Here is a 72,089-nt window from a genome sequence, read left to right on the forward strand (position 1 = left end):
TGGGATTTCCCACGTGGCCTCTAGTTAGCCTCTGGCAAGGCTAAGCCCTGGCAGGCACAGCTTCTGCCCAGGCAGAGAGACAGGCCAGAAGCAGGTTGCCTGCCACAGCGCCTCAAAGAAGCCTGTTCCACCCATCTATAACAGACCATGGAGAAATAGTATTCACAAAGACTCTAGGCATTGTTTTGTTTTTAAAGGATAAGATACCAGCTATTCTGAAGGAACAAATGGAGTAAATCCACTAGGGGCTTAAACTTTGGGTGTAACAAGTACCAAACTCACACCTCATATCTTGTCCTCAAGACAAACAATTCAAACTGAAATTAAGTTTATACTCTAGGGAACCTGTGCTATCCTGAAGTTTTCTCTAAGTTTAATTATAGCAAGATAAAGAGTTTCAACAGTTACATGTGTCATAGCAGACCACCCCTCTAATCTTGACTCAGAACACTGAGACAGGAGAATCAAAAACTGGAGGCCAGCCTGGGCTACACAGAAAAAGCCTATGTCAAACTTCCAAACTGAACCGAGCTTACACTGGCATTCCAACTCATTCAGAGGCGAAGTCGCCACAGTCACCTGGCATCTCCTGCCCCGGCTCCGCCCACCTCCACAGCTCCTTCCCACCTGCTCCGCTGCCGCACTCCACCCCAACAACCCTGCTTCTGCTATTCCTCAAACAGGCCACAAATACCCAACAAGTTCTCAGCCACTGGACGACAGACTGCACAGCAAAGTGATCTGGAGAGAAGGAAGCATGGGCAGTGAGCCCTTGGGTGGCAAGCCACAGCGAAGCCTGGGAGACTCCAAACAGCCTGCTTAGCTGGCTGAGCTGAGGAAAAATGGTTCAGAGTTTGGGAAAGTAAACGCAGCTAGAATCCAGGGTACCAAATAAATAAATATAAATAAATAAACTTTATTAGTTCACGAGGAGCACAGGCACTAGATCTCCGCAGATCTCCTTAAGTGGTCAAATATCAATAGTCATGTGCGAACAGGTTTCTAAGTTAAAAAGAATCACAAAAGAAAATGCAGTTGTCTCAGCTGTATCACAATGCTTGGGTTCAAGTGACTTTTTGTAAACTCTGACACGCCGCCGATACCATTTCTTTCACCAGGTAGACACCATGACATCTCGTATGACTTTTGAAAGGAAAGAGGTGTACACGATCCTATGTCAAAGGCCACTGTCAGGCTCCTGCGATGACTGCATACGACCCCAGCTGCTGTATTTTATTATTAGCTAATCTCTCGGTGTACTTTAGCTTACAGAGCACAGTTATCTACAGGGTTCTGTGCTACGATGAAATTCCGGTTTCAGGAATTCGCGGTCTTGGATGGAGACTGGGAACTACCGCAAAGAGACAGTAGCAATTCGCTTTAAAAATCCCCGCCTCTGAGGGCAGGTCACCGAAGGGAACGCAAACCCCTTCCACTCGAGAAAGTCAGATTTGTCTGAGCAAGCAGCGAGTGGCGAGTGCAAGGGCCCGCCCTCAGGACACCCCGACAAGAAGACAGCCCGGAAAGCGGGGGCCGCGCTCCGTGCGGGACTCGGCTTCCCATGCACGCGCCGCCGTCACCCTAGCGGGGCGCTCCAGGGATGCCGCCCCGTCACACCGCCACTTGCCAGCGCCATGAGCTCGCGAGGCCGACTCACAAACTTACTTTTACAGCCCGGGCCCATGGCGACCTCGGCCCCGGATGCGCTACGCCGCGAAAGCCAGAGTCCTCCCGCCAAGATGGCCGCGGATTTAAATTTGGCGCCGCTCACGCGCCACGCCCCCCCACGGGGGCGCCGTCTGGTGACGTCATGGGCACTGTGACGTCAGAAGTCGGCGCGGGCGACTGCCGCTCTGTACCCGGTCCAGTGTGTAGGGGCTGCTGCTCTTGGTCGTCGGAAGCACCATGAGCAAGCGGAACCAGGTGTCGTATGTGCGGCCCGCCGAGCCCGCCTTCCTATCCCGCTTCAAGGAGCGAGTCGGCTACAAGGAGGGACCCACCGTAGAGACCAAGGTGAGCCCGAGGGGGTCTACGCGCCACTTCCGGCTGCTCGGGGCCCCTGTCACCGACAGGTCCCCCACTCAGGGCCAGCCTGACCGCAGGTGCTCCGGGAGTGCTGGCTCGCCGAGCGCGGGTCTTGAAGATGGCCTAGCGCGTAGTGTCTAGCTAAAACAGTTTCCATGTCCTTCCTTTCTCACCTGTGGATCTCACTTTCCGTGAGTGAAGTGGTTGAAGCGAGGTCCCCCCTTTTTTCAGTTGTGTAAACCGAGGCCACTTGATAAAATGAGTCGGACCTCGAGCCTTTGGGGGACCCATCCGGGATTAGCAGAATCCTTGCCGTTTGTCTCAAGATAGGGAAACGGAACAGTACTTCTCAAGGAGTTGGATAAAGAAGACGCCTTTAATTCCAGCACCCAGGAGGCAGAGGCTGGTGGATCTCTGTGAGTTCGAGGCCAGCCTGGTCTACAGAGTGAGTTCCAGGACAGCCAAGGCTACACAGAGAAACCCTGTCTCGAAAACAAACAAAAACAAAAAGAAACAAAGAACCAAGGTAGTTTGGCCTGCCCTGAGTGGGAAAGAGAAATAAATCCCACTGGACAACTGGCCCAGGGTGATTGGCAGGTAGACCTGTTTTCTAAAGTGTTGAAGATAAGCTCCTTGGAGTTAAGTAAAATTTCATTTTAATAGTTACCCATTTCATTTCACTGGGTTTTGGTAGTGGTGGTCTTTTCTGGTTATTGGGGTTGTTTCTTTGTTTTCCCAATATAACCCTGGATGTCCTGCAACTCACTCTGTAGACCAGGCTGCCCTCAAACTCACAGAGATCTGCCTACCTCTGCCTCCTGAGTGCCAGGTTTAAAGACATGCAGCAGCACTGCCCAGCCCATTTCACTTTAATAATTACAGTTGCTGACAGTGGCAGTGGTTGTGTTTGGTTAGAGGTTAAGCTCTACACATTATATTTACATTTGTTGTAGAAAATCCAGCCTCAGCTCCCAGATGAAGATGACAATCACAGCGACAAGGAAGATGAACAGCCTCAAGTAGTAGTTTTAAAAAAAGGAGACCTAACAGCCGAAGAAGCCATGAAAATTAAAGCAGAAATAAAGGCTGCCAAAGCAGGTATGTCCAAAAATAATTTGATTTTTAAAAATTATTATTTAAGGATCATGAAGTAGGTTTTTTTTTTTTTTAGTTGAATAGAATGGTTTGAAGAATGTGGTCGTCAGTTCAAGCATTGGCTCTTGTACCAGATATGATCTTCAGCAATTGATTTCACCTCTGTGCTGCAAGTTTCCCCTGACTGAAATAGAGACAATAAATGGCCTACCTTAGTACCCTATTAATAAAGTAGGTCAACTTGTCAGGAAAGGTCTGTGTCATTAACTAGTGCCTGCAGCATGCTACGTAATGCACTTGTATTACCCCTAAACACCTGGTACTTTGTTGTAGGGAGAAACACTGTGGTTCTAAACACAATTCAAAATTCACCCTGATGATGGGGCTGGAGAGATGACTTAGTGGTTAAGAGCACTGGCTGCTCTTCCAGAGGTCCTGAGTTCAATTCCCAGCAACCACATGGTGGCTCATAACCATCTATATGTGATCTAATATGTACTGTTTAAATAATAAGCAAATAAATCTTTAAAAAAATTTCAGCCCAGTGGGGTGGCACACGCCTCTAATCCCAGCACCTGGGAGGCAGAGGCAGGTGGATCACCGTGAGTTCGAAGCCGGCCTGGTCTGCAAAGTGAGTCCAGGACAGCTAAGATAACACAGAGAAACCCTGTCTGGAAAAATAAAAAATTCACCGTGATGAACTGGGAACACAGCTCAATGTTTAAGTACCCTCCTAGCATACCTGAGGCCCTGATTTCACACCATGGCTTTCTTCATCTTTACTGTGGTCAGTTGGGGACTAACAATATTATGGAAAAGGTTTTTTTGGTTTTTATTGACTGACTGCATGTGCTGGGTGGGCTGTAACCAAAAGCCGTAGAGAAGACCAGATTGACATAGTGAAGGCCGTCAGTAAGTATGGTAGTAGTTTCTTGCCAGTTGACTTTTTGTTAACAGCAAATAATGAGAAGAAAATTCTTCAATTATCTTTTTTGTCACAGGTGAAGAAGAACCACCTCCAGCTGACGGAAGAATCATGTATCGAAAACCAGTCAAGCGCACCTCCGAAGAAAAGTGTTCTGGGTTAACAGCCAGCTCCAAAAAGAAGAAAACTAATGAAGATGATGTAAAGAAGCAGAATTCAGTAAGAAAGAACTCACAGAAACAAATAAGAAATAGCAGTCTCCTTTCTTTTGACAGCGATGATGAACATGAATAAGCACCGATGTTGTGGACTTGGTTTCCTTTGAAAGCAATGAGGTATTTTTCAAAGTATTAGTTTTCTTATATCTTAAGGTAACAATTTCCACTAGTACTACAGGTTTACTACAGGAAATTTCAAAATTACTGGACCCAATTTCCTGAAGTAAAACCTACCTGTCAATGTCCTTTGTCTGAAAATACTAGGCATTGACTGCTGTTACATTTTATCACCTCCCATCTATGGGTATGTGTATATATGTGTGTATATGTATATATATGTGTACATATATATATGTAGATTATATTTTTAAACAAAACTGAGGTTGTTATATAGGTTCCTTGTCCTGATTCTTACTTAGAATTATGTTGCTAGAATTTTCTGAAGTTGCTTATTTAAAAATCTAACAACGCCGGGCGTGATGGTGCACGCCTTTAATCCCAGCACTCGGGAGGCAGAGGCAGGCGGGTTGCTGTGAGTTTGAGGCTAGCCTGTCTACAAAGTGAGTTCAGGACAGCCAAGGCTACACAGAGGAACCTTGTCTCAAAAAAAAAAAATCCAAGAAAATCTAACATCACTGGGCTGGAGAGATGGCTCAGAGGTTAAGAGCACTGACTGCTCTTCCAAAGTTCCTGAGTTCAATTCCCAGCAACCACATGGTGGTTCACAACCATCTATAATGAGATCTGGTGCCCTCTTCTGGCGTGCAAGCATACATGCAGGCAGAACACTATACACAATAAATAAACCTTAAAAAAAAATCTAACATCATTAATAGCAACAAAAGTTTACAGCTTTGTATGCTTACATCTAAAAAAAAAAAAAATCAGCTGAGGGCTGGAGATGGCTCCAGTGATTCAGAACACTTGTTGCTGCAGAGAACCCAGGTTCTGTTCCCAGCACCCTCTTGGCAGTTCACAACTGCCTGGTAACTCCAGTTCTGGTGGATCAGACGCCACCTTCTGACCTGCACAGGCACATGTAGTACACGTACAGATACACAGGAACACATGAGTGCAAATAAAAACTCTTGAAAGTGCTAACTCATAAAACTTTCCTGAACTTCTTATGTGGCATCAATTAATTCTACAGTTATTAGTCCCAACCCGGAAACACACTGACATCTGCTTTTGGTGCACTATGTACTTTCATGAGCATCATGTGGGCATAAAGTTATTGTGTAATTCAAACACTGATGTCTGTATCCTCCATATCTAGTTGCAATCCTAGTTGCTCTGAGAATCTCTCTGCTCAGTGCTGTGTAAACATTGTCCCCTGAGATGCCAATGAAGCAGATTATAGCCCATCACTGAGCAGGGAAGAGAACAGGGCTGGACTTGCTGCCAGCCAGGGGAGGAGGAGGAGGAGGGAGAGGAGGGAGTAGGGGTTCAGCCATGGGAGAGGTCCAGGGGAGACCAGGGAGAGGAGCTGGAACAGAGAATGCCATAAAGTGCAAGTGTCTCTGGGACTTATGCTTAGAGGAAGCCAGACTAGCCTACAGGGTTAGGAATAAAGTAATTACTGTTCAGTTGTTGTGCCATGAAGCTTGTTAAATAAATAATATAATAGATTCTCAATTATTTGCAGGATATCTAGGTTAAGAGAGAAGCTGAGAAACAGACACAATTTTATAAATATAACTTTAACAGTAGAAAATATTTCATAAGGTGATTTTTCTTGAATAAGTTATTAACTTCTCCCATCCCATTTGTGAATTCCCCCATAGCAAGTTTTGGAAACAACATCTTCATAGCTAGAGGAGGAAAGGCAAATATGTTGTTTCTTTGTTCTCATTAATATTCACTATGATCCCAAAACAATGTTTTTGAGACAGAAAGATGACGATGGCTTTCAGGGATCCTGTCTGTATCTGTAGACAGATGAATGTTGAGTTCCAAATTAATGAGTGCTTCAGAATCAACTTATTTCTTACTGTTTTTAATAGGTATTTAAGAAACCATGTATATCCCACAGTTTACAAGTTATTCCAACAACTGGTCAAAGGTTCTGAATCTTTTGGAGTTCTACTTTTGGTTGGCAGTTAGAACATTAAGGTTTGGAGCTAGATGTGGTAGCCATTCCATCTCAGGAGGCAGGAGGCAGCCTACCTGTCTACAGAGAGTCCCTATCTCAAAATAAAATAAAGTAAAATATAAAGCAGAAAACAACAAAAGAACATAGAGGTTTTGGAAATAAAGAGACATACTAACGGGCTAGAGAGATGGCTTAGTGGTTAAGAACACTACTGCTCTTCTAGAGGTCCTGAGTTCAATTCCCAGCAACCACATGGTGGCTCACAACCATATATAATGAGATCTGGTGCCCTCTTTTGGCCTGCAGGTGTTCATGCAGGCAGAGCACTGTATAAATAATAAATAAATCTTAAAAAGAGAGAGAGAGAAAGAGACACTAACAAAACAGTGCTACTCTGACTTTTGGGGATTTAAAAAGTTCTCTTTCCAACTCTTTCCAAAGCCATTCCATGACAAATGAAAACATTTGCTTAAGGATCAAGCTGGCAGCCTTAAATTCTAGCTAAACAATTTAAGTCAGTCTCTCTCTGTCTCTCTGTCTCTGTGTCTCTGTCTCTCTCTCTCTGTCTCTCTCTCTCTGTCTCTCTCTCTCTGTCTCTCTCTGTCTCTCTCTCTGTCTCTCTCTCTGTCTCTCTCTCTGTCTCTCTGTCTCTCTGTCTCTCTCTCTCTCTCTCTCTCTCTCTCTCTCTCTCCTCTCTCTGTGTGTAGCCCTGGTTATCTAGGAACTCACTCTGGAGACCAGGCTGGCCACAAACTCTGCCTGCCTCCCCCTCCTCAGTGCTGGGATTAAGGCATGCGCCACCACCATCTGGCTTTAAATCTCTTGTTTGTAAGAATGCTGTAAACCCAGCACAGTTCCTCTCCCCTGTTCCTTGCAAGCTAGTATGAGCTGATCAAACTTAAGGAAGCCAAATGCAAACTCAGCTGAAGGCGGGTTATGCACACGGCCTGAGGCGTCTCATAGTTTTCCTGCCGCCAAGTCTTTTTCTTCCCGTTTATTTTGAGACACGGTAGTGTAGTCCTGTCGGTCCTGGAAATCACTCTATAGACTAGGCGAGAGATCTTCCTGCTGTTGCCATCAGAGTACGAGCATTAGCGGCATGAGCCACCGCCACCTTGCTAAGCCACCGTTCCTTTAGGTAAGCCATCAAGGCTTACCTGAGCTACATCCTGAGCAGAGCTGCCAACTCACATGATGTCACTTCTTTCTTTCTTTCTTTCGTTCTTTCTTTCTTTCTTTCTTTCTTTCTATCTTTCCAAGACAGGGTTTCTCTGTGTAGCCTTGGCAATCCTGAACTCACTTTGTAAACCAGGCCTCGAACTCACAGCGATCGCCTCCCTCTGCCTCCCGAGCGCTGGGCTTAAAGGCATGCGCCACCACTGCCCAGCAATATCATTCTTTCTACAACTTGCTTTTTCTCAGCCTTAAGTCAAACAGCCCCCAAAAGGTCATGGAAATCCCTCATTCTGATATTAATTATCTTCCCAGCACATGTCAGGGGTCAGCCCAACTCCTGTCACAGATAGTATTTCTCAAATGATTACAGAAGTTTGCTAGTTTATGACTCCCTGTTAATGGACCACTTCCACAGACTAGGGAATCGTCCCAAAGCATGCAGCATGTGTCCAGAGCTGTCCCACAGAGCTGGCATCTTCATAAAGCTCCATACTGCTGCAACTTTCACAGCAAAACAAACGTAGGAGTGGGCTTTAATCAGTGCTGTAACGGGTATGTAATGGATGTTCTGGTTTCTAGTAAACTCAGTCCTGTTATGTAAATATGTTTTTGTTTTAATCCCAAGTGTGGGATCTTAAGTTGGGCTTTAGTTTGTCCACAGCTTGTAATTGTCTTGTGCAGGGTATGGCCTTTGCCAGCCGGTGAGAGCCTGCTCTCGCGCTAAGGAGAGGAGCGTGGTCTAGGACAGAGGAAGATAAATAGGGGAGCACAGAAAGAAGGTGTGGCTTGCGGTGGTGGCGTTAGGCATGTAGCAGTTGGGAGAGACCAAAGACCTGTGTGGCAGACTGAAACGTTACAATGCAGGGGCTCGGAGGAGACTGCCTGCTGTGTTTGCTGTGGATGGAGATTGGTGTTGCCCCAAAAGAACCCATTGACCCTAAACAGCCTGGAGAAGCAAAGGGGTCTGTGCCCCCCTCTCCCCACTAGCATTCTTTCTCATACCCAGGGTTAAGGGCTTGGTGGAAGGGAGGTAGAGGCATCAATAGCCTAAATAAAATAGAGTTTAAAAAACAAATGTCCACACGGTACAACTTCTCTGATGCCAAATAAAACAAATGTTCAAAATGAAGACTTCACCACATCCATTACAATTGTAGAGTGTTCATCAGCCAGTATCATGACTGAAAGTTGAAAGTTTTGCTCTGTGTGTATCAGGAAAATGCACCTAAAAGGAAACATTGCTTTGAGGTTACAAGAGAAATGCAAACTTTATCTGAAATTTTGACATTTTTTTTTTATCTCATACCACCTCACATCCATCTAGAATGAGCTCTGTTTTCTCCATTCCTGGAACACTTTCAGAGTGCACTACACCAGGCTCCTTCCTACAGCAACCTTAGTCATCCTCTGGAGAAAATACCTGTACCTAAGATTAGGCTTCTTAAGCAATGTGTAGTTTTTGATGTCTAAAAAGGACTTAACTATATCTAAGGAGCTTTCTGTGCTCAGTGCACTCATAAGGCTTCTCATGGTGAATTCTGTAATGTTCACGTTAGGTTCCAGAGAATGCTGCAATCTCAGATATGGGTGCTTTACAGAACACAACATCCCACGACTGACTACGGTCAGGGACACAGAAACTGTGACATTGCCTTTTAGAGCTGGCTTATAAGACAAAAAACACAATTAGTTCATGGGGATGGGGCACACTGGAACAGGGTAGTCACGTCTGGTGTAAGGTTTTGTTTTGTTTTGTTTTGTGTGCTGCTCCTGCAGACCAGCTCTGGGAACAGTGAATAAAGAAGAGAAAGTCTTGGTGGATCCACAGTAGGGAGAACTGAGCAGGTGGTGAACAGCTGGGTAAGGGAAACCAACCAAGGTTGAAGAATGGAGGAAAAAGAAATATTAGAGACCCAGGCATATGCGGTACAAACTGAAGGTTTTAAAGCCCAAGAGAACTTTATTTTCTGTCTCTCTTACATTCTCTCTGTCTGTCTGTCTGTCTGTCTGTCTCGCTTGCTCTCTGTCTGCTCCTTCTTGCTGTTACCATTACTTTTCTGTGTCTGTCACTTGCTTGCTGTTCCTCCTTGGGCCAACCCTAGTGTTTTATTTAAAGTTAAGTTCAATTTTTTTTTTTAATTATAGATTACATCATGATTTTTCTCATCTTTTACAATTACTAGGGCGTTCAAAAATCAGCAAAGCAGGAAAACAGTCTAAAAAGGAAATACAAACAATTCTGTATAACTTAAAATAAAACATACAGCAAAGATCAATTTCCAAGCAATGGTCAGCATACCCTGATTGTTATTTCTTAAACAATACATGAGGGAAGTTTAATCATAAATCGCCCTGGGCTAAAGCCATTGTGTTTACAAGATTGTCATAGCAACATACATAGCCTGAGGTAAATGTTTTCTAATAAAGAAAAAACCTGACTTACTCCCAGTCCCAAACTAACAGATGTGAGCTGGGTGTAGTGGCACATGCCTTTAATCCCAGCACTCGGGAGACAGAGGCAGGTGGATCACTGTGAGTTTGAGGCCAGCCTGGACTACAAAGTGAGTCCAGGACAGCCAAGGTTACACAGAGAAACCCTGTCTCGAAAAACCAGAAAATCAAACAAACAAACCAAACTAACAGGTGTGTTATCCAAGCCTAGGCTAACTGCCAAGGGACCCTTTATTGTAAAGTATCTGTAAAGCATGATGTTCCAAGTCCACCTTCTAGTGTTCTCAAAGCAGATTCTAATGAAACTTTTCTACAGGTAACAGAATCAAGCCAGCTTCTGTTATGTCAAAGTCCTAACTTTCATGCAGTTTCTTCGTGGGTGCTCAAAGTCAGAGCAAAAACTCTATGAATGTCTCAAGCCCTCGGCCAGATGCCCTCTTTCAACACTCACTGTGGGAAAAAGTTTTACCTGTGGCCAGATGCCCTCTTTCAACACTCTCTGTGGGAAAAAGTTTTACCTGTAGGAATTCCCTTAGGGCTGAGAAACAAAGAGAAAAAGACAGTTTTAGGAGAAAAGGTAGATTTTTAGACAAAATTACACCTGGAACATATTTCAGGGCAGTGGCGATCAGCTGGAGATCTTTGGAACTTTGTCAAACAAAGCCTCAACAGCTGCTCTGGATGTCTAGAGATCATGCTGGACAATCAGAGGTCTCTAGAACTTTGCCAAGCAAAGCCTCTATGACTTACCCTCATCTCTGTGACATTTTTTGCTAACTAAACAAAGCAATTCTAGGTGACCTTTATGGAAGTAACAGAGGAGCTACAAGCAAAGTGTTCCCCACATTCCCTACATTTGTAAGGCTTTCCCCAGTGTGACTTCTCATGCTGGGTAAGGCAAGTACCACACTGACTGCATTTATATGTTTGTTTCTCCAGTGACTTCTCTGATGCTGAATAAGGCAAATGCTCTAAATAAAAGCTTTCCCACACTCTCCCCTGCATGAATTATCTGATATTTAATGAGCAGGGTAGTTTGAGTAGAGCCTTGGCCACATTCCCTATATTTTTATGGCTTTCTCCCATATTAGTTTGTTGATCTTTAATAACAGATGGGTGTGGAGGACTGTGTTGAGTGGATATAACAACTGTCAACAAAGCGCTGTTTAGCCAATCAGCTGGGCAGAAGGACAGGAAGTGGAATGCAGGACTGCCTGCAGAGGGGAAGGAGCTGCAATTTGACAGAGGGGACGGTTGATAGTGACAGGTGAAGGAGGAAGAAGCCTCCGAGGACCAGATTGGCAAGTGCTTGGGATATATGTATGTTATGAGGTTTAGAGTAGTTTATTTTCGTTTACGAGTAGATTAGAATCAGTTTAGATTCTGCCTGGCGTAGGGCTTGCAGCTTCAAAGTACGTTTCAGACTCTGTGTCAGTTGTTGGCTTCCTAGGCTGAACCTATACAATTTATTGTAACAGATGGGCTCTGGCAAAAGCCTTTGCCACACTCCTTACATTGATGACGTTTCTCTCCTGTATGAATTCTCTGTTGTCGTGAGAGATTTCCATTGTTTGGAAGGCTTTCCCATATTTATCACATTTATGAGGTTCTTTTCCCCAATTTGAATTCTCTGAGGTTGTGTGAGAGTTGAGTGTTCATGAGAAGAGTAACATCCTTGTATAAACAGTGCTTCTCCCCAGTGTCAACTGTCACAGTGAGTGAGGTCTGTCTTCTGACTGAATGCCTTCTCACATCTACTACCCTTGTGAGGTGTCTCTCCAGGGTGAGTTCTCTGATGCCCAGTGAGCCGTGAAGAAGTGTGGAACAGATCCCCACGTTCACTACATTTATACATACATATACATCCTGTGTGGATGCCCCAATGCTAAGGGAGAAAGCATGGACACTGAAATGTCTTTACACACTGCACACATTGGAATGCTTTCACTCTGGCATGAATTTGTAGCATTTGATATTAGTGTAATAGTACAATATCAGTGTAATAGCACAAACCACCCACACACCAATCTCAGTGAGATGTTGATGGTTTATTTGAATGCCTTTTCCAAGCTGATCGATCAGGGCCACAGCAAGGACTCGGGAGCCTGACTGACATCAACCTGGTTTAAGGGCAGAAAGAAGCCAAGAAGGGGCAGCTATACATTTTGGCTAACCGTACAAAGCATTGTTGGCTAACTAGACAAACTATCCTCAGGTAACCTTTAAGCTAACTGGTCCCAAGTGAGGTAAGTGAGGTGGTGGTTAGGGTCCTTCAGAGAGTACATCCACAGTGTAGCCATGTGTTTAGGTAACAAAAGTGCAGCCAGGGCATGGCAAAGTGTGTAGATAGCAAAGTATGAATTATGACATCCTTGCGTCATCTAGTGTAGGTTGACTTGACCCTCTGGCAGAAAATGTTAGTGGCAGCTATGAATAACTACTTCTAGGAAGCAACATTAAAAAAGGTAAAAAAATATTTAAACTTAATTTTACCTTATAAGTAAAATGGAAGCTGAATACTCGAGTACAAAAATGGCTGCAGCTATGTTTCAGAGCAGACTTCGCTGGGTAGTGGTGGCACACGCCTTTAATCCCAGCACTCAGGGGCAGAGGCAGGTGGATCTCTGTGAGTTTGAGGCCATCCTGGTCTACAAAGCGAGTCCAGGACAGCCAAGGTTACATAGAGAGAAACTGTCTTGAGAAAAAAGAAGTAGGCTTCAATAATCTAGGCTTCAACAATTTGACTCTTGATCCAGGCATGGTAGCACACACCTGTGATCCCAGCACTTGGGGAGACAGGCAGGCAGATCTCTGTGAGTTCGGAGCCAGCCTAATCTACAAAGCAGGTTCTGCACAGCCAAGATTACACAGAGAAACTGTCTCAAAAACAAAACAAAAAGAAAAAATGAAAAGAAAGAAAAAGAAAAACAGACTCTTGAAGGCTTCTCTACCCCAGCCACACAGACTGTTGTTGGCTCTGCCTGCTAAGACTGCTTCCACCTGTGACAAAGCTTAATCTTTCCCACAGACTGTAATTTATTTTATATGCTTCAAGTACTAGAGCTTCGCAGACATCAAACCTCTAAGCTATTTCACTATCTCTCAGCCACACATCCCAAGTTACTTGCCAATAAGTAAGTTGTCCTGTCTGGGCTAGATTAGCTCCATCAGGCCATGTGCTCATGATCCATTCTGCCGTATGGCGACTTCCTCCTCCCCTGCTTCCTTTCCTCTTCTTACATCTTCTGCTTCCTCTTCCTCCTGCCTCATGGTCTTCTCAGACCCCAAGCCCAGGACCTTAATCTCTGCCTACCTCCCTTCTGCCCAACCCAGGCTGTCAGCAATTTTATTAGCCAATCAGAGATAATTGGAGAGCAAAGTGACACAGCATCGCTTAATGTACATGAGGGTGTGCTCATCTGGGGTGTAAGCAGATCTTGGGGGAGGACAGTAGTAAACATTCGCAGCACCAGACCAACCCTAACATGAGTTCTCTGGTGTTGAACAAGGAATGTGCTATGAATAAAAGCCTCCCCAATTTCCTCACAGGGAAAGTCTTCAGTATGAGTTCTCCAGTGTGGAAGGAATGAGCTCTGAGTGTGAGTAGCTCAGTGCAGGGGAAGGAGGGGGCACTGAAGCACTGGGACTCAACTTCCACAGGGCTCAGTGCCTGAAACACAGAGCTGCAACTGAAGGGAGACGTCTTCAGGATGATGTGCTTGCCACCCATCAGTGAGCAACCTCCACTGAATGGGCATCGTAGATTCCCAGGGAGTAGGAGGATCACAGTTAATGGAAATACATGGAAAACCACATCACAAGCTAAAATTGATGTAAAACAGGGTCAGGTAAATGGTTCAAATTCAGAGTGTATAGTAAAAAGTATGAAAGGGAGCGTGCCACAGATGAGAGGGAAAAGTGAGGACAGAGTAAGGGTGGCCACAGGGGTGCCCATCTAACCTTCTCCAATATCCCTAAAAGACTGCAAGTGTTCCCCAAGCTGCACCCACTTTGTTTACATTTTCCCAATGTCACCTTGTCAGCCATTTTTCCCCCAGAATGTTCATGCACCTGGACAAAATCCTCTTCCATTTGTTGCAGGGTATTTGATCCCATTGTGAACCCCAAGCTTGTGAACTGTAAAAACCTGTTCTAAATACACCCTTTAATCCAAGAACTTTCTGCTTATTGTAAACAGGTGTTATGATGTGGCACACACCTTTAACCCATGAGCTAAATAAAGTTAACCCTAGGTCAAGAGGTGGAGCAAGAAACCAGCTGACAGGGATTACACAGTAAGGAGAGACATGGAGAGAAGAGTAGTTAAGACAGTGTGGAGAAGAAAGGGCTTTTGGCCTTTTGCTTCTGGGACATAGGCTGAGACGGAGAAAGATCAGCTAGGTCCTCTTCCTCTCTGAGCTAGCAGGTTTTCACCCCAAAATCTGGCTCCTGAGTCTTTATTGGTAAAATCAAATTATTATGATTTTCTTTTTTTAAAAAAATCCATTCTCTTCCACCTTCCTTTCTTGCATCTTCAACAACACAAATATTTTTGTTTTGATAAGAAAAAAAAATATGACAGGTTTGGAAACCAGAGAGCTCGGCTCATAGGAGAGACAATAGAAGAAAATGGAATCAGAAAGACAATAAAGAGCTGCTTTCTAGGACAAATACATAAAAACTCTACAATACTTCTCAAGATAACAATAAAAATCAGGGTTGGCATGTAGCCTTCTAAATTTATAAATTATATTCGTCAGCTATAGGCATAAGGTTATTGTGTAATTCAAATGCCTATTTCTGTATCTCCCATATCTAGTTGTAATCCTTGTTCTGAGAATCTCCTGTTTCAAAGTAAACACTGCTCCCCAATTGTCCCCTGATGTGCCAATAAAGCAGTTTACAGATAATTCCTGAGCAGAGGAGAGAAGAGGGCTGGACTTCCTGCCAGGCAGAAGAGGAGGAGTTAGAGGAGGAAGTAGGGGATTGAGGCAGAGACAACTAACTGTCCAGGAGAGACCAGGAAAGAGAGCTCAGGCAAGGAAAGCTACAGAGCATCTCTGGGTTGTACAGTGGGAGGAAGCCCAATTAGCTTAGAGGGTCAAGAATAGAGTCATGACTGCTCCGTTCTGCTGTAAAGCTGGTTTAAATAATGTAATAGAGTCTCAATTATTTATACAACAGCCAGAACTTATGTAGAATCTAAACTTAAACAGAACAGTTTCTTAGATCCCTTTGTAACTGGCCGAAGTTTCTAAGGCAGAAGCTCACAGCTTTCTAACTGGATTCCCCCTCAAGACCAGCAAGACCTCAAGCTGGCTGCAGGAAAACAAAAACTGGCACAAACCCCTGAGGCCCAGTTCTTTTAGGAAGCCTTGCTAAGGGGGGAAAAAAAGGTAGCTCTTGAGATAAACAAGCTTCTCAAAGCCACTTTCCTAGCCAAGGCAGGAAGGTAACCCCTTCGAGAAGTTCTTTCTGGACTCACTCCTGCAGGCCAGAGGAGCAAACACTTGTAAACCAAGTAACTTCTTAGAATAGAGTTGGTGTCAGGGTCCAGTGGGGGGGGGGGGCAGACAAAAAGCCTTTCATGGAAGCAGGAGACAGAAACAGACTGGGAAGCCTCCAGCATCTGAACTGGTCAGGTCTAGAAGGGTAGCCGAGTCTAAGAAAGTAAAGTCCTCAGGAAGAAGTACTGAGATTAAAGATTATTTTCTATGTTGATAAAGACAGAAGACATAGTAACAACAGTACTTCTGGATTATATCCTCCTTGGGAAAGATCAGAATAAGACAGACTTTTGATCCCAGCACTCGGGAGGCAGAGGCAGGAGGGTTGCTGTGAGTTCGAGGCCAACCTGGCCTCAAAGTGAGTCCAGGACAGCCAAGGCTACACAGAGAAACCCTGTCTCAAAAAACCAAAACAACAACAAAAGAGAAAAGACAGACTTGAAAAAAGAGACTGAGAAAGTAGATGTCAAATTAAAGACCACAGAACAGAGGTTGGAGGGATCTTTGAATCAAAATAGGAAATCTTTTGAGAAACCTAATCTGGAACTTACAGTAACACCAAGAAGGGGTGGTTCCAGATGAGGAACTTTGGCTTGGAGAAACTGCAGAGTGGCAGCCGGTGCGATGCGGGATAGGTGGGCTCCGGCTGTGGGCTAACATGGTCAGACAGGGCATCGTGTGTGCATTGTCAAGGCTCCATTCCTGGATGGCGGTGTATACGCTACGGTAGAAATGCAGGTCCTGTCTGGTGCTATCTTGGGAAAAGGTCACACAATGGCTTGTGTGCTCCATCTTGCAGGGTCTGGAGAACTAAAACATATGCACCATGCTGGGTTCACACTCAGAATTCCAATGGGCTTTTGCCGTAAGCTCTGGAGAACATGATCCTGGGTGACTCCTTGGAGAAGCTTTTGCAAATCGGGGCTGATGGTGTTTCAGCCCTTCTATCCATTGAAATACAATAGTTTCTTAGAAATGATAAGAAACCTGTCAGATATAAACTGACCTATAGGTCAAACGGTTTTGAAAAGAGCTAACAATAATTAAAAGATGGTCATAAGAAGGGGAATATAATATCTCCCCAAAACAGATTAAAAATGATTTATTGATTTTAAAACATTTACATGAGACTAAGGAGTAGCCAGGTAATCCTACCTCACAGATGGCCTCAATAACTGTCTCCTCAAAATTCCTCATCTGGGACAAGTTCATCTACATCTTCCAGCATCACAGGCTGGTCCAGCCAGGACTTCAGTTAAGCTGGGAACTTCCTCAGCGTGCAGAGACTGGACCGCAAACAGCCAACTTTCTTAACGCTGGACAATATCACAGTTTTCTTGGGCATCCAAAATGAAAAACTATTTTTCCAAACCAGCAAGAAACAATTTGATAAAACTATGCCCCATCCCCAATTGGGGAGGGGGGGGAGGAGGTGAGGCGCATGGATGGTTTTCCGTCATTCTATGTGTGATAGATGTTTGTAACTGTTTTAAATGGGTCAGTTATAGGAAGGATAAGTAAAAGGGTAGATTAATGGATCTACTTTTAGACCAAGGAGCATCACTAAGCCAAAAATCTTGTATTGGTATAAATCTTTTTTTCTTAAAGATTTATTATGTATACAGTATGCATCATCACATTATAGATGGTTGTGAGCCACCATGTGGTTGCTGGGAATTGAACTCAGGACCTCTGGAAGAGCAGTCAGTGCCCTTAACGGCTGAGCCATCTCTCCAGGCCCCTAAATCTTTATATATAAATTAAGATTATATTTTGTTATAACCTACTAAGGTATAGTAACTATGCAATTCTTAAAAATGCAATGTTCTACTCATTTTGAAAGCTGCTATTACCACCTGTTTTGTGTATTTAAGAAATGCATGTTAGCAGGCCGACCATCAAACTCACAGTCTTGTTGGATGCAAGTTTAGTTAATTACAAAAATGCTTCCTAGATTGACAGATAAGTAATACCTAGAAACAAACAATTCAGATGAGACAGATACACAGATGGTCTTCAACAACCTCAGAGATCTATAGAATATGGCACTAAAAGATTATAATAACTTAAGGCCTTTTGACAATGGGTCGGCTCCTGGCAGGACCTCCACTCTACTTTAAAGAGCATCACAGGCTTCCTATACGGCAAGCTAGGCACTGGGTGAGAAAAGGCCCTGAGTCAATACAGAGTGAGTACTGTCAAACAGGACAAACTGGATGCAAGGATAGGTAGGCAAGTCCTTTACAATGCCTGCTTCACAGAAAAGTCTGCCAAATATTCTGAGTCAGGAGGCTGAAGATGATGCTCCAACATTATAGAGGAATTCTGAAGGACTTTCCAGACAGCCAAATATCTCTACCATTTCTATACTTTTAGAAATGCTTGCCTGCATTTCCTATACATTTAGTAATATTTATTCCTTCTTAAATCTCTGATGAGATTGAAGACTAGACAGTTATAATCTCACAAACTTAAATTGCTTAGGATAGAAATTGATCGATAGTAGAATATTTTATCCAAGGATACCAAACATACAAATGTAAATCTTACCTAATATTTTTCATAATTGTTATTATTACTTGTAGTTTGTTTTTTCAAGAGAAAGAGCCTTTTATTAGACTAAGAGGGGGAGATACAGGCATGAGGTTATTGTGTATAATGCAAATGCCTATTTCTGTATCTCCCATATCTGGTTGCAAGCCTTGTTCTGAGATTCTCCTGTCTCAATGTTGTATGAACTCTGCTCCTCAACTGTCCCGATATGCCAATAAAGCAGCTTACAGCCAATCACAGAGCAGGGGAAAGAATGGGGCAGGACTTCCTGCCCGCCAAGGGAAGAGGAGTTAAAGGAGGAAGTAGGGGATTCAGCCAAGGCAGAGGTCCAGGAGACCTCAGGAAAGAGCTGGAACAGGGAACACTACAAAGTGCATCTCTGGCATGTATGCTGGAAGGAAACCAGATTAGCTTAGAGAGCATAGACTAATAATTGCTCAGTTCTTATGCTGTGAAGCTTGTGAAAATAATGTATTAAAGTCTCAATTATTTGTGTGATAGTCAGGTTAAGAGAGAAACAAAAACAATTTTAACAAGGGAGTCCCTTCTCCCCTATTAAACACGGTAAGGGGGAGAAAACCTTGAGGACTGTAACTGAATTGGGAGGAGCTGTTGTTAGCTGGGCAGTAACAGATCTAACACTAGAGAAGATCACTGGTCATGGGATTTGGCCAGGATCAAAGGGCCTGAACCTGGAGTTTCCAAAAAACTCAGCTCTGGAGATAAAATATAGGCAGAAATAAAGTACACTACCAACATACAAATCTTATGTAGGCCGGACGGTGGTGACACATGCCCTTAAACAGCACAGGGAGACAGAGGCAGGTAGATTGCTGTGAGTTTGAGGCCAGCCTGGTCTACAAAGTGAGTCCAAAACAGCCAAGGCTACACAGAGAAACCCTGTCTCAGAAGGAAAAAAAAAAGTAAGTTACATAGAACTTGATAATAAATTAAGTTCCAGAATGCAACTGCCTAAGGACTGGTAGAACCTAAGGGCACCTAGTGCAGCCAGTGCTCGTCCGTGTTGCTAAGCACTGCATGGACGTTTACAATGGGACTTCCCCTCACTTGCCTTTCATTACACCCATTTGGCCTGTAGGCTTTATCTGAGTGCAATCTTTAACTGGACATGTTAATTTCTTCCAGAGTATAAACAAACAATCAAACAAACAAACAACTAAGGTCGGAGGACAGAACATTCTGGAAGTGCTGGGCTGTGCTGGTGCATGCCATTAGTCTCAGCAGAGGCAGGCAGAGCTCTGAGTTTGAGACCAGCCTTGCTCTACAGAGTTCCAGGATGGCAATTATCATAGCCCAAAAGTTAGAAAACATTGGTTTTACTTCAAGGTCAAGAAGCTAGGAATATATTGAATCATCTGTGTAGCTTTTCTGAACACATGATTGGGTTTGTAGATCGATGGCACAAACATCTATAACAAAAACATATAATCCGTCTGCTCCCACACCACCCACAATGCATGACTTCATCTGAAGCTTAGCAAGTCCAGGACCAGAATGTACATGAGCGGGGAAGACTCACATTCTGTTCAGAAAACTTGACTGCATGGGGTACAGTTAAAACAAAGTCCTTGGCTTTCAGGCGTCTAAGTTTTATTTTCTTTAAATTAGCCTCTGAAATGTGTGTGTTGACATTACCTTCCATAAAAATAACTTTAAATGTATAGACCTTGTTTAACAAAGGAAGAGTACATAGCACAGAGGGGCCCACCACGGCAGGAACGGTCCTCTTCCCTGCTACTCAACAACATGGGTTCTGTGGTGCCGCATAAGGTGTGAGTTAGAGATGAAAGCTGCACCGCACTTAGCACACTCATACGGCTTCTCCCCTGTGTGCGTTCGCTGATGGATGATGAGGCTTGACCTCTGTCTGAAGGCCTTTCCACATTCGTTGCATGTATAAGGTTTTTCCCCATTATGGATTCTTTGATGGCTTAGTAGGTATGAGGAACAGATGAAGGTCTTCCCACATTCGTTGCATGTATACGGTTTTTCCCCATTATGGATTCTCTGGTGACTAAGTAGGTATGAGGAACAGATGAAGGCCTTCCCACACTGGTTACACACATACCGGAGATCTCCACTGTGAATCCTCTGGTGGACAATAAGGTAAGAGAGCTGACTGAAGGCTTTCCCACACTCACTGCAGTCGTAAGGTTTCTCTGCAGTGTGAATTCTCTGGTGCAAGATAAGCTGAGAAAAACAAATAAAGGCTTTCCCACAGTCTTTGCACTCATATGGCTTCTCACCAGTATGGCTTCGCTGATGCACAATAAGGTTTCCACTGTGGGTAAAGGCTTTGCCACAGTCATTGCAGGCAAAAGGCTTTTCCCCAGTGTGGATCCGCTGGTGGGCAATGAGGCTTGAGCTTCGAGTAAATGTTTTTCCACATTCGTTGCATTCATAGCATCTCTCAGTCATATGGACCTTCTGGTGCCGGGCAAGTTGTGAACTGTAACTGAAGGCTTTCTCACATTCACCACACTTGAAGGTTTTCTCTAAGGAGTGGATTTTCTGATGCACAGTCAGAGTGGCTTTCTGGGTGAAGGCCTTCCCACATTTTACACAAACATAAGGTTTCTGTCCAGTGTGGATCCGTTGGTGCACAACTAGGTTTGAGCTCTGAATGAAGGCCTTGCCACACTCATGGCACTCAAAGGGTTTCTCCCCAGTGTGGATCCGTTGATGCACAACAAGGTTTGTGCTCTGACTGAAGCTTTTGCCACACTCACTGCACGTGAAAGGCTTCCGCACAGGCTGTATTTTCTGGTTTTTCACAGGGCTGGAGCTAAGGCAGTTTCTCCCCTGAGACCTCTTAGGTCTCTGCTCTTCCTCCTCTCTGAGGCTTCTGAAGGCTCTCTTTTCCCTTATTCTCTGCCTTTTTAACTCGCTTCCCCTTTCATAAGATTCTCCTGGCTTAGGTCCTTGAAGGTCACATTTCTGGATTCTTCTTAAAATCATGGAGGGCTTTTTATGACACACCTCTGTTTTAGGAACCAGTAACTGTAGATTCTTGGTCTCGGTCCCTGGAGAAACAGAAAATACAAATGTTCGTTTCCTTGGACCTAGAAAAAGAACAGGCTCATCAAGGCCACCAGAAGAAAGGATTCACGTTTTCACACTAACTTCATCAACGAGGGATGCCACACCCTCGGCGGGGTCTGTGCTTGGGCACACGCCTTTACCAGAGTCTATTATGGTCCAATATGAGTGTCACATGTAAAGTCAACTGCTGCGGGCTTGGCCCATAGCTGGAGATGCTTTGGGGGAAGTTCTGGAAACCTGAGGCCCTGGTCCTGTTCCTCCTGAGGTGAACAAGTTCATCTTCCACACAACCCTGCTGTCATGTTCTGCACAAGCTACTCTCAACTAAAACCTCTGGCTATCCTAAACTAAAAGAAAAATTCCCTCATTTCTGTCAACAGCACCAGGCTCTTAACCAGAGCAACACCACTCGTTACCTCAAGGCAGGTCTCACAACTGGGACCAATTAGGAAAGATCCAGCCCTCCCTCAAAATTGCCTTTTTTTCTTGAGCTGCTAGTGTGCACTAGCACAGAACCAACCAGTTAACCATGGACAATACCTAGACATCAACAAAAGACCTTCCATGGTAGCTTGTCTGTAGCAAAGGGAGGATATAACCTGGGCATGGTGACACACTCTTGTGACCCCATCTGGGTATGGTGACACACACCTGTGATCCCAGCTGGGCATGGTGACACACACCTGTGGTCCCAGCTGGGTATGGTGACACACTCTTGTGACCCCATCTGGGTATGGTGACACACACCTGTGATCCCAGCTGGGCATGGTGACACACACCTGTGGTCCCAGCTGGGTATGGTGACACACACCTGTGATCCCACCTGGGCATGGTGACACACAACTGTGATCCCAGCTGGGCATGGTGACACACACCTGTAGTCCCAGCTGGGTATGGTGACACACACCTGTGATCCCAGCTGGGCATGGTGACACACACCTGTGGTCCGAGCTGGGCATGGTGACACACACCTGTGGTCCGAGCTGGGCATGGTGACACACACCTGGGGTCCCATCTGGGTATGGTGACAGACACGTGTGACCCCATCTAGGCACGGTGACACACACCTGTGATCCCAGCTGGGCATGGTGCCACACTCCTGTGACACCATCTGGGTATGGTGACAAACACCTGTGATCCCAGCTGAGCCCAGTTACACACACCTGTGATCCCAAAAATTGGGGAGTAGGGACAAGAGGTCAGCCTGGGCCACAGCAAGTTCCAAGACAGTCAGGGTTAGACAGAGACTTTGTGTAAAACACAAAACCTACTCCTTTTCCCCTTGGTACAGAGGATTGAGTGACAGTCATCAATTGTGTTACATGTGCTCTACATGTGAACTACACACCTACCTCTCTTACTGTAACCTAACCTCTACATGTGAGCTACACACACACCTCTCTTACTGTAACCTAACCTCTACATGTGAACTACACACCCACCTCTTACTTTAACCTAACCTCTACATGTGAGCTACACACACACCTCTCTTACTGTAACCTAACCTCTACATGTGAACTACACACACACCTCGCTTACTGTAACCTAACCTCTACATGTGAGCTACACACACACCTCTCTTACTGTAACCTAACCTCTACATGTGAGCTACACACACAACTCACCTACTGTAACCTAACCTCTACATGTGAGCTACACACCCACCTCTCTTACTGTAACCTAACCTCTACATGTGAGCTACACACCCACCTCTCTTACTGTAACCTAACCTCTACATGTGAGCTACACACACAACTCACCTACTGTAACCTAACCTCTACATGTGAGCTACACACCCACCTCCCTTACTGTAACCTAACCTCTACATGTGAGCTACACACACACCTCGCTTACTGTAACCTAACCTCTACATGTGAGCTACACACCCACCTCTCTTACTGTAACCTAACCTCTACATGTGAGCTACACACCCACCTCTCTTACTGTAACCTAACCTCTACATGTGAGCTACACACCCACCTCGCTTACTGTAACCTAACCTCTACATGTGAGCTACACACCCACCTCTCTTACTGTAACCTAACCTCTACATGTGAACTACACACACACCTCGCTTACTGTAACCTAACCTCTACATGTGAGCTACACACACACCTCGCTTACTGTAACCTAACCTCTACATGTGAACTACACACCCACCTCTCTTACTGTAACCTAACCTCTACATGTGAGCTACACACCCACCTCTCTTACTGTAACCTAACCTCTACATGTGAGCTACACACACACCTCTCTTACTGTAACCTAACCTCTACATGTGAACTACACACACACCTCGCTTACTGTAACCTAACCTCTACATGTGAACTACACACCCACCTCGCTTACTGTAACCTAACCTCTACATGTGAGCTACACACACACCTCGCTTACTGTAACCTAACCTCTACATGTGAACTACACACACACCTCGCTTACTGTAACCTAACCTCTACATGTGAACTACACACACACCTCACTTACTGTAACCTAATCTCTTTTCCTTGTTTGAGAGACTTGCGATCTGCATGAGGGCTTAGGGGTCCAAGGCCTTGCAACTCAACCCTGGGACCCCTGTGAAAGCAGAGGGGCAAACCTGACACCACAGATTGTCCTCTGACCTGATGTGCACTGTGGTGTGGGTACACACACACAGACACACAGTAAATAAACAAAAACATTTAATCAGATAAAGATCTCAGGTGGGCAGAATAGTGAACACCTGTGATCCCAACAACTGAACAGAGGCAGGAGGGCCAAAGGTTCAAGGCCAGGCTGGAGTACATAATGATTCCAGGACAGCTAGGGCTATAAATAGCTGTGAGCCACCATGTGGTTGCTGGGAACTGAACTCAGGACTTCTGGAAGTGCAGACAGTGCTCTTAACTTCTGAGCCATCTCTCCAGCCCCCACATTGGTGTTTTGCCTGCAAGTATGTCTGAAGGAGTCAGAGCCATCAGAACAGGACTGAAAGCTAGTTGTGAACTGCCATGTGGGTGCTGGGAATTAAGCCCAGGTCTTCTGCAAGAACAGCCAGTTCTCTTAACTGCTGAGCCAATTTTTAAGTCTTAAAAAAGGAAAACTTCAAGGCTGAGGATATAACTCGACTGATGAAGTGACTGCCTAGGATGTTTCACTCTTTGGGTTTAATACCCAGAACACACACCAAGCATGAGGTGCCTGCCTGTAATCCTAGCAGTTGGGAACTGAAAATAGGAGGTCAAGATTCAAGTTGACAGACTGCCGTGGAGGCGAGGCCTGTAATCCCAGCACTCAGGAGGCAGAGGCAGGCGATCTCTGTGAGTTAGAGGCCAGCCTGGTCTACAATGCGAGGCCGGGATAGCCAGGGCTACACAGAGAAGCCATGTGAAAAAAAAATGGCTGGAGAGACGGCTGAGCTGTTAAGAGCACTGTCTGCACTTCCAGAGGTCTTGAGTTCAATTCCCAGCAACCACATGGTGGCTCACAACAAAAGATTCAAGTTCAGTCTTGGCTATATAATAAGCTTAGGGACAAGCTGGGCTATGACACCATTCCAAAAAAGAAAACCAACCCAAAATGCACAGCATCTTACCCTTTGCTTGCAACTCATCAATAGCCACAAAACACAGGGAGACCTGAGCTTATGCGTGTGTAGACATGAAAAGTGCAGAGGGATGCGTACAGTTCAAAGGTGAGCCTAGACCTTACCTGTTTGGTCTTCAGACCGTACAAAATAAGCCACTCTCTGTGGCACTCACCATATGAGCACGCACAAAGGCTGACACAGTCAACGCCTTAATACTGTGTCATTTAAGAAGAAACACCAGATGCCCACCACACATTTAATGTGACTGAGATCAGGGAGCTGAACGGTACCTAGCAGGGTTGGGTTCCCATGAGGCTCCAGGACTTCACTCTTGGCCAGGGTCTCTGTTAAAGAAGAGCTCCCAAGGGGTGCAGCCGCCGCCTCCTGCGTTGCCTTTAGGACCACTGCCATATCCCAGAACATTTTCTGACCCTAGAAACAGGTGGGCAAGTTTGTTTAGGAGGGACCAAGGACTGAAGCACTGTGGTCACAGCTGTGGGACGAGAACACATGCCTGGAGCCCGTGGACAAGCTGGCTACCTCCCTGACCTGCAAACACATCCTGGTTAGCATCCCTTGCCTAGACAGGTGGGGCGTGGCTGTGAGCCGCTCAGGTGATGCCATGCTTGCTGCACACCACAGAAATCAGGTGTGCTGCCACAGACCTGAACCTGTGGCAGCCGGAAGCAACTGCAGCAGGATCACAGTGCTAAGGTCACCCCTGGCTAACAGAGTATGAAGGCGGCAGCAGGACAGATTTACCAGAAGAATTTTCTGGTCCCCCAAAATCACACCAACCAAGCTTCTGGCCATGCTCTCATAGAGAGCTGTGGGAAGACCTTTGAACAAACCTGGGGTGTGTTTGAAACCATGGAGGGCAAGGCAAAGTGTAGCCATGCACGCCCTCAATCCCAGCACCCGGGTAGTGAAGGCAGAAGGCTCAGGAGTTCAGGCCAGCTGAGCAGGAGCTGCAGCAGCTTCCCAGGCCTCCATTCAAACAAGCCCCAGGCGGCAGGCGTTGGGCACGATAAGGAGCTGATGACCTCACCCCAAGTGTCTGTAGCGACACTTCAACCCAGGCCTCCCTCCCCAGAATCGGGTTTGACCAGAACAGAGACTAGCACGGGCAACAAGACACTGTAAAGCTCCCAAGGCGTACGTAGCAGTGGCTGCAGGTTGCAGATGTACAGACAATACCAACACACCAACCAGGAGGGAAATCCTCTCTATACGCCAGAGGAATAAGGCCAGAGCCCTGGTCAGGAAAAGGGTCTGCAGGCTTGGCAGGAGCGCACCTGGGAAACTGTCTGAGGTCTGCGTCCCGCCCCATCACCACTTACCTTCCCCTTCTCCTCTGATGCAGCAGTGCTTAAGTAAGCACCTTCCCCGGATGCCTGACTCATGACACGCTCCGCCTCCTCCTCTTCCTTTTCCACCTTCACGGGGCCCCAAGAGGCTCTGTCCGTGCTCTCTCTCAATTCTGCACTCATCTTCTCAGCTCAGCTGTGGACACCCAACACCTGCCAAGCCCCATCTAATCTCAAGGCTCCGAACCTTTCGAGCTTCTCCGCAGTGCCAAGTCGGGTACTGTTCCCTGTACAGCCAGAAAACACAGTTAACACCAAATATGCTTTCCTATGACTAAAAGCCCACTGGTTGAGGTTACCAGTTCTTAGCTAGTGGGCGCAATAGAATCATAGTTTTCTCTTCTTCACATGATAGGGGCCGACTGGAAATACATGATAGCGAAACAGATGTCAAAACCATTTTTTATTTCTGATTAAACACTTTTGCCTGTGTGGTGGGACACAGCTTTAACCCCAGCACCTGGGAAGAAGGAGCTTGGTCTACATGCGCCATCCAGGGCTGCATAGTGAGACGCAGTCTCAAAAAACAAAAGAAAAAAATCAGTCTAATTCTGAAAATATGTGGCCCCATAGTAAAAGAATAATTATTTTCACTGGGTTGGCGTTTTCCCTTAATTTTTTTTTTTTATATTAAAGTTTCTACAGTTAAAATATTACATCTCTCTGTCTCTATTTTGTGTTTTGTTTTTGTATTTTTTGGGGGGGACAGAGTTTCTCTGTGTAGACCAGGCTGGTGATGATATCAGAGATCTGCATTCCTCTGCCTCTGGAGTTTGGGACCAAAGACTAAAGGTGTGAGCCAACACTGCCCAGCTAGACTGATTTTTTAAGGAGGGATATTATATTCAGTTTATTCAGGTAAGTAAGTTTTATTCTTTCTCAAGTCTCTGATGGAGTTGAAGACCAGATAGTTTAGTCTTACAATTAAGCTTAGTTGTTTAGGGGTTCAGATATCTTTAGGTCTAGATAGAGGTTTTGAGTTAATAATGACAAGATATGATATTGATTTACATTCAGAATTCTAGACTCACCAAGATAGGAAAGATGTTTTCTTCAAGTTTCCCAAATACAAATAACCACAACTCTATGAATGTAAAATTTCCATAATTCCCAATTGTTTTGTGGTTCTTCTTGCTGTAGGTAGTTTATTTTTTATGTGTAATAATATAAATGTATATGGAAATAAAGAAATATAAAAATGGGACATTACAAAGATTCATTACTAAGGAGAAAAGAATGATTACCTCAGAGGGTAGAATTACAAATATTGTGAGGTCCGTTTCAGCTCTAGCATTTGTATAGCTCCTATTCTTCCAGATTTTATAGACCAAATATTGGTCGTAAAACAAAATTATTCACGTTGCCCTTGTCTATCCTTGTTTTTAATTGCCACACAATCATCTATAATTCAGTCTCACTGAAGAGGTTATATAAACACAAAAGTGTGACCCACACATACACTCACATAAACACTCACGTGTGTCCCACACATACATTCACAAACACACACATTAAGTATGTCCCACACACTCACATAAACACATACAGAAGTGTGACCCACACATACACTCACATAAACACTCATGTGTGTCCCACACATACATTCACAAACACATACATTAAGTATGTCCCACACACTCACATATACACATACAGAAGTGTGACCCACACATACACTCACATAAACACTCATGTGTGTTCCACACATACATCCATAAACACACACATTAAGTGTGTCCCACACACTCACAAAAACACATACAGAAGTGTGACCCACACATACACTCACATAAACACACACCTGTGTCCCACACATACATTCACAAACACACACGTTAAGTGTGTCCCACACACTCACATAAACACATACAGAAGTGTGACCCACACATACACTCACATAAACACACACGTGTGTCCCACACATACATTCACAAACACACACATTAAGTGTGTCCCACACACTCACATAAACACATACACAAATGTGTCTCACACAGACATTCACATAAACACATACTGAGCAACTAGTGACCACACTGAGTGACAGCCTGGTCCCCTGTGTGCACCTGTGATCGCACTTGCATAGTGCTCACCACCCTGTTCTGGTGTTTTCTGCAGCGCTGGGAACCCATCCAGGGGCCCAATGCATACTAGACAAATGCTCCAGCACTGAGCTCAGTCACAACCATTTCGTGACTCAGTTGATATGCTTTCAACATATAGAACATACAGAACATCTACACCTCATTCAGGCAGTGCATCCTAACTGTTCTTCACCACGCCCTGTTTACAACCTTTTAGTAATCGTGGGCTCTGCTGCTGCTTTGGTCACAGCTGCTTCCTGTACACATCGTTCTTTTGTCCTTGCATTGTCCCTTTAGAATGAACTGCAAGGTCACCCGAATAAGGGTTTATATTCATTGTCAACTTGCTTTCTAAAGCACCACATAACGCCAGGCACACAGCCCCTCATTACCTCAGAGAGCCCGACAAGAGTACTTGTAAACAAGGCAAGTAATCTTTCTTTTTTCGCTGGATCTAAGGAGGTTAGCTTTTTGTTCCTATTCGCCTTTGGTCCTGTGACTAGAAACTGGTGCAGATTTCACTCAATTCCCTTCGCTGTTTCTGGAGTAATCATCCTCATGTGTTTAAACGCTAACTTTATCGTACACACTGAAATTCTCGAGCCACGCCACGCTTTCACCACTGCAGCAAATCCCAGGTCTCCGCGAGCGGGCTAAGTCTCCCGGCAGGAGCGCCTCGCGCCCCATGTGCCCCGCCGTCGCAGGCCTCCCTCCGCCATCCCGCCAGCAGCGCCCGCCGCGCAGCGCTACCTCCCGGCCCGGGGCCGCTGGTCGGTGGGGACGACGCTGCCCTCCTCGCCGCCCGCCGCCACCGGCTCGCACGGAGGCCCGGCCGGCCCGGCTTCGCCCACGGAGACTCCGGAGCGGCCGCCGGGAGGAGAACAATGACCGGACAGGAAGTGCACCGCGACGGCATCCGGCTCCCAGCAGCCCCTCCTCTCTAGGAACCTGGAAGGTCGCCCTCCTCCGCGCGTTTCCGTAGAGCCCTGATAAAGCCCAGGGCAGGGCATTCTCACCTACCCAGAGGCCACAACTGTAGAGAATTCCCTCAGCGATTTTATTTTCAAAATATCAAACGGTGCAGGAAAAACGGAAGGAACGATGTGGAGAATACCCACATCCTTCATCTGGACAACAGTTGCCTTGGTTCTCATATAAAATTAAGGTCAATTTTGGAAGTTATAAACATTACAATGCTTTATTCCAAGTATTTGGTATGTATCACTTAATATTATTTTCCAAATAACACCATCATTGCCGATAAGAAAAATCAACCACCATTCATATTCAGTGTGTCCGTCTGTCTTAAAATCTTCCAACCCCGTCAGGAGTGGAGGTGCATACATAGCCTTAACCCCAGCCCTGGGCAGTCAGTCCGCGGGATCTGTGTGTGCTGAGGGTCGCCTGGTCTACATAGTGAGTTAGCCAGGGCCACACAGAGGACCGGGTCTCAAAAGCAAGAACCAAGTCTAACAACAACAACGAAACTCACAAAAATTTTACAATTGTTCTCTGCCCCCAGATCAGGTTCACAACACTACAGTTAAGGCATTTTATTTTGTTTGTTTTTGAGACAGGATTTCTCTGTGTAGCTTTGGCTGTCCTGGACTTGCTTAGTAGACCAGGCTGGCCTCGAACTCATAGCAATCCACCTGCCTCTGCCTCCCGAGTGCTGGGATTAAAGGTGTGCGCCTCCAGAACTGGCCCCCAGTTAAGACATTTTAAAGTTTTGTGTGTTTGAAGTTATAAACCCAGGGAAGCCACCACCCTTCACCCAGGTCCCCTCAGTGAGTGGATCTTACAGAATCCTACAGCATTGAGCCAAGGATTAGTGGCCTGCATCCATGATCCCAGCTCTTTAAGGCTGTGGTTGTAAGGTCACTCAGTTGCGTGGTTAAGTATTCCATAGGGGTGCAGGGCACAGAGTACACTACTTGAAGCTGGTAAGTCTGCTCTCCGGCCCCTATTTTTAATATTTGAAACAGTATTTATATTTTTATTTGTGTCTGTGTATGTGTGCCACATGTAAGCGGGGCCCCAAGAGGGCAACAGATTCTCTGCGCTTGTGTCAGAAGTGGTTGTGACCTGCAGTGTAAGTGTTGGACACCAAACTCAGGTCCTCCGCAGGAGGAGCAATAGCTCTTAACCGCTAAGCCCCCTTTCCAGCTTCCCCCTCCCAACCCACCCATGCTTTCTTTTTAGAGTCTATTCTTAGAGTTCTAATACCATTCCCCTTACACAAATGAGTGTCTTTGCAGTAAGTCTGATATAAACAGGACCACATCATGCCAAGCACACTTACCATCCACACGTCTTTCATCAACTTCATCGAGGAATGAATTATTTAACAAACTGTCCTTTATGAAGAGCCTTTAATTTACCCCTCGGGACACTGTGAATTAAGCACTGTGGAAGGAACTGGAGGCTTGTGTAATGACACCAAGTAGTGCGGGGGAAGCTGAAATCCAAACCTGTATCTTCTGATTCTAGGTTGTTCTCAGGCAAAAGACCCTCCCACTCACTTGTGTATCACACAACTCTGGATCACACTGTTTATATAAGTTATCTGTAGCATCTATGCCATCTTTTAAAAAATCTATGATGCACATGTTTAGAAACAATGCCTAGTTTTTAAATAAAATTAAGAAAAACTTATTTTGCTATCATTTACAAATTCTCCATTATGTTTTATGAGACAAACTCGGTTTCTCTGGAGCCTTAATCTGCTCCAAAGCCTCTTTCCAGAGTCTTAACAGATGATCTGGAACAGGCTATGTTTTCATTAGGATTGAGATTGTCTTTCTGGACTTGGAAGTCTAGATGAAGTTTCTTCAACTTGTCTGTGAGAGTGGTCATGGTTTTTCCTGTTAATACCTATGTATCAGAGCTCATCAGTTGCTGCGCTATGATTGCATGCCATTTTACCCAAGGCTGTATTTCTCTTTTTTACTCTTCTGGGGTTCAGAGCCAGGGTCTTGTGTATGCTGTTAGACTCTTAGACTGAGGCACATGTCCAGCCCTGGTTAGATTTCCTGAATCTGTCTCTGAGACTCATATTTGCAGCCAAAATAATTCTTCCACAGCATAAATTTTCTGTTATAGGTGAATTATTGAAGTCTGTAAAAATTCCTTTGTGGACTCCACACATTCACAGTGTTTTTGTTTGTTTGTTTTTAAATATGTATAAACTTTCTGGTATACAGTGAGGTCTTTTTTCTTTGCCTAAAAACTTTACAACACTCGGGAGGCAAAGGCAGATGGGTCGTTGTGAGTTCAAGGCCAGCCTGGTCTACAAAACGAGTCCAGGACAGCCAAGCCTACACAGAGAAACCCTGTCTCAAAAAACAAAACTACAATCATTATACTCACACGGTTTCTCCCTTGTGTGGATTCTTGGGTGGTCAGCTGAATTCCTCTTAAGAGTCAAAAGGTCTCGAGTATTTTTCACACTCATAAGGTTTTCACCAGTGTGCATTCTTTGATGTACCACAAGGTTTTTATTCTGACTAAAATCTTTTCCACTCTCCCCACATTTATAAGGCTTTTCTCCGGTGTGCATTCTTTGATGTAGCACAAGATGTCTGCTAGACATAAGGACTTTGCTGCGTATATGACATTCCTAAGTTCTTCCCCATTGTGAATTCTTTGATGTTCAATAGTTTGTGTTGTAGATACAGCCTCTTCCACGCTCACTACACGCGTGGGGCTTCTCGCCCGTGGGCTCTCTGATGGGCTATCAGGTCTGAGCAGTAGCTGGAGACTCCCGGCACTCACTGCACGTACAGGATGTTTCCTTTGTGTGAGTCCTCTGATGCCCAATGGGCCTTTTGTTCAGAACGAAGCACTTTCCACACTCATGACATTCACGGGGTTTCTCACCACTGCCTCTCCTTTTGTGTTCAGTGAGGTTCTGAACTCAAAAGCTCTTCCACACTCATGACATGCAAAGGGCTTTTCTCCAGTGTGGATTCTATGTGTACAAACTGGCTTGAATTTTAACTAAAAGCCTTCCCACAGTCCTCATGCCTGTAAGCTTTCTCCTGGGTATGGAGTTTCTGATGGACCATATAACTTCGGCTCATCCTCGTGGAAGAGTCGGGGGTGGGGGTGGGTGGGGGGAGATAGAAGGACCTGGAGGGGACAGGAGCGCCACAAGGAGACCAACAGAGCCAGCTACCCTGGGCCCAGAGGGGTTTGTGGAGACTGAAGCACCGACCAAGGACCATGCACGGACTGGCCCTAGGCCCCTGCACATATGTACCCTATGGGCAGCTTGCTCTTCATGTGGGCCCTCTGGTAAGGGGAGCAGAGCAGGGGCTGCCTCTGACAAGGACTCTGTTGCGTGCTTTTCTGTCACTTTCCCCTGGTGGGGCTGCCTGGCCACACCACTGAGGAAGAGGATGCACTCAGGCCTGCTGTGACTTGGTGTGCTGGGGTGGGCTGGTGGGGAGGGCCCCCCTTTCCTGAGGGGCAAGGGAAAGGAGGGTGGGGGAAGAGGGAGAGTGGGACCAGGAGGAGAGAAGGGGCTGCACTTGGGATGTAAGCTGAGTAAATGCATTAATTTTTAAAACCTGATAACCTTGTAAGTCTTCTCCCTGCGTGGCTTCTCTGGTGGCTTAGAAGATGGGCACCTTGGAGAATGCTGACCGTGGTCATTGCATTTGAAAGGTTTCTCCCCGGAATGGTCCCGCGAGGGCGTCAGGAGGCTTGATGCTGAATAAAGCCTTTTCTGCTCACCTTACATTTATGAGGTTTTTCACCAGCGTGGATTCTCTGATGGTTCATGAGATAGAAGTTTTTTTTTTTAATGTTTACAACATATATGACAGATGTAAAGCTTTTTTAAAATACCTATTAAACTTTCACAAGTAGCCGAATCCAAGGTCAAATTTTCTTCAAATTCCCTCCACTTCTGGCCTAGTTTTTCAGGTGAAGTAATTTCTTTTCTTGTCCACAAAGGGAACCTTTCTCCACTGCATCTATTCTTTCTCGTTTCCTCGTCCGACTGACTTGTCAAAACTTGGCACTCACACTCTTCTTCAAGAGCAAGGACCTGGGAGATCTGCCCCTGAAATCCTTTTCATGTTCCTATTTGATAGTCTGCTCTTTGGAAAATACTTAATTCTGACATCTCCTCACTCTTGCAATGCTAACCCATTCTGTAACCGGAATTAAATGTGAAGTTATTAAACTGTTAAATTTTTAAAAAGACAATTCGTGGTTGTTTTTTCTGGTGCACTTGTGTGTGCAAGGCCAGTATTCTACCAGTGAGGCACACCCTCAGCCCACACTTCTGCCGAGCAAGAGTCTCACTATGTAACTTAAATGGCCTTGAGCTTACTGTGTAGATCAAGATAGCCCCAAACCCCTGTCTGTCCCCTAAGCACTGCACTGCAGGGTAGCACCACGTGACGGTCTGTCTGCCTGATCTTGCTGCTTCGCCAAGCATTGTGCTGAACTCACGGTTCTCCTGTTTCAGCTTCCCAAGTGCAAATATTACAGCTGTGTGTGTGTGTGTGTGTGTGTGTGTGTGTGTGTGTGTGCGCGCGCGTGTGCTGTGACAACACCTAGCTTAAGAACAAAATCATGAAATGGCTTTAAGGCATAGTTAAAGCATATTTTAAATTCCAATTTTAAACATATTTTTAACGTATGCTATGAAGTGGATTAGCTCATGGTCCCATTTGTGCCAAGTGCCAGTGTTAGCGTGAATCCAAGATTTTTAAGATTGCATAACCAGTACTTTTCCTACCAACACTGAATAAAAATGAGCATGTACTCATTATATGTAAAATAGATTATACTTTTTCTAAAATATAAAAGTAACACTCTCATTGTAGAAAACCTAGAAAGAATAGAAAAGTATACAAAATAAAAGAGAACTCACCTACAACCTATCACCCAGAGGTAATCATTGTTAAAATGTAGGTGTTGTCCTCTTCCTCTTGCCTTATTTTTCCCAGGCATTAATATTTTATCTGGATATTCATTCTTTCGTTTTTCACTTTATCCAGACATTTCTCCCACAGCATACATTAAAGTTCTTTAAAAACAGAGTGGCTTGAGACCCACAATACAAACAGACCAGCGTGTGTCTCCTTCTGGCATGTAATAACCTACTGTTTTGGTGGGTTTTGTTTGTTTGATTTGGGTTTTTGTTTGTTTGTTTCTCCCTTTCAGTTACATATAATGCTGGCATGAATATCTGATTTGCTAAACCTTAGGTTCTTATTATTTTCCCCGTATGGATTCTCAGAAGCAGAATTAAGTTTATCGTTACTAAAAATCTAATTTTCAGGAATTTAGCTGTTAACATTATTGCCAATTTTTGGGTTTTTTTTTCTCCAAAAACAGGGTCTTACTTTGGCCCTGGTTGGTCTAGAACTTACTATGTAGAGGAGGCTAGCTTGAAAGTCACAGAGACCTCCTTGTCACTGCCTCCTAAGTGCTGGGGTTAAAGGCGTGTGCCATCACACCTGGCTGGTGAACAGCAAGGCTTCTTTCTCTTTGCAATGTTTTCTCTGATGCTGACTGCGCTGCTGTAACGACAGGCTCTCCCACACTCACTGCCCTTTCAGGGTTTCTCTTCAGTGGGTTCTCAAATGTAGAGTAACTTGAGGTGTCTGTCTGAAGGTTTTCCACATTCATTACATTTGTACGGTTTCTCTCCAGTGTGAACTCTCTGAGGATTGATAAGGTTCCGATTAGAAGTAAAAGCTTTCCCACATGTGTTACACTTGGGACAATAAAAATTTAAAAAATCAAGAGTCTACCTGACTTCAGAGAGAGCCATAGCAAAGGCACATGCATGCATGTGCACACACACACACACACACACACACACACACACACACACACACACACCTTTCTGTGCTTGAAAAATAACCAATGTGAAATATAAACTAGAGATCGCCTTGCAATTCAGCTGTGTGCATGCCGTCCCCTTCTCCACAGCACATGTTAAGCTCTAAGGCCCTAGGAACAGTGCCCATTGCACGGGCCAGGGAGTGGCACACACTGCCCGTCACTACAAATGGCAAATGCAATCTGCAGTGCTAAGGTGAACATGGCCATGATGTTTTTCTGATGTAAGTGCACTTGGAGATGGTGCAAGGTGGGCCCACTGCACATCACAACCATCATCATCCCTTTAAGACTCCACATTCTAGGAGCTGGAGCGATGGCTCAGAGGTTAAGAGCACTGTCTGCTCTTCCAAAGGTCCTGAGTTCAATTCACAGCAACCACGTGGTGGCTCACGAGCATCTGTAATGAGATCCAGTGCCTTTTTGTGGTGGGCAGGTGCACATTAGGACACAATACTTATGAATAATGAATAAATCTTTTTTTTTTTTTAAGAAAAAAAAAAGACTCCACATTCTAGGAGTTGGAAAGATGGATCAGCAGTTACTGGTCTTCCAGAGGACCTGGGTTCAATTCCCAGTGCCCACACAGTAGATCACAACCATCTGTAATTCCAGTGCTAGAGGCTCAGACACCCTCTTTTGACCATCATGGGCACCAGGAATACACACGGTACACAAACATGCATGCAGGTAAAACACCCATACACATAAACAACAACAACAACAACAACAACAACAACACACACACACACACACACACACACACACACACACACACAGTCTATTATGCAGCTCTGGCTTCCTGTTAAGTAGACCAGGCTGGCCTTGAACTCACAGAGATCTACCTGCCTCTGCCTCCCAAACCCTAGGATTAAAGGCATGTGCCACCATGCCAGGCTATAATAATTTCTAAATAAAAACGACAATGTATTTATAGTCCTAGCAACTATATGTCAGTATAACCATCCAAGAATCTACATTCGCTAAAAAACTGACCAGTCACACTCTGTAAAGACTGTCAGAGAGTTGGAGGCTAGAAGGGACATAGCAGCATATCAGACATTTTTTTTACATCCAGAATCTCACAAGGAACCGCAGGCTGACCTCAAACTCACAGCAATCTCAATTTTTTTTTAAAAGATTTGTTTGTTTAATGTATGTGAGTGCTCTGTTTTCATGCCCATCAGAAGAGGTCATCAGATTCCATTACAGATGGTTATGAATCACCATGTGGTTGCTGGGAATTGAACTCAGGACCTCTTGAAGTGCAGACAGCGCTCTTAACCGCTGAGCCGTCTCTCCGGCCCCCACAGTAATCTTGGGTGGGACAACCACACCCAGCTTCAAGTCCTGCATCCAAATGGACAGTTGGGGAGGCCTCGCCGGAGCACAGGATCCCAGTGTAAGTCTCATGACACCCACGTCTGACTCCTCATATCGCTCTTCCCTGGCACCCCACACCATCCCACAAGGCCCAGAGGTGTCCCCACCTGTCCTTTCTGTGTTCTCTCTTACCTGATAGCGTCCTTTCTGCCAGACATAGCGGTGCTCAGTATAAGATCCAAACACTTCAGAGCTGGAGACAGGGGGACCAGTGCCAGGAACCAAACGGCCCGTGGCCGACCCCCACCCATTCAGCACCTGCAGCAAACATCCTGCTTGGCCGCCCACTAGGCCCGCAAGGCATCCGGCTTAGCCCTGAGAAGAGAATGAATGATCCGATCCTGAAATAACCACAGAGACATCCTGTTTTGCCCCGAACTAGGAAAACCCCTCCCTCTGCAGATGTTCCTGGGGCTCAACCCCAGAAGATTCTGTACTTTTCCATTACCCTCCTCGCTTACCCCGGCCCTCCCTAAAGCACATTTTAAAAAGCCTGCCCTCACCTTCAATAAACGGCTCTTGACAAGCTACGGTTTCCTTGAGCTCTGCCTTTTCTCTCGCCCGTTCTTTATTCACAGGTTGCGACCCTCCTCGGCCCCCCAATAACTGACCAGCCGTACTAGTCAGACCAGGAGTTCAAGGCCAGCCTTTGGCTGCACAGCAACTGTGAGGGTGGCCTGGGGTATCTGAAGCCTTGTGAAAATAGAAAAAAGCCTAAGAGGAAAGGGAGCTGAAGGGAGGGGAGGAAGGAAGGGCCTTTCAGTCAGATGCCAATGTCTCTAGTGGGCAAGATTCCCGCCTCCAGCCCACTGCGCCCACTCAGGAGAGCAGAGAGAAACTCCCCCTCCCTCTCAGGCACAGGGAGTAGCTGGCTTCACTGCCAACCATCTGCCCAGCAGAGAGTTTGCCTGACTGACTAACTCCTCGGGTTCAGTGCACAAGTTCCTAATGGGCTCTTGAGTCACTGTAAACAGACACAGATGAAGGACTTAAGCTCAAGGTAGCGCCCATCGTCTGTTAACTTCCTGACAGGTAGAGCTGGGAACAGTGGCACCATAGCCCTCATTTTAAAGAGGAAGATGGGATGGTCCCAGAGATGGGGGCGTGGCTCTAGATCACGTGACCAGTAGCGAGCCTGCATCTGCAGGAGATCCTTGTTCCTTTTCTCATCTTCTGTGGCTCTCTGAAACGCTCCATGCGATTTTCTTGCGAAACACACTCCAACTGAGAAGTCCCCTGAAGGCTAGCTATCCCATTGGATAAAGAAGAGCAAGTAACATGGCTGGGAAGGCTCTGTAAAGACACTAGTACAGAGGCCTGGAGAAATGGCTCAGTGGTTAAGCGTTTACACTGCTCCGCCGGAAGACCCAAGGTTCAGTTCCCAGCACCCAGTCAGGTGGCTCACCGCGACCTGAACGCCAGACTCCGAGGGCACCTGCCTTTACCTGCACATGCCACTCCTACATCGTATACACACATAAGAAAATCTTTGTAAAAAGACCTGGACATGGGGTCGTCAAGATGGCTCAGTGGGTAAAAGCGCTTGCCGAGGAAGCCTGGGATTCTCCAGAGTTGTCCCCTAACGTTTATATGTGCACCCACATTCACAGCTAATAAAATGGTTTCTAGAGATTGACTAGGAGAAGGCGGGACCTTGGCTTAGCAGGCAAACATTCAATGGCGTTAGTTCCATTGCTCCCCATGGTGGAAGGAGACGTAGTCTGATCTTCACAGTAGGTTGACTGGAGTGCTGACTGACACGCGCGCACGCACACACACACAAATAAATGAAAAAAAATTTTTTAAGGCTAGTAGCTGGACATGGCGGCTGAATATGGTTTGCATCACCGCACTCCATTAGCAGAGCCGGACAGATCTCTGTGAGTTCAAGGTCAGGCTGGTCTACAGAGCAAGTTTCAAGTCAGCCAGGGCTACCTCGTGAGATCCTATCTCAAGTATAACAATAGTAATAGTAGTAGTAATAATAGTAATAACAAAAATAAAATATAATAATAATAATAATAATAACAACAATGCCTTTAATGGACGTTAAACTGAAAGACCCCATTTCTAAATGTTGTTTAGTCAAATAGTTTAAGGCTTGTGTAATTGCTATTTTTGTAAGGCTTGTACAATGGTTCAGGGAGGTCACCTGAAAGGCCCAGTCAGACTGGAAAAATACCACCATGTCACAAGGCTCGCAGATGTCACAAGACTCGTGGTCACCCACCATTTCACAAGGCCTGCACAAACGGTTCAGGGAAGAAAAACAGGATGTATGACCTGTGAGTAGGCTACTGGTAAAAATAGCCCAACCATTTCCTGATTCCAAAGCCCTAACCAGAGCTAAATCTAGCCGCATTAAATTAGCCAATCAAGACCCTGTAACTATGCCTCTCTAACTATGCCTCTCGCCTCTGTAACTCTGCTTCCTGCTTTCCACCCTATAAAAGGGTCTCCTCCCCTTCACTCGGCGCGCCAGTCATCCGATAGACTGAGTCGCCCGGGTACCCGTGTATTCAATAAAGCCTCTTGCGTTTGCAACCGGACTTTGGTTTCGCTGGTTCTTGGGAAGGGTCTCCCTGACGAAGGACACTCCGTGAGGGGGGTCTTTCAAAACGTCTTCCTGAGCAACTCACTTCTAAACTTTGTTAGGCCTTGGAATATGCTGTTTGCCCTGTTGATGCGCAGGGTCGGCCTATACGTTTGTTCCATATCGTCTCTTTCCGAATATCCGCCTTGTACACACTATATTCCCAGGGCTGGGTGCTGATGGTTGAGTGCATAAATGCGTGAATATTCCTGGGCAAGCCTACCCACTCCTGCAGACCCTGGCCACACACTCCGCCAAACACTCTGCGGCTGGGGAGTCCTGGGGGAGCCTGGACCCCGACAGCCTTGGCCCTCGCGGGACCAGGGTGGCACCACCCGCGGGAGCCCCTCGCCCCTGAAGCCGAGGCCCAGGTGGCTGCCGCGTACCCTCAGCCAACCACACACAGGCCTCAGAACAAAGCAAGCGAATGGCAGCCGGGACTTGCACCCCTTCCTCGCGCCTGCGGCCCTTCTAGGCACTCGGAGGTCTCCGCATATCTGTACCCTGGGCGGAGTCGTCCGTCAGGCCCGCCCCTCCGCCCTCAGGCCCTTCTAGGCATCTGGAGGTCTTGGCATCTCTGTGTCCTGGTGGGCTACAACTCTGTCACTGACCTAAGAGCTGCACACTCAGGGGTAAAGTGAGGCTCCTGCCCCAGTGCTGCCTTTAAGTGAAAGGAGATGAAAAGAAACACCGGGTAGGCACCGGCGGAAGGGAGAGGTGGTGGACTGTTGGCGTAGACGAAGCGTATTCAGGAAACGATGGAGACTGGTAGACACCTGGGGAAAATGTTCCTGATGGGACATTAGGACCCAGTCTTGACTCGGGAGTTAGGTGAGACAGGTGAGGCTGTTGCGGGCTGTGGTGTGGGCTTTGGCTTGCTCTGGCTAGCGCAGGGAGCTGTTAGGAACGCGGAGATACATAAGCTTTCTTTTGTTGTTTTCCTTCATACACTCCGCTATTTGTTGTCTATGAGATACAAAATGAGCCAGGAAACCCGTTCCTATCAATTCTGTGAATTCTCTGCTCTGTGTCTGGGGGTATCCTGAAGTGACCTTGTGTGAAGGCTTAGCTCTTTGACTGCCCAGCCTTTGGAGAACAGGCAGAGAGAGGGGCAAGAGCAAACACAGATTTACTGAGAAGGTGTCGCATTGCGTTTGTGCAGTGGGAAATGACGCCTTTGTCTAGAAGTGATGAGGCAGGTAAAATTGGGGACGCACTTGAAGGGATGACCAGAGTGACTGACTGGTGACCTCTACGTTGGTCACTACGTCTCTCAGAGGTTCATGTGACTGACTGACTGGCACATTCTTCGCTGGTCACTACGTCTCTCAGAGGTTCGTGAACATCTTTGTTTGTTTGGATGCCTGTTCTTGTGACAGTTACTTTTTCCAGGGGAGATGTAAACCATTTCTATTCCCTCCACATCAGACACCAACAGACAGTAGGACGACGGGAACATACATGAAGATTCCTTATAAGCACATGGATGGCGCAGGTGACACATCCCTGTGCGTCTTGACTGGTCAGCGTCTCTTTCCTCCAACTCTTCTTCCTACTTGTATAAACTTGGGGAGGGGCTTTGTGAATCCTTCCAGGTTTCAGGATCTTTCTGAGCCTTGGATGATTTTTTTTTTAAGTGTGGTAGTTCTTGTCTTGTCAGGTGTGGTGGTGCACGCCATTAATCCTAGCACTCGGGAGGCAGACGCAGGCGGATCTCTGTGAGTTCGAGGTCAGCCTGGTCTACAAAGTGAGTCCAGGACAGCCAGGGCTACACAGAGAAACCCTGTCTCGAAAAACAGAAAAGAAGAAGAAGAAGAAGAAGAAGAAGAAGAAGAAGAAGAAGAAGAAGAAGAAGAAGTAGTAGTTCTCATGAATGTGTCCTTTATGACTCTCCAAAAAGAAAACTTTTTGTATTTTTTTTTGGTTTGTTTTTGAGACATGGTCTTTTACATTGTCCTGTAACTCACTACATAGACTAGGGTGGTCTCAAACTCACAGAGATTTGACTGCCTCTGCCTCCCAAGCGCTAGGATTTAAATTTTGTTTTGTTTTGTTTTTTTGAGACAGGGTCTCTCTGTGTAGCCGTGGCTGTCCTGGACTCACTTTGTAGACCAGGCTGGCCTCGAACTCACAGCGATCCACCTCCCTCTGCCTCCCGAGTGCTGGGATTAAAGGTGTGCGCCACCACGCCCGGCTTTTAAAATTTTTTTAAAAGGTGTGTGCCACCAACACTTCCAACCCAGTTGAAAGTTAACCTCTAGACTAAAGCAGTCTTCCAACATACGTCAGAATTTTAATTTTAATTATGTGTATGTATGTATGTGTATGTGTGTGTGTGCATGTATGTATGTCCGTGTGTAGCTGAGTCCATGTGAGTTCAGCATCCTAGCAGAGGAGATGGAGTTACAGGAAATTGGGTGTGAGCTGCCTATCGCTGGGAACTGAGCTTGGGTCTCTACCATAGCAATGCATGCTCCAAACCACTGACCCGCTTCTCCACACCCTCCAAACCACTGATCCACATCTCCACACCCTCCAAACCACTGATCCACATCTCCACACCCTCCAAACCACTGATCCACATCTCCACACCCTCCAAACCACTGATCCACATCTCCACACCCTCCAAACCACTGATCCACATCTCCACACTCCAAACCACTGATCCACATCTCCACACCCTCCAAACCACTGACCCACATCTCCACACCCTCCAAACCACTGATCCACTTCTCCACACCCTCCAAACCACTGATCCACATCTCCACACCCTCCAAACCACTGACCCACATCTCCACACCCTCCAAACCACTGATCCACATCTCCACACTCCAAACCACTGACCCACATCTCCACACCCTCCAAACCACTGACCCACATCTCCACACCATCCAAACCACTGACCCACTTCTCCACACCCTCCAAACCACTGACCCACATCTCCACACCATCCAAACCACTGATCCACTTCTCCACACCCTCCAAACCACTGATCCACATCTCCACACCCTCCAAACCACTGATCCACATCTCCACACCCTCCAAACCACTGATCCACTTCTCCACACTCCAAACCACTGACCCACATCTCCACACTCCAAACCACTGACCCACATCTCCACACCCTCCAAACCACTGATCTACTTCTCCACACCCTCCAAACCACTGACCCACATCTCCACACCCTCCAAACCACTGATCCACTTCTCCACACCCTCCAAACCACTGATCCACTTCTCCACACCCTCCAAACCACTGATCCACATCTCCACACCCTCCAAACCACTGACCCGCTTCTCCAAACCCCAAACCACTGACCCACATCTCCACACCCTCCAAACCACTGACCCACATCTCCACACCCTCCAAACCACTGATCCACTTCTCCACACCCTCCAAACCACTGACCCACATCTCCACACCATCCAAACCACTGATCCACTTCTCCACACCCTCCAAACCACGGACCCACATCTCCACACCCTCCAAACCACTGACCCACATCTCCACACCCTCCAAACCACTGATCCACATCTCCACACCCTCCAAACCACTGATCCACATCTCCACACCCTCCAAACCACTGACCCACATCTCCACACCCTCCAAACCACTGATCCACATCTCCACACCCTCCAAACCACTGACCCACATCTCCACACCCTCCAAACCACTGATCCGCTTCTCCACACCCTCCAAACCACTGACCCACATCTCCACACCCTCCAAACCACTGACCCACATCTCCACACTCCAAACCACTGATCCACATCTCCACACCCTCCAAACCACTGATCCACTTCTCCACACACTCCAAACCACTGATCCACATCTCCACACCCTCCAAACCACTGACCCGCTTCTCCACACCCCAAACCACTGACCCACATCTCCACACCCTCCAAACCACTGATCCGCTTCTCCACACCCTCCAAACCACTGATCCACTTCTCCACACCCTCCAAACCACGGACCCACATCTCCACACCCTCCAAACCACTGACCCACATCTCCACACCATCCAAACCACTGATCCACTTCTCCACACCCTCCAAACCATGGACCCACATCTCCACACCCTCCAAACCACTGACCCACATCTCCACACCATCCAAACCACTGATCCACTTCTCCACACCCTCCAAACCACTGACCCACATCTCCACACCCTCCAAACCACTGATCCGCCACTCCACACCCTCCAAACCACTGACCCACATCTCCACACTCCAAACCACTGACCCACATCTCCACACCCTCCAAACCACTGACCCGCTTCTCCACACCCTCCAAACCACTGATCCACATCTCCACAGCCTCCAAACCACTGACCCACATCTCCACACCCTCCAAACCACTGATCTACTTCTCCACACCCTCCAAACCACTGATCCACATCTCCACACCCTCCAAACCACTGATCCACTTCTCCACACCCTCCAAACCACTGATCCACATCTCCACACCCTCCAAACCACTGATCCACTTCTCCACACCCTCCAAACCACTGACCCACTTCTCCACACCCTCCAAACCACTGACCCACATCTCCACACCATCCAAACCACTGATCCACTTCTCCACACCCTCCAAACCACGGACCCACATCTCCACACCCTCCAAACCACTGACCCACATCTCCACACCCTCCAAACCACTGATCCACATCTCCACACCCTCCAAACCACTGATCCACATCTCCACACCCTCCAAACCACTGATCCACATCTCCACACCCTCCAAACCACTGACCCACATCTCCACACCCTCCAAACCACTGATCCGCTTCTCCACACCCTCCAAACCACTGACCCACATCTCCACACCCTCCAAACCACTGATCCACATCTCCACACCCTCCAAACCACTGATCCACTTCTCCACACCCTCCAAACCACGGACCCACATCTCCACACCCTCCAAACCACTGATCCACATCTCCACACCCTCCAAACCACTGACCCACATCTCCACACCCTCCAAACCACTGATCCACATCTCCACACCCTCCAAACCACTGATCCACATCTCCACACCCTCCAAACCACTGACCCACATCTCCACACCCTCCAAACCACTGATCCACATCTCCACACCCTCCAAACCACTGATCCACATCTCCACACCCTCCAAACCACTGATCCACATCTCCACAGCCTCTAAACCACTGACCCACATCTCCACACCCTCCAAACCACTGATCCACATCTCCACACCCTCCAAACCACTGATCCACATCTCCACACCCTCCAAACCACTGATCCACTTCTCCACACCCTCCAAACCACTGATCCACATCTCCACACCCTCCAAACCACTGATCCACATCTCCACACCCTCCAAACCACTGACCCACATCTCCACACTCCAAACCACTGATCCACATCTCCACACCCTCCAAACCACTGACCCACATCTCCACACCCTCCAAACCACTGATCCACATCTCCACACCCTCCAAACCACTGACCCACATCTCCACACCCTCCAAACCACTGACCCACATCTCCACACTCCAAACCACTGATCCACATCTCCACACCCTCCAAACCACTGACCCACATCTCCACACCCCAAACCACTGACCCACATCTCCACACCCTCCAAACCACTGATCCGCTTCTCCACACCCTCCAAACCACTGATCCACTTCTCCACACCCTCCAAACCACGGACCCACATCTCCACACCCTCCAAACCACTGACCCACATCTCCACACCCTCCAAACCACTGATCCACATCTCCACACCCTCCAAACCACTGATCCACATCTCCACACCCTCCAAACCACTGATCCGCTTCTCCACACCCTCCAAACCACTGACCCACATCTCCACACCCTCCAAACCACTGACCCACATCTCCACACCCTCCAAACCACTGACCCACATCTCCACACCCTCCAAACCACTGACCCACATCTCCACACCCTCCAAACCACTGACCTGCTTCTCCACACCCTCCAAACCACTGATCCACTTCTCCACACCCTCCAAACCACTGATCCGCTTCTCCACACCCTCCAAACCACTGATCCGCTTCTCCACACTCCAAACCACTGACCCACATCTCCACACCCTCCAAACCACTGACCCGCTTCTCCACACCCCAAACCACTGACCCACATCTCCACACCCTCCAAACCACTGATCCGCTTCTCCACACCCTCCAAACCACTGACCCACATCTCCACACCATCCAAACCACTGATCCACTTCTCCACACCCTCCAAACCACTGACCCACATCTCCACACCCTCCAAACCACTGACCCACATCTCCACACCCTCCAAACCACTGACCCGCTTCTCCACACCCTCCAAACCACTGACCCACATCTCCACACCCTCCAAACCACTGACCCGCTTCTCCACACCCCAAACCACTGACCCACATCTCCACACCCTCCAAACCACTGATCCGCTTCTCCACACCCTCCAAACCACTGACCCACATCTCCACACCATCCAAACCACTGATCCACTTCTCCACACCCTCCAAACCACGGACCCACATCTCCACACCCTCCAAACCACTGATCCACATCTCCACACCCTCCAAACCACTGATCCACATCTCCACACCCTCCAAACCACTGATCCACATCTCCACACCCTCCAAACCACTGATCCACTTCTCCACACCCTCCAAACCACTGATCCACTTCTCCACACCCTCCAAACCACTGATCCACATCTCCACACCCTCCAAACCACTGACCCGCTTCTCCACACCCCAAACCACTGACCCACATCTCCACACCCTCCAAACCACTGATCCGCTTCTCCACACCCTCCAAACCACTGATCCACTTCTCCACACCCTCCAAACCACGGACCCACATCTCCACACCCTCCAAACCACTGACCCACATCTCCACACCATCCAAACCACTGATCCACTTCTCCACACCCTCCAAACCACGGACCCACATCTCCACACCCTCCAAACCACTGACCCACATCTCCACACCATCCAAACCACTGATCCACTTCTCCACACCCTCCAAACCACGGACCCACATCTCCACACCCTCCAAACCACTGATCCACATCTCCACACTCCAAACCACTGATCCACTTCTCCACACCCTCCAAACCACTGATCCACATCTCCACACCCTCCAAACCACTGATCCACATCTCCACACCCTCCAAACCACTGACCCACATCTCCACACCCTCCAAACCACTGATCCACATCTCCACACCCTCCAAACCACTGACCCACATCTCCACACCCTCCAAACCACTGATCCACATCTCCACACCCTCCAAACCACTGATCCACATCTCCACACCCTCCAAACCACTGACCCACATCTCCACACCCTCCAAACCACTGACCCACATCTCCACACCCTCCAAACCACTGATCCACATCTCCACACCCTCCAAACCACTGATCCACATCTCCACACCCTCCAAACCACTGACCCACATCTCCACACCCTCCAAACCACTGACCCACATCTCCACACCCTCCAAACCACTGACCCACATCTCCACACCCTCCAAACCACTGATCCACATCTCCACACCCTCCAAACCACTGATCCTCATCTCCACACCCTCCAAACCACTGATCCACTTCTCCACACCCTCCAAACCACTGACCCACATCTCCACACCCTCCAAACCACTGATCCACTTCTCCACACCCTCCAAACCACTGATCCACATCTCCACACCCTCCAAACCACTGATCCACTTCTCCACACCCTCCAAACCACTGACCCACATCTCCACACCCTCCAAACCACTGATCCACTTCTCCACACCCTCCAAACCACTGACCCACATCTCCACACCCTCCAAACCACTGATCCGCTTCTCCACACCCTCCAAACCACTGATCCGCTTCTCCACACCCTCCAAACCACTGACCCACATCTCCACACCCTCCAAACCACTGACCCACATCTCCACACCCTCCAAACCACTGACCTGCTTCTCCACACCCTCCAAACCACTGATCCACTTCTCCACACCCTCCAAACCACTGATCCACTTCTCCACACCCTCCAAACCACTGATCCGCTTCTCCACACTCCAAACCACTGACCCGCTTCTCCACACCCTCCAAACCACTGACCCACATCTCCACACCCTCCAAACCACTGATCCACATCTCCACACCCTCCAAACCACTGATCCACATCTCCACACCCTCCAAACCACTGACCCACATCTCCACACCCTCCAAACCACTGACCCACATCTCCACACCCTCCAAACCACTGATCCACATCTCCACACCCTCCAAACCACTGATCCACATCTCCACACCCTCCAAACCACTGACCCACATCTCCACACCCTCCAAACCACTGACCCACATCTCCACACCCTCCAAACCACTGACCCACATCTCCACACCCTCCAAACCACTGATCCACATCTCCACACCCTCCAAACCACTGATCCTCATCTCCACACCCTCCAAACCACTGATCCACTTCTCCACACCCTCCAAACCACTGACCCACATCTCCACACCCTCCAAACCACTGATCCACTTCTCCACACCCTCCAAACCACTGATCCACATCTCCACACCCTCCAAACCACTGATCCACTTCTCCACACCCTCCAAACCACTGACCCACATCTCCACACCCTCCAAACCACTGATCCACTTCTCCACACCCTCCAAACCACTGACCCACATCTCCACACCCTCCAAACCACTGATCCGCTTCTCCACACCCTCCAAACCACTGATCCGCTTCTCCACACCCTCCAAACCACTGACCCACATCTCCACACCCTCCAAACCACTGACCCACATCTCCACACCCTCCAAACCACTGACCTGCTTCTCCACACCCTCCAAACCACTGATCCACTTCTCCACACCCTCCAAACCACTGATCCACTTCTCCACACCCTCCAAACCACTGATCCGCTTCTCCACACTCCAAACCACTGACCCGCTTCTCCACACCCTCCAAACCACTGACCCACATCTCCACACCCTCCAAACCACTGACCCACATCTCCACACCCTCCAAACCACTGACCTGCTTCTCCACACCCTCCAAACCACTGATCCACTTCTCCACACCCTCCAAACCACTGATCCGCTTCTCCACACCCTCCAAACCACTGATCCGCTTCTCCACACTCCAAACCACTGACCCGCTTCTCCACACCCTCCAAACCACTGACCCACATCTCCACACCCTCCAAACCACTGATCCACATCTCCACACCCTCCAAACCACTGACCCGCTTCTCCACACTCCAAACCACTGATCCGCTTCTCCACACTCCAAAGGCCAGAATTTAAAATCTCCTGACTTGTGTCAAGCTTGGAGTCAAACGACTTTAATCCACAGCCTTTGGGAGGGAGAGGCAGGTGGATTGCTGTCAGTTCAAGGTCAATCTGGTCTATAGTTTGAATTCCAGGGTAGCCAGGGCTCAAAGTAAGACCCAGTCTCAAAACAAAACACTCCAAAACCAAACAACCAAACAAAAAATCCCTCCAGAATAAACCACCGCCACCACCACCACTACCGACGACAAAAATACCTGGGACTAGAAAGATGGCTTCGTAGTTAAGAGCACTGGCTGATCTTCTAGAAGACTGGGCTTCAATCCCAAGCACACACAGTGGCTCATAACCACCCATCACTCCTGTACTAGGAGCTCTGGCGCCCTCTTCTGGCCGATGCAGGCACCAAGCACACATGTGGTGCACATACATACATGCAGGCAAAACATCCGTGCAAATAAAAAAAACTAAACTATAACTACCTGATTTCCTACTAGTTGCAGAATATGGCTGTGGTGTCTGTTGTTTTCACGTATCAGAGACCAGTGGTTCAGTGTACATCGCTTGGCCTCTTCACTGTCGAGTTTGACTATCAGAACTATTTCCCATGTCTGAATTCTGATTTTAAGTCAATTGGAGACTGTGGAGGTTGAACATGTTGCCCTTTGGATCATCGTAGTTGAATGCTTTATCCCCAGTTGGCAGTGCTGTTTGGGAAGGTCATGGCCCCTGTAGGGGTGGGGCCTCACAGCGAGACTTCCCATGTCATCTTCTCTCTGCTGTGTGTGTATAAAATGTGATCATCCAACCTCTTCCTGGAGCCCCAATGTCCTCCCCCTCCCCCTCCCCCTCCCCCTCCCCCTCTTCATTTGCGGGACTTCATTGTGTAGCTCAAGCTGGCCTGAACTAGCTCTCTGTAGACCAGGCTGGCCTCAAAATAAAGAGATCGCCTGCCTCTGCCTCCCGTGCTGCGGTTAAAGGTATGCTAACACTGCCGGGCTGCACACCCATTGCGCGCCTTCCCTGCCGTGACAGCTCTTCCCCCTCTTATCTATACACCACAAAACCCTTCACTCCTCTGAACTGCTCTTGGTCATGGCATTTATCACAGCAACCAATACAGGTACTAACAAGATGGCTGAGAGGGCAAGGGTACTTTCTCAGCAAGCCTAGTGAGCTGAGCCCAATCCCTAGAACTCACATGAAGGCCGAGAGAGGACAACGCCACAGAGCTGTTGTCTAATCTCCACAAGGCTGTCAAGTGCACAGAGACAGAGGGTGGGTCAGTGAAATGACTCGGCCGGCAAAGGCACGTGTTGCCAAGCCTGACACCACATCTTCTGACTTCGATCTGTGAGACCTTCTTGGAGAGAACCAACTCCCGTAAGTTGTCCTGCAGCCGCCATGGGTACATGTACATGAAATGTAACTTTAAAAATACCTAAGTAAAGTGTAAGTTCTGAAACACTGTTTTATCCACACTCCCCTCCCCACCTCCTTTGAAGACAGTGAAGACATGGCTGGCCTGGAACTTGCTATGTAGTCCAGCTGACTCATTAAAATCTGCCTCTGCTTCTGAAGTGCTAGGCTTACAGGCATGTGCCACCATACCCAGAAGAAGACCCTTTTCCTACATCATGGATTCCTTGAGGGGTCAATAATTTTCTGTTAGAATAGAAAGCTTCTCCGTGTTTTCTTCAAGAATATTTTCCAAAACTGCATGCACAATGGGGCTTGGTAGGCAAAGCACTTGCCACCTGAGTGTGAGGACCTGCGTGCGGATCTCCAGCACACACACGGAAGTGCGTGGCGCTGTGTGCAGGAGCTCAGTGCAGCCATGACGTCACAAGCCTCTGTAGTGAACCTGCCTGGTCTCAGCTGCCTTTCTCAGGCAGCCACTTAGCTTCTTAAGTACAATAAACAGTGACTGAGGGGACCTCCTCCCCCTGTGTATGCTCATAGGGTATCAAGTCTCTTCTTGGTAGCCTGCTATCCTTCCTCTGAGTGCCACCAGGCCTCCCCATCCAAGGGACATGGTCAAATATGGGGCACCAGAGTTCATGTAATATGAGTAAATTAATAAAAAATTTAAAAAGTTCCAAAAAAAAAAGGACAATAAACAGATAGTTATGACTACAGTAGCTGTAGAAGACATTAATGGGTATGTTGTATGTGATACTGCAGACGCACTTCCCACCTAAAAAGCCTGGGGAGAAGGGAGTTTGTCCATAATTTAAGAATTATTTGAGTGGAGATTTTAAAATTTACTCATTTAGCAAGTAATATAATTATACATGAAAAGTGTATACTCACAATGAGCCTATATGTTGGTGTTAAAGTATATAAATATTTAGAATTTAACAATTATACCATATAGTACCAATAAACTCAAAGTATTGAGACCAGATCAACAGAGGTTTAAAAGGAAAAGCATATAAAGAAAAAAGCCTTGCTGGGCGTGGTGGCACACGCCTTTAATCCCAGCACTTGGGAGACAGAGGCAGGTGGCAGGTGGATCTCTGAGTTCGAGGCCAACCTGGTCTACAAAGCGAGTCCAGGACAGTCAGGGCTACACAGAGAAACCCTGTCTCCTCCCCCCCCCAAAAGTCCTTAAATTGGATGGATCTTCAAGGTTATGACAAAGCACAAATTAACAAGTAAAAGGGAAAATTTTTTTCTAGAGAGGAAATGTAAGTAATAAGACGCTATGTGTTACACTAATTTAAAATAACAAACATGAGGGCTGGAGAGATGGCTCAGCGGTTAAGGCCACCGGCTGCTCTGCCAGAGCCAGAGGTTTGATCCCCACCACCCACAAGATGGCTGACAACTGTAACTCCCGTTCCAAGGGTCTCATTAGCTCTTCTGGCCTCTGTAGCCACCAGGCACCTAAGTGGTACACAGACATACATGTAGGCAAAACCACCCAGACACGTTAAAAAAAAAACATGAGGGGGCAAAGTCAGTGAAGAGCGCCACGGGCATGTCTGAGGAGTGCCTACGACACCGTGGGTCGCGGACCTGGGGGCTTGTCCACACTGTGAGTTCGCTGGTGGTGATTAAAGGTGGAGCGCTGACTGAAGGCCTTCCCACACTCACTGCACTCATACGGCTTCTCACCGGTGTGAACTCTCTGGTGCACAATTAGCTGGGAACTGTCACTGAAAGCCTTCGTGCAGTCTTTGCATTGGTAGGGCTTCTCACCAGTGTGGGTCCTCTGATGAACCATAAGGCTAGAGCTGTAACTGAAGACCTTCCCGCACTCACTGCACTCATACGGCTTCTCACCGGTGTGAACTCTCTGGTGTATGATGAGGTGAGAGTTTTGATTGAAGGATTTGCCACACTGGCTGCATCTATAGGGCTTTTCTCCAGTGTGAAGCCTCTGGTGCCGAATAAGGCATTTGCTTAGACTGAATTTCTTACCACACTCACTGCATTCAAAAGGTTTTTCTCCAGTGTGAATCCGTTCATGGTCAATGAGCTGAGCGCTCTGGTTGAAGGCTTTCCCACACTTGCTACATTTGAATGGTTTTCCCCCAGTGTGGAGGCGCCGATGTCGAGCAAGACACTTACTCCGACGAAAGGCCTTGCCACACTCAGCACATGCATGAGGCTTCTCCCCAGTGTGGATCCTTTGGTGGTCAGTGAGATTTCCGTTGGAACAGACAGCGGTCCCACACACAACGCGCTTGTAGGGCGTCTCACTCATGTGGAGGACCTGATGTCGGCTGCGACTTCTACGCCGAGTGAAGACCTCCCCACACCCGCTGCACTCGGGCTCCTCTCCATGATCAATGAGCTGGGGGTTCTGGGTGGAAACTTTTGCACAACTGTTACATTTATAAGGTTTCTGCCCATTGCGGAGACCGTGCTGTTGAGTAGGACGGGAGCTGCGGCTGTCAGTCTTCCCAGGCTCGTTACACTGAGACGGTTTTCCCTGCGTGTGCGTTCTGAGGTGAACAACGAGCTGAGAAGCCTGTGTGCATTCTCTGGTGGCCGAGGAGGTGTGAGCTCCAGCTGAAAGCTCTGCCGTGCTCATCACGCTGATAGAGCGTCTGGCTCTCAACAGGCCTGGAGGGCAGAGCTGGCTGCTCCCCTGCATCTTTACAGTCCTCACTTCTGTCTTCTGTGGAGTTTTTATCATCCTTCTTTCCCAATAAGTCACCTTCTAGTTCACTCTCATCTTCATCCGAGGATTGCCCTTCCACCTGTGCTAAAAGATCTTCACAGATATCTGCAGACTCCGTCTCTAGCAGGGTCACTCCAAGGAGTCCCCCCAAGGATGCGCTGAATGCGTCTGGTCCTTTAGACATGGCCTGCTTTGTAGTGTCCTCAGAACTTCCCATCCCGCTATCACCTAGTGCCAACATGAGAAAAAAATTTTTTTTAATTTTTTTTTTTTTTTTTGCTTTGAGCTGAAAAAAAAAAGTCGTAATTTATTTAAGAAATGAGACAAGAGTTCAGAAGTAGAGAATATCCCTTTTTCTTCAGGGAATTTAAAACACAGAGTGCTGGGAGCAATTGCATGCTTGATTGGCAAAAGCAAGGGAGCTTCCTGGCGGCAGCCCACTGTTATTGCATGGCTGAGGAATGGGTGTACCCCTGCTTTAGGCGAGGCCCAAGTATTTTGCCTCAAGGCTGCTCACTGTTGCTATGCTGCCTTTCCGTGCTTGTCTCATTTGTCCGGCATGGCAGAGACCCTCACTGCCTGTTGTTTCACTCTGTTGGGTAGATTTCCTGAAAATTACTTTGAACATGTACCTTCATGACAGTGTTGTTTAAACAAATTGATGATTTCAAAGAATTTCTGACTTGATTCAAGTAATTTAAAACCTTCCTGCAGTGTAACAAAACTGCTAGGAGCTCTGTCAAGCACTTGATTTACACTAAGAGGGAAAACAAGATGAAGCAAATTAGTGATTAAGGAAATACATTCATTTTAAGTCTAGCCCAAGGATAAGACCCAGGTGTACACCCTGATAAGAAAGAGCCTATGGAGTTAAAAACAAAGAATGAATTATTATCTACAAAAGATAAAACAGACACCTGTTTCTTAGAAAAATCTTAACATTAAAAAAAAAAACTCTTGCTTTGAACACATGACATACATCTGAAATAAAAAAAGATAAAACTTCTGCTTTGAACACATAACAAGCACATAGATAAACCGCTGCTTTAAGTTTATTATCTAGTTAGATATTAGGACCAAGAGCCCTACTGTACCTCCCTTTTTATGTACTGATTGAATCTATTTTTGAATGAGGTAATTTTTCCATACATAGAGAACCTTTGTATTAGATCATGTGAGAACCCAAGACAGAATTAAACCACTGTTGAAACCATCTGCTTCATCCAAAAATGTGTTTGTCTGTTTATATGCCTGTTTGTCTGCACATACTCTCTATTGTATGTCTATATATTTATATCTGTATGTTAATATTTACATATGTGTGTTTATGTGTGTGTGGATGCATGGTGCCTTTGGGAGCGCCCTTGTTTTTGGATAGTGTTCATTGACAGCAAGTTCAGTTTCTTTCCTTTCTTTCTTTCTTTCTTTCGTTTCTTTGTTCTGCTTGTTTGTTTTGCTTTTTAAGGTAGGGCCTCACTGTCTAGCCCTGGCCGGCCTAGAGCTTGCTATGTAAATCAGGCTGGCTCTGCCTCCCGAGTGCTGGGATTGTAAAGGCATGCGCCACCATGCCTGGCTCCAGTCTGCACTCCCAACAGCCACACCTCTTGCTGGTTGCTCCAGCATCCCAGACCTGCTCTGCCTCCTAATAACCCCCTTTTACAATGCAGTTTCATGCCTGGGGACAGATACCGTCCATACGTATCCTTTCTTTGTGGTAGCTGTTTTTTGGGTTTTGTTTGGCATAGGGTATTAATCTGTAGCATAGGTTAGCCCAACACTTACAAAGTAGTCCAGGCTGGCCTTCAGCTCTCAGATATACTCTTGCCAAGGCTTTCCAAGTCCAAGAACGCCAGGTCCGACCCTCCATGCCCAGCTTCACTCAAATTATCTCCTGAGGCTGCTTCTTTCTATGTATATCCCTGACTCTCGGCTGTGTAGGTAAGAACTCTTAAAAATAATCACAGTATAAACACAGCCACTAAGGAAGAAGACCAGCTGTAAGGGCAATGTGGGATTTCAGTGAGCTGCAAATTGGGCTGATCAAAAAAAAAGCGACTCTAGGGGGGCAGACGGCAAGATGACTTGAGGCCAGAAGTGGGGAGACAAGTACCAAATTGTCCACTGGAGAGGTGGTGTGCACAAGGAGGTTCTGAGAGGGCCTCGGGGGCGGAGTCCTGACTGGACGCTGAGGTAGGAGATCCCGTTATTGCACTGAGAGCTCTCATCTTCTTTAAATGCACATCCTGCTCTTGTGCTGCAGGCAGAACCTGGAGATAAAGAAACAGAACTGGGTTCAAAGTGCATCCATGAAGGACAAGAACCCAAACCGCTAAGACACCCACACAGGAAAGACGGACCAGGCTATCTCCCCAGCACCCCCACAGAGTCCACTGCTCACGGTCGTCCCTGCCAGCCCTCTCTTACCCTCCTTGTAGGAGCCCAGAACACAGATGCTATAGCCAGTTGCACTGCGTCAGGATTTGGGCACACAGTTTCTTAAGATGTGAACGATCAAGCTAGCTCAGATGGTAAACACTGCTAAGCCTGAGTGAAGGCCAGTTCCCCAGCTGTTCCTGACTAGTTCTTTCTGTGTCTAACTGTGTGTAGAAGCCAGAAGACAATTTGAGCTGCCTTCCTTGCTCAGGCACTGCTCACTTATGTGGACATATATGTTCAAATGAACATTACGACACTTTGCAAAGTCTGCCTTCTAAGAGTCACAGAGCTGAGTGGCCAACTTAGGCCAACTTCAGACCCTTGGGACTCACAGGCCAGGAGCCTTGCCTAACCACTGATTCTGCAGTTAGAGAAATCCTGTCCAAAAACCAAGCTGGCTGTGCACGTCCCTGCCCAAGCAGAAGCAGCAGGAGAAACAGTCTCTAATTTGGTTTATTGCCTGTAAATGGTTAAGGTGGTGGCCGAAGGCAAGGAACCCCACGTGCCTGGGTCCCGGGTGGAGTGCTACAACTGCAGCAGGATTTAGCTGCCCGTGGGCCACAGGGTTGGGTTACTACAGCGCATTAAACTCTACCTTCTGCCCATACGCTCAGGAACTGCAGTCAGGAGCTGTATCTGCACTTACAAGCAGCAGCCAGGGCTGGGGAATGTTCGGTCCATACAGAGCTTCCCACGCGGTCACGGCAACCCGCGCTCGGACTCCCAGAACCAATGTACAAGAGTCAGGCGTGAGTGCACATTCTTGTAACCCTACCCCTGGAGACGCGCACACAGTCAGACCCCTAGGGCTCCCTGGAGACTGGCACACAGTCAGCCCACCTAAGGCTCACAAGCGGCCACTGAATTCAAGGTCAGGCAGATTGTGTCTCAGGAAATAAAGTTGGCCAGCACCTGAGGGACAACCCCTCAGGTTGCTCTCTAGCCAATACACCCAATACACCCAATACACCCAATACACCCAATACACCCAATACACCTGCACATGCATCTCCCCACCACATAAACACGCACACACAAACCTGGTTCAGAGCTTGTCTTGTGTGGCTGTTTAATTAAGCGTGGCCCCTATTGGGGCTGGAGAGATGGCTCAGTGGTTAAGAGCTCTGCCTGCTCTTCCAAAAGACCTGGGTTCAATTCCCAGCACCCACATGGCAGCTCACAACTGTCTGTAACTCCAAGATCTGACAGTTTCACACTAATGCACATAGATTAAAATTAAATAAAATATTAAAAAAAAAAAAAAGAGTGGCCCCTACAGGATCATAGATTTGAATGCCTAGTTACCAAGGAATGGCATTATTTGAAAGGATTGAAGGTATGGCCTTGTTAGAGAAAATGCCTCTGGGGGTGGGCTTTGAAGTGTGTCAGTGTCTGTCTGTCTGTCCGTCTCTCTCTCTCTCTCTCTCTCTCTCTCTCTCTCTCTCTCTCTCCACAGAGCTCCATGGATGCACACCTGCGTGCCGCCAGGTTCCCTGCCATGACAGTGGGCTAACCTCTGAGGCTGTAAATGAGCCGCTGCTAACTGCTGTTCTAATAGAGCAGAGACTAAGACAGTTGGGGTTTCGTTTTTTTGCTTATGGAATGAAGCACAAAACTATTGATTATCCATTGATGGAAAAGGTTCCGGCAAACCAGTGTGAGGTGTGAGGAATAGACTACTTATTCCCAGGTTATTATTCCCAGAAATGTTCTAGATGCTGCCCCGGACTCCACTGCTTACCTCCCCTGCCTCATGGAGATGTCGCTGGAAGTCCTCCACCACAGCCACGGCCTCCTCACCAGTCTCGGGGTGATGGAGCTGGACCCAGGCCTGCAGCTCCCCCGGCAGGATGCTCAGGAACTGCTCCAGCACCAGCAGCTCCAGGATCTGCTCCTTGGTGTGGACCTCCGGCACCAGCCACCAGCGGCAGAGCTCCCTGAGCCGGCTCAGCGCCTCCTGAGGCCCCGACGTCTCATGGTAGCAGAACTGCCTGAAGTACAGCCGGAAGACTTCACAGACAGGAGGGTAGTTCTTCTGGAAACTGCAGCTCTGCCCCCAGGTCTGGCTTCCTGGTTCCTGCTTCACAGTCAAGGCCCTCTCCTGCTTCTGACACACAGCAGTGCTGGCGATGAGGCCCAGTGTTCCCCTGCCTTCCGTGGTCATTGTGACAGCAAAGGGAAGCTGGTTCTGGCTACAGCAGGCACACTGAAAGCAACTGTCCTTCCAGCTGCAGGCGCTGGTTTTCAGTCGCCTACAGAAACATAAAGAGAACAACCAGAGACCTGCAGTGCTCAACTCTTGGTTGCTGGTGAAGCTTCAGGGTAAAAGAAGACTACCGAGAAATCACTCCAAGCCACTCCCCTTCTTGAGATATTAATGGCTCTGGTCACTGACAGGATAAAACCTAACTAAAAAATAAATAAATTTAATTTAATTAAAAAAAAAGAAACCTAACTAAAAGTCTAGGCTTAGCATTCATAGCCTTTCACACACCTTCAACCAGTCTCCCCAAGTACCCAAATTTAAAAATGTCCTCCAGTGTAGGGTATGCAAAAAAAAAAAAAAAGTTATTTCACCTTTATTTAATATGTCCTGTAGTAAGCACTGAAATTGAAATATATGTATCTTCAATTTCTGCATAAACTTGTGCTGGGAGTGGAGGCTCAAAACTCTTCAGCTGGGAAAGATGTCAAGTTTGGGGCTATCACTCTACGAATAGGGGGGGGGCACCCACTTCTCTTCCCCTTCTTTTTCTTCATTTCCGACACACTCTTACTCAGGCTGCAGAATCAGTGCCACTTCTCTTGAAAGAGGGCCTCCTCACTGGCCCCTTACTGTAACAGTGCTTTTTAACTGGTTTATGCGGCACTTATCAGTGGGCTTCCGGAGGGCCGCCCACAGCGGGGGGGGGGGGGGGGGCCTTGTCAGAAAAACAAACAAACAACAAAACGCCCTGGAGGCCTTTCCTATTTGACACAGAGCCTTTTGATCTCTCTTGGCACACCAGTGGCTATTGCTTTAGTAATCCCATGGGCCGTTTTCCACCATACCCCTTCTGGATCACTTTTCTGACTGCAATTGTTTGCAGTTTACACAGACGTGGGTGCCACTTGTCTGGATAGACTTAAAAAGGCAGGACTGGCTTCCAGTCGTGCACCCACGTGCAAGCGTTACACAGGGACAGAGATGTGACTGACTTAGCTGACAACATGGGGGGGCGGGGCTCCCGTTTATGCATGCCACTTGAAAACCAGCTCCTCCGGGGCAACTAGGATGTGTGCTGTGGTTCCTGATATCGGGCCCCGGAGACCCCAGGGCTAGGCGTTTTCGTGCTCTAGCCCGGGGCACCGCTCACCTGGCCGCGTCTGCCCGGTGCAGCGCTGACCCCGGGCCGAGCGGCTCCGCCTCCGCCAGGCACCACCGCAGCTACCAGCGTCGCGCCCCGAGTGGCGGCCGCGCCTCCCTCCCTGTGCTGACGGCTCTCTGTCCCCCGCACCGCCAAGAAAAGGCAACAATGGCGGGACCGGAAGCATGAAACGTCCCTTCCGGTGTCTCTGGGATTCCGGAAGCCTAGGTTACCATGGTGAACAAAAGTTTGGAGGCTAGGCTCTCATCGGGGCGCATCTGGGGTACAATTGGAAGTCATACTGAACTTCAAGCCACACAAAAAGGCCAAAACCAAACTCCATACTTTCTAACAATGAGATTCTGAGAGCTAGGAGCTTGGCTTTGAAAGACCCCCGAAGGGAGACCCTCACTCAAGCCTTGGGATGGCGCGCATCCAAAGATACACAAACGACCGTCTTGCTGTAAACACACGAGGTAGTTTATTGGCGGAGCTCTGGGTCGACACGTATCTCACGCAGGAGACAGAGGGGTCGACCCAGAAGCCCAGGGGCTTGGGGTTTATATGGGCAAGGGGGTCGGGGAGAGCGGGATGTTTTGGCGCGGCCACACACAATTGGTTGTTTCAAACATTTGAACATCAGCAAATTGCGTAGGCAGATTTGGGGTAAAGTCAGACTTAATCACACGGGAACCGTCCTTGGTTCCTGTTTTCCTCAGAACCCGAGGCTAGATGTTTATCTGAGCTAACAACACATCTGGTTAAACTCAACTCAAACCTGGAACATTGTGTGCAGGCCTCAAGGGGGATTAAGCAAACACCATAAGATTGGATGAGGGGTCTTCGCTCATTACTCACTTGATCATGTCTGGTACCTGTTTCTCTCAGGAATTTGTCCTTGTGTATCCTCCCTATCTTTTATGGCCAGCCGGTCCCTGGAATACTCAATAGGCCTTTGTCTCCTAGCTCTGCATTCTTTGTGACTTATCATCTGGGGCCTTGGGCTAGCAAACCTGCTGACCTACATCTCAACTATTTGGGCTTATGAGTTAGAGAGCTAATTAAAAATTCTCTCTCTCAGCTTGACTGTGCCCTATACAACTATAGCCCAACTCCGAATTGTTGTGTCACCCAGCTTGGCTGGGTCTTGGCTGAGTCTTGGCTTCTGTCGAACTGCATGCGTCTGTGAAGGGCCCCCTGAAGCTGCTGCTCCAGGTGACACGATATGGTTTTTGCCTTTAGAAAACCTGTACTTTGGACAACCTGGGTCACACGTAGGTCCCCCTAATACCTGGGTGTGGTCCCAGCCAACTAGAATAAAGACTTTCAATTGGCTATAAATTATTTCTGAGTGGTCATCTCTCATGGGCTTCCATAATAAAACTGCCTGCTTTATCCCTACCTCCCAAACCCCCACCCTAGAACTGCCAACCAGGATGTGGTTTTTCTGTGTTCTTTGCCTTCAACTTCTTCCTGTAAATGCATCCCAGGCCCCTCTGTGAGAAGTGTTTCTCTCCAGTCAGTCACTGGCTTAGCATAGACTCTCACTTCAAACTTTGGACATAGTCAGGCACTATGGTGCACACCTATAATCCCAGCATTTGAGGAGGCAGAGGCAGACAGATCTATGAGTTCAAGGCTAACCTGCTCCTACATTTTTGGGTGACTGCCCAGGTGACCAGAAGTCTCTTTCATTTCTTGCTCAGCACTTCCTGCTTACTCAGATAATATTTATCCTTCTCAGGTCTCTGATGAGCTTGAAGACTAAACAGTTATAGTCTTACACTTAAGCTTCAGCTGTTTAGGATTTTAGAAGATGTTTTAGGTCTAAAAACATGGTTTTTGATTGGTAATGCAAGTTATGATACAAAGTGATTTAGGTGCAGAATTTTTTTCTTAATATTTTTTTATTTTTACATATATATTTATATCATTATACATGTATAAAATAAACTACATAGAGCAAGAAGAACCATGAAACAATCAGGAATTATATTGGTGTTACCTTCATAATGTTTGGGCTATTTGTATTTGGCAGCCTTGAAGAAAACGTTTTCCTATCTTGGTGAGTCTAAAATTCTGAATGCAAATCAATATCTGTCATATCTCATCTCTATCAACTTAAAACATCTATCTAGACCTAAAAACAGCTTAATCCCCTAAACAACTAAGCTTAATTGTGAAACTAACCTATTTGGTCTTCAACCCTATCAGAGACTTTAGAAGGAATAAAATTAATTACCTGAGTAAACAGGAAGTGCAGGTTAGTAGCTTTCAAATTGAAAAAAAAAAATGACAGAGACAGTTTGCTGCTGAACAGTCACCCATAACTCTCTATAACGTTGGAGCATCGTCTTCAGCCTTCTGGCCCAATATATCTGGCAGACATATTTGTGGGGCAGGAACTATTGAGGACTTGCTTACCCTGTCTTAGCAGAGTTTGGCTGTTGACTCTACCTGCATCCAAGCTTGCCTATTTTTAGGAAGAATTCTGTCAGTGGTGGAAATGAGGACATTTTGCCCAGCGGCTTGTCTGCCACATTTGAAGCCATCTCCGTAGGTAGGTTCTTTGATGTTCATCATCTTCTTTGAGGTAGGCTGGGTGTTACCAGGAGTTAACCTGTCTTATTGTCAAAGAATCCTTAAAACAATAAAAACACGTTTGAATGCCGTATTCTGTAGGACTCTGAGGCTTTTGAAGACTTTATCTAACTATTTTACTGTCCCGTCCAGCAGGACCAGTAATTACGGGGTCGCGAGGGGAGCCATACCTGAAAAGATGGGACGGGAAAGAAGGAGGCAAGACCAAGTAGAACTCCTATCAAGGTCTGTTTATTGAATCGAAAGCAAAAGCTTATATAGGGTGGAAGCAGGAGCCAAGCAGTAGGGGAGGGGTCTGAGAATACCTCCAGGTGATCTCAGCAGGGGAACATCCTGTGGTTCATCTTGAAACAATTCCTATCTTATTTTAGCTAACTATCTCTTGGAAAGTCCTGAGCCAACCCGGCTAAACAACATCTGCAGGGGGTAAAAGGAGGAAGTTAGCTAACCTGCTAAACAACATCCGCAGAGGTCGAAAGGAGGAAGTTTAGCTTTGGAATGGGGCATCAGAATTTTGCCTCAGCCAGTAGATTCTTTTAGCCTTGAATGACCCTGGGCTGGCTCCGGACATTTTACCTTATCTGTCTATAGAATCATACGTATCTGTTACACCTAGGATGTATATTCTTGTGATAAAAATAGACTAGTAGTTGACATGACCATGATTTGATCAATTGACAATTAACTTGTCTAACAAACTTATCCTAAACAGCCTGCAATAGCACTTTCAAGGTACTGGAGGTAAACCTTGTATTCTATTTGAGTTGTATAGGTACAATACCTCATATTACAATATAAATACATATAATGTGAGTGAAGAATAATCTTAAATTTGAATTCTATACCAGTGTACCAAAATTAAACTTATTTTGCATCAATACACACATTTCTATACCAAAGAATTAAAAATCACCTTGTGAGTAACAATTAAGGCCTTAAGTTGAGGAGTCGACTCAATAATCTACTTTTTTATCCTATCATCCGTATATATTTCTATATTCCTCCTTCTTTCTTTTCAGCACCTATCTCCAAACCTAAGAAAGAAAGATAATGGAAAAGAGAGACATCCCTGAGTCCAGCCTTGTTTTCTCTCTGGATAAGACCAATAATAACTTATAACCAAGCCCCAATGAAAACAAACATCTATAGCCCAAGAGAACAAACAGAAACCTACCCAACCTCCCCAAGGAAAATGGGGTGTCGTTCTCTTAGGATTTCTTCCGAATGACTTGGGATGAATAATACCTTTGTAAAGGCTCAAATAAAATTGGGGATAATGGTTAAACAAGCTAGGAAAAGCATTTGTGGTCCAGTTTCTAAATGTTGAGACATTCCAGGCTTAATAGGAGTCCTGCGTGCAACAGTCTGAAATACTGAACCAATGGGGAACAGAAGCTTTTTTCGAAGCTGCCCTGGGAGCTGTCCTGCTCTGATGAGGAACAGCAACTAAAGCACTTGGGGCTGGAGCATGAGAGATGCAGGATGTCAGTGTCCAGCATGCTGGGAGGAATGAATCCTGCCAGGTCTGATCCAGCTACAAAGTCTGGTGCTTTTGTTCTGAAAACATATAATTTCTCACAATCATTATACAGTCCTAAAATTATAAGTGTATGAGGTGTGCAAGGTGCACACAGCAACTAAGGCTGGTTCTCTGCTCTTTGCATGAGCAGAAGAAAGACATCTGCAAATCTTCATGCATGCGATATCAAGAACGGCGTCTAATCCTAAATCACGGGGATTCCGTAGCCAACAGGAAGCAGTGTCTACGCACAGACATTCATGTCTCAGCCCGTCTCAGAGCTATTCCCATGTAGTGGGATTAGGAATATAAATGCTTGTTCTGCAGTTTTAATTTTTTTTTCTGAGACAGGGTTTCTCTGTGTAGCCTTGGCTGTCCTGGACTCACTTTGTAGACCAGGCTGGCCTCGAACTCACAGAGATCCACCTGCCTCTGCCTCCCGAGTGTTGAGATTAAAGGTGTGCGCCACCACATGCAGTTTTAATTCTTTACATCCCCATTGTAGCCCCCTCCCTCACCACCTCCTGATCCCACTCTCCCTCCCTCATCCCCTCTCCCTCCCTCCCTCCCCTAGCCCTCAGAAAGGGGAGCCCTCCTCCCCTAATTATCTGATCTCATCTGTACTACCTGTGTCCTCTTCCTCTCTGGCCTGGCCAAGTCGCCAAGCCAAGGGAAAGTGATCCACATTGGGGGACCAGAGGCCATGTCAGAAGTAGTCCCTACCCCCCATATTGTGGGACTGCGAGGAGACTTTGCTGCCTGTGTACTGCCACTGAGCAGTGTCTAGGTCCTCGCCATGCATGGTCCTTGAATGGTGCATCAGTCTCTGCAGCAACCCCCTTGTCCACCCAGACTTTTTAAATGTCTGTTTTATTTATTATAATTTATTCACATCGCCCTCTGATTGCTAGATCCTCCCTCTTATCTTCCTGTTGCCACCTGCCCACTAGGCCGGCTTGTCAAGGGGCAGTGACCAAATAGTGGGCATCTGAGTACATGTCAGAGGTTCAGCAGCAGTTCCTCTGGAACACGAGCTGAGCAGGAAGGTCAGCGTGGTGCTTTCCCTGCCTCTCTGAGCTAGCAGGTTTTCACCCCAGCATCTGGCTCCTGGATCTTGATTGGTAAAATCAAATGATTTGGATTTTTTTCTTATTATACCATTAGTAAATTTAATCCTTACCAATTTTGTAGCACTACAATGGCCAGTGAGTGCATTTGACCTTGAAGGGTAAGGATGGTCTGAGCCACCACGTGGAGATCCTGGAAGAACTGAGGAGAAAGCTGGTGGCAAATATCTAGGGACGTCGTAAGTCCTGCCGCTCCAGGGGTAGCACAAGCAGCTGTGCCCAGGACTGACTGCTGGGAAGGGTATGCGCTGAATATCTCGTCTGCTGTGCCACAGGCCACTAAAGGCCTGGTGAGTGGCTGGACATAGGGCCGGGGGAGTACTAACAGGTGTGTATTATTACAGCCTTCAGACTCCAGTGTGCCCACAACGTGTGTTCCTGAGGAGTTAGGGCAATCTGTGACACTAGAGAGAGAGATGGAGGGATAAGAGGTGGTAGAGAGGCCGGGCGTGGTGGCGCATGCCTTTAAACCCAGCACTCGGGAGGCAGAAGCAGGCGGATCGCTGTGAGTTCGAGGCCAGCCTGGCCTTCAGAGTGAGTCCAGGACAGCCAAGGCTACACAGAGAAACCAGAGAAACCCTGTCTCGCAAAGCCAAAAAAAAAAAAGAGGTGGCAGAGATATTTGGCTTTGAGCAATTCACAAGCAGTGAAAATAACCTAGTAAGCGAGTAGACAAGGCCACAAATGGTGGTCGTGAGTTTGACCCAGGAGGGACCCACAACCAGCATTTTCCAAAATGGTCGGGTTGAGCGTTACCCAACAGCTGATGTGCAGAAGTTAACATCTGTAACAAGAGCTGATGTGACAGGGAGGTGGGATCAACGTCATCCGGAAGGGACGATGTTAGGGCTATAACGGCTTTGGAAGACGTCTCCTACCATGCCTACACCTAGGGGCTGAGAAAGTGGGGTGCGTACCCTCAGTAATTTGACTGTGCCTGATGATGGGTGGCCGGGGTGGATGCTATGGTAAAGTTTACCAAGGACCTCTGTCTCCCATCTGGTCCTTAATTAGAATATCAAAGTTTTTTTTTTTTTCAGGAGGATGTTTGTCTGTAAAGTGACAGAAGTTGCCAAAGTCAAAAACTGAGCCAGCTTTGGCCATTTGAACTGTGCCGAGGGCAGGCTGGCTGTGGTAACAGAGTGGGGCTTTAGTAAAACTCGAGTCTGTGGAGGAAGAGAGGGAAGGTCGCACAACGATCCCTGTTGGGGCGAGTTTCTGTAAGCTCCAAGTGTGAGCTGAGAGAGGAAGGCTGGGACAAGCTGGGAGACTCCCAGGACAGAGCTGAGAGTCATCAGAAACAAGGCTGTAGTTGCCCAGAAAGGCTTAAGAAAGTTGTGGGGGATGCCAGGTGTGGTGGCGCATGCCTTTAATCCCAACACTCAGGAGGCAGAGGCAGCCAGATCACTGAGAGTTCAAGGCCAGCCTGGTCTACAAAGCGAGTCAAGGACAGCCAAGGCTACACAGAGAAACCCTGTCTCAAAAAAACAAAAACAAACCAAACAAAAAAACAAAAACAAGGAAAGCTGTGGGTCTCCTAGGGCGAGGAGGAAGGGAAATAGGAAGAGTTCCATAGAGGGAGAGGAGCGTGTCCTTTAATAACTAGAGAGTCACCCACATGTGAGGCTCTGGAAAGCAAAGCAAGCTCCAGGAGCCAGAGAAAGCCTCCTTCCCCAGCAGGCAAGGAGAGACAGCGGGTTGGGGCAGGCAGAGGGAGGAAGCCGGGAGAGACAGACGAGAAGTTGGAACCAAATAGGATAGGTGGCAGAAGCCAGCGGAAAGGATCTGTATATGCTCGAAGAGTCCAGTCAGTAACTCGAGTCCCTTTGCAGTGTTGGGAAATGGACATGGCTGAAAGGTAAGCGTAGCGCCCTCGGCTAATGCCACCTGAAGAGAGCGACCTCGGCAGGGAGTGGTGTTGGAGACCCTTGGGTGTTAGGAGATGATACAGGTGGTGAAGAGGAAGACTGTAGTGGGTGACTCGAGAATTCACCTTGATTCGTGTATAAGAAGTTCAGCTGCAGCCAGAGCTCACAGCAAGGATCCCATCTTTGAGTAGTACGGTCCAAATCTTAACTGCTGGGCGTAGTGGCTCACGCCTGTAATCCCAGCGCTCGGGAGGCAGAGGCAGGTGGATTGCTGTGAGTTTGAGGCCAGCCTGATCTACAAAGCGAATCCAGGACAGCCAAAGCTATACAGAGAAACTCTGTCTTGAAAAAACAAAATCAAGGGCTGGAGAGATGGCTCAGAGGTTAAGGGCACTGACTGCTCCTCCAAAGGTCCTGAGTTCAATTCCCAGCATCCACATGGTGGCTCCCAACCCCCTATAAAGTGACCTGATATGCCCTCTTCTGGCCTGTAGGTGTACATGCAGGCGGAGCACTGTACACATAATAAACAAATAAATATAAATATAAAGAAAAAGAAAAACCAAAACCAAACAAAAAAACCAAATCTTAACTTGAGGGGTGAGCAGCTGGGCCATAGAGGGTGAGACCTTATATCTTTAGACTGAAAGTTTAATAAGGTAGAGGTGCATGGATGAACTACAAAGGACAAGATCATCTACGTATTGCATAAGCTTGGATTTGGGATGAGAGAGACAACAGTAAGTCAGAAGCCAGGGCCTGGCCAATTAATGTGAGATGTCCTGGAATGCCTGAGCTGGGCAGAAAGGTGAGTGTCTGCGTCAGTCTAAAGGTAAATGTATCCTGTGACTAGGGGCCCAGAGGAGTAAAGAAGAAGGCATCCTAAGACAGAAAAATGAGTATTCTCTGAGGGGACTGTGGGGAGGAGAGCACATGCGTTAGGACCTCAGGGTGAAGGGGAGACAGTGCTAAACTGATAAGTCTGAGTGTCTGAACTCAGTTTAAATGGTGGTAGGTTCCATTGGGCTTTTGTTTGTTTGTTTGTTTTTTGAGACAGAGTTTCTCTGTGTAGCCTTGGCTGTCCTGGAGTTGCTTTGTAGACCAGGCTGGCCTTGAACTCAGAGATCCGCCTGCCTCTGCCTCCCGAGTGCTGGGATTAGAGGCGTGCACCACCACACCTGACTTCCATTGGATTTTTAAACTGTGAATACGGGGATACTAAAAAGAGAAGAAGTGGGCACAGAAGATAATTTCCCAAGAGGTCAGAGTTAAGAGGCTTAAGTGTCCCCCGAGGCTGGCTTATATATTTGGGGGTCTTTAGTGAGGCTAATAAAGCCTGACAATAAGGGACCAGGAAGAAGAGGTGGGTCCCTAGAACTCCATCAGGACCGAGTAGGTGGCCGCGGCAGGAGATGGATTGTTCTCATACTGTGATGACTACAAGGCTCCCTGTCAGAGCTGGCAGTGGTCAGACCAAGGGATCCTGGGCCCCTCAGCCCAAGACTAGACCAAGAAGGATGGCCGAAGGGTGATCTTGGTTTGATGTTCCTATGCCACGAGGCAGGGAGGTGGCGGGGAGGAGGGGGAAGCCCGTGGTGAGCAGGTTTTACGAGCAGTAAATGACTCAAGTGGCCTTCGAATGTACACAGAAGGGTACGATGGTGGCCTCCTCGTTAGGGTAAAACTTATAATATCTCAACCACCCCCTGTACCCATAGGCCCTAGCCGCGTCATAGCGGATACAGGAACCCAACAAGACCCTCCTGATCTGCTCCCTGCTAACACTCTCACCCCGCTGGCCCCGGCTTCACTGGACACACCGGGGGTTTCCTTACCCAAGGCAGGGGACCGACTCTTTAACCTGGTTAGAGGAGCATTCACTGCATTAAATGCTACTAACCCTGAGGCTACCAAGTCCTGTTGGCTTTGCCTCAATCCAAGCCCACCTTATTGTGAGGGGATCGCCACTACTGCCTCCTTTACTAATGCCAGTAATCATTCTTTCTGTGATTGGAGCCAACACAAAAATGGGTACATGTATAGGAAGAGTCCCCCAGAGCCATCAACATCTCTGTAACCATACCTTAAATGTGACTGTTACTTCTAACAACTATCTCCTTCTTCCCCCTTCCAATCTATGGTGGGCTTGCAACTCCGGATTGACTCCTTGCATCTCCACTGCTATTTTTTCAGCCTCTGATTATTGGGTTCTAGTGCAGTTGATCCCCAGAATCTATTACCAGTCTTCTCCAGCATTTGAAACCAGTTATGAAAGTGCCCGGTACCGTAGAGAGCCCATCTCCACAACTCTCGCAGTCTTATTAGGGTTAGGAATTGCCGGGGCGGGGACTGGGACTGCAGCCCTCATATACGGGAACCAACGGTTTGGACAACTACAGATTGCAATGAATGATGACCTTCGGGCCATAGAACAGTCCATCTCTTGATTAAAAAATCCCTTACCTCACTATCGGAGGTAGTGCTCCAAAACAGAAGGGGTCTTGAGTTACTATTTCTAAAAGAAGGAGGGCTGTGTGCTGCTCTCAAGGAACAATGTTGCTTTTATGTTGATCACTCAGAAGTCATCAAAGACTCAATGTCGAAACTTAGAGAACGCCTGGATAAACGACAGAGGGACCGAGAGGCCCAACAGGGATGGTTTGAGGGATGGTTCAATAACTCCCCCTGGTTGACCACCCTGGTATCCACCCTCCTTGGTCCCCTCTTAATCCTTTTCTTACTTTTAACTTTCGGGCCTTGTATCCTTAATCAATCGACTGCTTGCATTTATTAGAGATGGTCTCAATGTAACTCAGGCCCTTATCCTAACTCAACAATACCAAGCCCTCAAGACTGGGCCTTAAGATTAAGGCCGGTTAAAACTCAAGGGGGGATTGAAAGGCTTTCTCGGCCTAAGCTTGGGAACATGACCCAGACAAGCCTGGGAATGTGACCCAGAAAAGAATTTGTTCCCGGAGTCAGATCGACCAACTTTGGTAAACAACTCTCAGAAAAACCCATCTGGAAATTCCCTAAATTCCCCAACATCCTTCCTTGCCAAGAGTAGCCCGCCCAGACCTATGACCCCTGCAGTAGCCAATAACATTTAAACAAGTAGCCCTAGCAACTGCCAAGAGCCAATCCTCACATGGGGCACTCAGCCCCTCCTAACCTTGCGGTTTTAGCCTTTAAAACTAGCCTGTGACAGTAACTCCGGGTCCCTCCGCCTCTCAAGTGCTGAGGTTCCCTTGTGCTTTTGCATCAACGCTGCCTAACCCTCGCGACGACCCCCCACCCGAGTGGACTCAGGGTCCAACAACTCCCTTTGTAAACTTTGTAAACCCTCAAGGCAGGAAAGTGCCCCCTCTCACCTGAGAAGCTCCGCGGCTCGGGCCCAGCCCTCACTCTTCCCTCTCTTAAAGAAGGGTTGTAAAGTGCTATTCTAGCTCAAGTGAAAAAGCCCAGGCCCTGCCCCACCCCCACACTTCCCTAATGGCCTAAGGGTCATTTTCTAACATTCCCTACTCTACAAGAGAAAGAATCCCACCAGTCCCTGAGCTCGCCTCAAGATCAGGCCACACAGTCTCTCCAGCCTAGACCACCCTGGAAGGAGAGTGGGCCCCACCCTCCAAGGAACAAAAAAACGAAACAAAATCGCTTTCTGTTGTTTCTGCCTGATTCAGATTCAGCCTTGTTTACTGCAGGGTCTCTTTGTGTTGGAATTAGGTGTTCAGGGATGCTCTGCAGCTAATCTGGGTTGCGGGGAACCGAGCCCTGCGGTGTGAGGCTCTCTTCTGATACCCTCCACATTCTCGCAGCACAGACAACTCTCACCTCAAACTGCAGAGGTGGAACTAAAATCGCAATTTTCCCATTGAACACCCTGGCAGTGTGGCAGGAATTTCCGGGAAGCTGAGACACCAAGCTTTTTTTCAGTTGGACAGAGGCGCTTGGATCACTCCGGCATGGGGTCAGTCTGTTAAACCCGAGCCTCGTGAAGACAAAGTTCCACAATTAGCCAGTTAAAGCAAGCTTTATGTGATATACACTGGCTAGGTCCATACCAGAGAGTCCCACAGAACGGCTGCAAGCTGTGTCCAGGTGCACAAGGGTACGACACTTCAGGCTTTCTTCCAACGGTGAGGGGCAAGCACGCATCCTGACCGACTTCCTGCCTACGTATCTGCCACCTATGAGTGATCTAGAACATGCTGTGCAGCTGGGGCAGCCAACCTTGTTTATTCAAGTGAAAATACACGGACTTCAGCCCCCAGCTGGGCTCCAGGAAGTCCTCTGTTCTTGGGCAAGTGGGGCTCACTGACTGACCGAGCCCTTATGCTTCAGATTCTGCCGCCTCTCACTAGCCAGGAGACAGGAAGCAGGAGAGGAGGAAGTACAAGTGCAGGAAAGTGTACATGACAGGAACAGGCTGAGCAGCATTAAAATTCAATTACCCCAAAGCCAGGTCTTCAAAAACAAACAGTTACCCCACCTCCACAGTGCCTCAAGCTCTGGCACTGGTACAAGGGGGCAGGGGACCAGCCAAACAGAACTGCCTTGCCTTTGGGTGCAGGCTGAGAGGATCACAGGAAAAACACCCTGAACTTGACTTGACCCCAACACCCGGACCAAGAGACAGAAACCTACCAAGCCCTGGGTTTTCCACAGAAACCCACCAAGCCCTGGACAGGAAAACCTACCAATTTCTGCACTTGCCCAAGCTCAGGAATTGAAATCCTGCCACTCCTCACCCTGGAAATTTCCACCTTGGAGAGCTTCCCCACTTCCACACCCCAAGAAACCCTACAAACCTTTCCTTCTGCTCAGTTCTTTGCTGCTTCCTCCTGGGTGCTGGGGATGCCTCATTTGCATGGAGAGGAACTACAGGTGCTGGCAGGACATGTTCTGAGACCTGGCACCAGGCTACATGACTAGCCCGAGGGTGACAGAGCTGGGGTCACAAGGCCATGGGCACCAGGCATGCAGCCCCAGAACACGGAGGGGCTGATCCTGACTCCTGCCAGTTTCAGGATGAGGTTTTCTAGCTTTGGACACATCTCAAGCTCAGTCTTGCCCCAGGCCAGTTCTCCCGGCTCATTTGCTTTACATCCAACAGCCACTCTCTCTCCACTGTCTCAGGGGAAGCGCAGCCTCTTATCCTGACTTCTTAAGAAGGCATCTCAGCTGGTGGAGGGGGGCGGTGGCCCTTGTCTATAATCCCAGCACTTGGAAGGCAGAGGTAGGTGGATCTTTGTGAGTTCCAAAACAGCCAGCAATGTTACACAGAGAAAACCTGTCTTAAAAATAAAAACAAACAAACAAACAAACAAACAAACTCCCAACAAGACAGGAAAGACACTTACTTCAAACGGGACGAATGCAGATGGCCAACTCACTATGAATGTAACATGTATAGAACTTATTATTCTCATGATTGTTACATGCTTCTCCCTGCTGTATGTAGTTTGTTTTATACATGTGTAATAAAATAAAATTATTTTTTTAAAAAGCCAGCCATGATGGCACATGCCTTTAATCCCAGCACTTAGAAGGCAGAGGCAGGTGGATAGCTGTGAGTTCGAGGCCAGCCTGGTCTACAAAGAGAGTCTAGGACAGCCAAGGCTACACAGAGAAGCCTTGTCTCAAAAACAAACAAAAAACAAACCCTACTCAGATCTAGCTAACGGACAGGACATTCTCCACAGTTGACATGAACTCTGGTGCCCCATATTTGACCATTTCCCCTTGGTGGGAAGGTCTGATGACACTCAGAGAAGGAGTAAGCAGGCTACCAAGATGAGACTTGATAGCCTGTGACCATATAGTGGGGGTGGAGGTCTCCCTCGGTCATAGACTTCGGGGAGAGGAATAGAGTGAAAGCGGGAGGGAGGGAGGAACGGGAGGATACAAGTGACTGGATAATAATTGAGTTGTAATCTGAATAAATAAATTAATTATTTTTAAAAAGAATCTTCCGCTGGGCGTGGTGGCACACGCCTTTAATCCCAGCACTCGAGAGGCAGAGGCAGGCGGATCGCTGTGAGTTCGAGGCCAGCCTGGACTACAAAGTGAGTCCAGGACAGCCAAGGCTACACAGAGAAACCCTGTCTCGGAAAACAAAACAAAACAAAAAAAAAAAAAAAAAAAGAATCTTCCACACCCCATTTACTTGTCCTTTAATTTTTTGTTTTTGTTTTTGTTTTTGTTAGCATAACATGCCATGAGCCCACTGAGGGGCTGGAGATGGCAGTTACAGGGAAGGTGTGGAGCTTTCTCAGGCAGAGGACAGGCCAGGGGTAATCAAGTTTACAATGTGTCAAATATTTGCAAAGAGTCCACTGAGAAGGCTACTAGTAGGCTGAAGCAGGAAAGGTTGTCGTACATGGACAGCTACCTCGGCGGCTGCAGCAGGCTTTCTGAGTCAGGAAAGGTGCCGGTTTCCACTGAGCAGTAGGCTGAAACAGGAATAGTCACCCTGGACAGCTCCCGCTGAGGCGGTAGGAAAGTCGGCTGAGCGGCTGGAGAGATGGCTTGGAGCTTAAGAGCACTGTCTGCTCTTCAGAGGTCCTGAGTTCAATTCCCAGCAACCACATGGTAGTTCACGAGCATCTATAATGTGATCTTGTTCCCTCTTCTGGCGGGAAGGCATACATACAGGCAGAATACTGTATAAATACATCTTTAAAAAAAAAAACAAAAAAAAACCAAACCCTAACCCAGCAGGAGGAATTAATTCTACTCTAGGTAGATCATGTTTAGCCAAGCAAGAAGAGTCAATTCTTGTTCTAAGTTCGCTGCATTTAGGTAGTTAGACAAAGC

At 47.3% G+C, this 72,089-nt stretch overlaps 3 protein-coding genes and 1 long non-coding RNA gene across 4 annotated transcripts in view; 1 reads left to right on the plus strand and 3 right to left on the minus strand.

Moving 5' to 3' along the window:
• The window catches only part of KIF15 (kinesin family member 15), a 71,414-nt gene extending 69,667 nt beyond the window's left edge, over positions 1-1,747 (minus strand). Inside the window, exon 1 of the mRNA XM_084754776.1 lies at positions 1,666-1,747. Within this exon, the coding sequence (XP_084610902.1) occupies positions 1,666-1,684 (19 nt within the window). The 5' untranslated portion in view covers positions 1,685-1,747. The remainder of the gene's footprint in view (positions 1-1,665) is intronic.
• An 83-nt stretch (positions 1,748-1,830) lies between these two features.
• KIAA1143 lies at positions 1,831-5,363 on the plus strand. Its single transcript, XM_084754464.1, has 3 exons — positions 1,831-2,013; positions 2,979-3,123; positions 4,122-5,363. Exons 1-3 carry the CDS (start codon positions 1,906-1,908, stop codon positions 4,337-4,339), a joined length of 471 nt encoding a protein of 156 aa, XP_084610590.1. The 5' UTR covers positions 1,831-1,905; the 3' UTR covers positions 4,340-5,363.
• A 14,268-nt stretch (positions 5,364-19,631) lies between these two features.
• ZNF35 (zinc finger protein 35) lies at positions 19,632-58,339 on the minus strand. The gene is made up of 8 exons (XM_084752417.1): positions 56,550-58,339; positions 54,483-54,639; positions 52,173-52,600; positions 51,340-52,114; positions 28,701-29,110; positions 26,014-26,163; positions 24,964-25,105; positions 19,632-21,086 (listed from the first exon to the last, which is right to left on the minus strand). Exons 1-8 carry the CDS (start codon positions 56,970-56,972, stop codon positions 19,798-19,800), a joined length of 3,774 nt encoding a protein of 1,257 aa, XP_084608543.1. The 5' UTR covers positions 56,973-58,339; the 3' UTR covers positions 19,632-19,797.
• Positions 36,113-40,469, minus strand: LOC311582071. The gene is made up of 4 exons (XR_014773996.1): positions 40,309-40,469; positions 39,011-40,253; positions 36,504-36,686; positions 36,113-36,338 (listed from the first exon to the last, which is right to left on the minus strand). It is a non-coding gene; the product is annotated as an uncharacterized lncRNA (long non-coding RNA).
• Positions 58,340-72,089: the final 13,750 nt, after the last annotated feature.

The sequence above is a fragment of the Acomys minous genome, assembly GCF_964271855.1.
Source record: "Acomys minous genome assembly, chromosome: 13".
NCBI lineage: Eukaryota > Metazoa > Chordata > Mammalia > Rodentia > Muridae > Acomys > Acomys minous.

Excerpts from the sequence above, each read along its gene's own strand:
- ZNF35 (XM_084752417.1), bottom strand. The coding sequence starts at position 56,972 with ATGACCACGGAAGGCAGGGGAACACTGGGCCTCATCGCCAGCACTGCT. Across the intron at positions 52,601-54,482 it reads CCTCTCCAGTGGACAATTTG|GTGATAGCGGGATGGGAAGT; the intron begins GTACTTGTCTCC and ends TGTTGGCACTAG. Across the intron at positions 21,087-24,963 it reads TGGGAACCCAACCCTGCTAG|GGACCGAGACCAAGAATCTA; the intron begins GTACCGTTCAGC and ends CTGTTTCTCCAG.
- KIAA1143 (XM_084754464.1), top strand. The coding sequence starts at position 1,906 with ATGAGCAAGCGGAACCAGGTGTCGTATGTGCGGCCCGCCGAGCCCGCC. Across the intron at positions 2,014-2,978 it reads GACCCACCGTAGAGACCAAG|AAAATCCAGCCTCAGCTCCC; the intron begins GTGAGCCCGAGG and ends CATTTGTTGTAG. Across the intron at positions 3,124-4,121 it reads AATAAAGGCTGCCAAAGCAG|GTGAAGAAGAACCACCTCCA; the intron begins GTATGTCCAAAA and ends TTTTTGTCACAG.